Genomic DNA, 72,089 nt, shown 5'->3' with positions numbered 1-72,089 from the left:
GAAGGACAGGACGTGGACGGACGTAGCGCAAACTACCAATTGTTTAATACTGGTAAAGAACGCGCTTATATACAAGGAGATATGGTGCGGGGGGGAGGGGTTACAGATAAGATATGACAAGGTGACGACGTGTGATCATAATTCGGGTTAGGCATACATCGTTCACATGCACCCGTTCGCCCTGGCAAACTCGACCTCAGCTTTGATAAGCGCGATGGACGGAGTGCTTACGCACATCTCTTTTTCTTTAGCTATCGCAAGCGCCTCCCATATTTCTCGCTCCGTTTTTGTTTTTGATGTTCCAATGACTTTGGTGCTTTCTATTAGCGGGGAGCATTTGCATTGTTTGCAATGTGCGGCCAAGTTGCTAGGTGCTGTCAGAAGCTGGCACGTGTATTTGTGCTCCCGTAACCTATCATTTAGACAACATCCAGTTTGCCCAATGTATACTTTCCCGCAATCTAGTGCGATTTGGTAAACAACTGAAGTAGCGCATTCCACGTACTTTTTCGCGTGCTTAGTCTGACAGACCGTAGCACAAGGGTTGGCCTCTTTGGATCCTGCGTTCACCCTCTTGCACATGCCTTTTAGTTTTTGCGGGGCAGAGAACAGAACTTGAACATCATGGCGTTGGGCTGTCTTTTTTATCCGATGTGACAAGCCAATATAACCATGAACGTTCACCAACTAGCCCCCTTCATTGCTTTACTATATGTATAGATTCCTCGTTTCTGACGAGGGATCGGAATATGAACGAGGCCCCTAAACATTTTTTTTTGGTTTTTCACATTCGTCAGCAACCTGTTGTACTAATGATACCTCATCCTGTTTCCCAATGCCGTCTTCACCAGTTTAAATCAAGTTTGTCGCAAGCGATTCCCCAGGTGTTCTGCTAGGCGAGGCTTATTCATGGTCAGGGTCCAGATGAGTCTCTGCAGACCCCTATGATGCTTGGTGATACTTTGTCTGTCGACCACGGTGTGAGAAACAATCTGTGGCCATATGTGTCTTTGTAGAAAAGTTACTAGAGTTGACTGTGGCACTGGGATCATACGTGGATTTCTTTAATAGTCAATCGCGAAGCTTCAGACATTCTAGTGACATTATTTGTATTAAGCTTTTATCTTTTCAAATTTCAAGGCACTTGCTCTTTTCTGAACTCTACTACGCAGTTATATTCCTGGTACATGCATGCAATAATTTCATTGTCACCTGTATGACGCAGTATTTGAAACCAAGATGGAGTTTCGGCGCACTCTTGCATTGCCCGTCATTCTCACGTTCTCCGAACCGCCACACTTGCATCTGTTGTACGCAGTCGCACCCGTTTATAGTGAGCTGGATAGTTCCGCGAAAGGCTGTCGTATCGGAAGTTGGTTATATGTGGACTCTCCCTTCAAAACGCCAGAAAATTAACATATTGTAGCCGGCTTCGGAAGTTATGCTTTGACACAACTCTGGTTCGAAAATGAGTTTTATCTTCCTGGCACGTCTTGCGCATCTAACCACAAGTTCCCGTTAAAAAATGTAACCTAAAGAACAATATACATCGTCTTGGCTCCTTCTAAATGGTGCCCTGCCGGTTTTAATCGCACGTCGTTTTGAAACTACGAGAGCATCTGCCGCCACTTTTTCCTTCGAGGGCTTGCGATAGATTTTACTATCAGTGGGACACGAGTGGATTCTGCATATAATAGCGAAGCGTTCTAGTTGTCTTGAAGCGAACACTACTGTGACATGCCGGCATGTTGCAGAGGTCTCGCTGTTAAGACTGCAGCATTGGACACGCGTGTCAAGAACTGTGAAGTTACATTTTTGTGCCACTTCGGGCAAAAAAAAAGTGCAACGTATGAAAGATGGAACACAATTGCAAACTGTTATTGGCAACAACCTAAAGGAATCATCGACGAACCATTACTGCCGACTCTGCGTGGCAGCAGCACCACCATGCCGACTCGGGCCACGTGAATATCGATAGCAACGCTTGAACTGCCGTTGGTTCGTATTGGTCAAAGTTGTCCAAATAGCATGCATAACGTAGTGTTCAGTGTCGCACGGAGAGCTGCACTGCCGTGGGTGGTGCGCTGCCGTGCGAAGAGTTCGGTTGCGCCTCTGTGCTTCAGAGCTCTGCGTGCGCTCCGCTTATACCATTACTAGGTTTGAAGTGTTCATTGCAGCAGCAGGGCATTTTTGCGAATGTTCATTAAATCTGGCTGCAGCTTAAATTGGCAGGGATAGAAAATTATAAATGCCGTGAAATGTGGTTGTTGCAACCCACAGATTGTTACACCTGGGATTGTTTCAAGTGGGTTTGACTGTACTGACACCAGAATTCTCTAGTGATTCTCGCAGAAAACTTTGTTCAAATGAGAACATGACAGGTTGCCACACTCTGCTTGCTGTTTCGTGTTCACAGCTGCTGGGAGATGTAGAAACATTCTTCGCACGCTACTGGCCTCTCACCCGGGACATCTGCATTATCGCCAAGCGCCACCACCGTGCCTTTGAGTACCCAATGTGAGTAGTTGCTGTGACTCTGCTATATGAAGGAGTGGTCTATGTGAGTAGTTGCTGTGGCTCTGCTGTATGCAGCAGTGGTTTAGTGGGCATTCGCACGTGATGCTCATTTCCAGCTTTTGCCCGTCGCACATTTTGGCCTTTGCAAGCTGGTAACAAACAAACTACCTGCTGTGAAGATGGAAACACCCTCCTTTCCCTGGAAGAAAACTAAAAAGCAAAACTTCCTAGGCAATAGAAGATTACCATTAAGCACAGTATGACCTATTATTAAACTAAAGAGTTCATGGGTGTTTAGAGTAACTTCGCTGTTTCTTCAGTTTGGAGGGATAAAAAGCTTGGTTCTTTACGACTAAAATTCTATGTATAAAGTAAGTTTTCCAAACCTCCATATACAAACCGAGTTATCAGTGCTGGCATATTAATTCGGTGTTCCTTTTAACCGGAGTAAAATATACTATGGTAGTACATCCCGACTCCTAGGTACCCAAGTTACTGATTCATTCTTGTTACATAAAGTGAGTAGCCTCTTGGGCATGTGCAGCACCATGTTTTTTGCACGAAATTTATAAGCAGAAGACTCTGTTAAACAGCCGACTATAGAATCGAATATCTGAAAATTTATTTTTTTTTCTTGATTAGATTCGAAATCTATTTATTTGCACACTCCTAACGAAGTAAATACTTTTATTCAAGTCTGCTGCATGTTGTAATCTGTGATGTTGTAATCTGATTATAACTAATCACCGTGGTATGACACTAGACATGGACATCGTGCTCTTGTCTGGTTTGTCCTATCGTGGTTATTAGTAACAGTTAATAGGTACCGGCTAACACCAGCTAGCCCAATTTCTCGCTGTACTCGATGCTTTATTTCACTGAGTATTCTACTGCTCATTACGCAACTCTGGCTTCCCAAAGCACAGGTGCCGCTGCGAACGCATTGGAACGCTGTGTGCATTTACTTCTGTCCATAGAGATGACAGCACGAGCTACGCCGTTGTTTCGCGACACCCATAGACTGTGTACAGACAGCACTCTCGGTAGCACAGCAGCGCCGCCTCGCGGCGATCTTGTCTTGATAACTTGGTTCGACTCGCACACAAATCTTCAGCGGCTTTATTGTAGCTTATCCTGTTCCCGATGTATGCCTGCTAAGAGTTTGTATACATCTGCTAATTCCCTTTTCTCCCCCCTCCCCTTTTCTTAAATTATTATTATTGCAGGCTGCCAGTCCAGATTGTAGCCTCTCGCCGACTAATCTGGTTCCACCTTGACCTCCCACGCGTACCCCAACTTTGTGATCGTGCCATCAATGCGTCCGTACTCAGACGAGTGTGACGTAATTGCGTGAGTGTTGCAAACTTAATCCTTTCCTGGTTCAAACTGTATAATTGAACCAGAAAGTTCAGTTTGTGCATCGGAATAATGAAAGAAAACCAAGAATGAAAGAACGATTCCTGTGCATTTTTTGCAGCATATAGAAAGCTTTACTCATGCTTTGTCAACAACTCAGGTTGTTGGAGACACCATGTGGTGTTTCGTGGTCTTGCAATTCAGTTATAATGGTGGTGAAGGGACTGACAACTGGCCAGAACGTTGATGGAAATCCAATGACCATGATTTATAGTGATAGAATCCAGCACGGTGTTCCCCATTTAAGTAGGCATTTTAATTTTAAATTGGCGAAGAAAGTCTCAAAAGCCAGTAAGTGGCGAGACGCGGCATTGAAATCTTGGTACTTCTGATGTATTCTATTAGATTACTGTACTAAAGTCCACTGTTATTCAGGGTACCTACCAACTGGGAAAACCGGGAATTCTCAGGGATCTTGAGTAGTCTGGAAAAGCTCGGGCAATTTGTTCTTCTATCAGGGAAAATTGGCTGCAATTTTATTTAAAGGGAACGAAAGTCGAGGTTATGCTGGCTCGAGTTAGAGTAATCGTAAGGAATAGTATTTGATGCCACGTCGTCGGCTGGAGAATTTGTTAGAGTACCGTCAACGAGCGATTTTCGGACGCCAGATAATTCGGACGGCTTCGCGGCCCCACTACGTACCCCATAGGGTCAATGTATAACAACGTCTTGAATTTCACATGCAAGAACCCTTCGCCGTCAGATTTTCCGGGCTTCTGGTCGTGACCGCAGGTCCGAAACGGAATTAATAAAAGCCACAACCACCGCCATTTCGATAACCTCACCGCCTCGTACCGGCACACTAGCATGCAGATCCGCTGGCAGCCGTAGCCACCACCGCGGCCATGCTAGGCCTATCTGCTTCGAGGTTTAGTAGTGAGCTTCTTGCCGTTCTGTGCCATGTTTTTCATTGAAAGAATTCGCCACTGTCAGCAATAGCATCGACTCCGCCTTTGTGATCATCGCGATTAGCTTCGAAGCTCGGAGAGGACGGCATGTTGCATAATGCCGGTTCCCGACAGTTAACTTTGCCTCAATGCAAAAATATTACGCAGTGAAGAATAACAAGCTTGGGATGGGGCATTTGTCACGGGACGCAGTACGTATTCCTTGATTATACACGCGTGCACCCACCATCTGCTGTCGCAGTAGGAGCACCGATATGCCTAATAAGTGTACTGGCAGGCCTTTAGAGCCTTTTCGGGCGTGCCTGTAGCGCTTCGAGCTCTTAGGTGCTGTAAAATACATGCATTCATTCTTTTGGATGTTTTCGTGGTCCCTCGGGAGTCCGAAAAATCGTACACTGACTGTACCATTGTCCAAGAGGATGCTTCACATGCTACGCATTGAGATGCTACGCATTGAGAAATGAACGGGAAAGGAAGCATGCCGCCGCTTTTTTGAAGGAGCTTGCACTTAAAAGCAGAGTGTTGGCTGACGCCGAAATGGAGGTGTCCCTCATCCTAGCAACAAAAACAAAAAACTCTTAACAGTGAAACGCAACACTGAGGCGTTGTGCGCTGGCTGAGATTGTAAGGACAGCTGAGGTTGACTTACCAGCTGTTGCAAGAGAATCTCACTTCTGATAAAGTTCGGGTCTCATACCAATTGGCTTGCTATCAGTTGACGGAAATAGCTCATATTCGAAAACATTCCTTATGAATCTTTTTATTCGCATTTGAGAATGTTCGACTCGATTTGCAATGGGTTTTACTATTTCTCGAAGATATTTTATTCGCTGTGCATTTTACTACCCCTTCCCTTCCGTTTCCTTCTTGAATAAAATAAACACTACCGCTTACTATTCACAGTGGATTACGTTGTTTTATTTTTTAACATGCTTACTAGAGAGTGACACCATTGGGCGACATGATGTAGGGAGCCCTTGACATAAAACAAAGTTCTAAGTCATCGGGGAATATTGCAAAAGCACTCGGGAAAAACGTGGAAAACTCGGGGAATTTTTAAATGTCAACTTGGTAGAAAACCCTGTTTATTGCTTAAAATTGCAGTTGGCATATTGTTACACTCGCGCTTTATTCTATGCTTTGTAAATCAAAAATGCACCCATGGCTACGGCAACACGCTGAACTCTGTATCCCGTGTAAAGGCGTCGTTTCGCTTTCGATTCAACTGGTTTCGTTTTGACCGGTTAAATACCACAGCAGTTGGACAAGCCAAACCGCAGCTACGTATCGCAGAAGTCGTTTAACAATTCGGAAAACATGAGCTGCAGGAACATCGGCTTCATGAACAGAATTGTACTTTGTTACAGCACGGCCACAGTTATCGTCTGCCTCCCACTAATGTCGGCGTATGATCGCTATCGCGCTCACCTAGTGCAGTTTTCAGCATGCTTCTAGTCCGTTTCTCGGCACATCACCTAGAGGGAAATCTGGCGCTGTTGCGCTGCGGTATGCATGGGAATGCAGGTATATTGTAACTTCGAATTGGCGTCGTTCTCGGAAAGCCAGGTCGACTTCAAGACGCGCCTGGCAAGCCCCGTTCTGTCACAGTAATTCATCTTCAACTGAAGCGGCATGTAAAAAGCTCTTTTAGCTTTATTATTACAAAAAAACATGTATTGTTTAACTATGGGATCTTATTATTGCATGAACAATTATATGAAACGTAAGAAGTATCAGCGGGCTGCTAAAGGTGGAGGACAGACAATATTCACGCTCGCTTTGGAACAGTTTGTATGTTATTGATTTTCTTCGTTTTCTTATGCATTATAGGCGAGTAAACTTCACTGGAACATGTAATATGCCTGAATGGAAACATTTTGTGAAGATTTCACTTTAAGAACGCGTTATTTGTGTAGCCATATCCACATTCTTGATGAAGCCTCTTACGACACCAACCAACACAAGCCCTGCAGATGCATATACCGTCATTCTTCCCATGACGGCACAGCGCCCCTTAGGAAACTCTTACGGTGGCGCCAGATTTCCCTCTAGGTGTTACAGTGAGAAACTCTATGCTTCTAGTGAATGACTACATCCTCACTGCAGATCGAAAAGTTCTGATAAAAGAAATTGTTTCATGGCATTTTCAACGTTAGTGCACTTGATGATTAAACACTCTGACCGGTAAGCTTTCCACTGCAGTAAAAAATTGTACCATGAAAATTCGTTGTCAGTCCCTTTAACTATGACACTGTGTGTTCACTGTTTTGAAATGCGCCATTAATTGGCTGTTAAAATTCTCTAGAAGCTTGAGTCAAGACCAACTATTTCGTCTGCATACTAATTGCCTTGGGCACTGTTATAAAGCTTTTGTTTGGACTTGCAAAATTGTAAACTTGGCATTTCATTTTCTTCGTAATTTATCTGCACATTTTATAATTCGAAGCGCAATTCTAATCTAAGGCTTCAAACCATCAGTTGCATTTGTAAGGGAAATCTAAACTACTAGCAATTCCATTCAAATTTGCATAGTGTTTTCTCAAAATCGGGGCTTCTGTATCTCTCAGACAATTGGGTAATTTTAGCAGGCCTCAAGCAGTCTTTCTCTTCACACTAATTTACATAAATCATTCTATTGTGTACCGTCCAGCCTCATTACATTGAAGTCCCATGCGACACAAATGCCTTCGTTATATCGAACATTTGTTAAATGCTGCTATTAGCAGAAAGTTTGTTAGGCTTACTTTGTTAAACACTCGTATAATAAACTCCGGGAATGCGTGAAATTTTCACAGCTTTATTTCAAGACTCGACACTCCACTGGAAGAAAGACAAGGTGGTAGAATGGTGCTTTGTGCATTTTCAGTGATATTTGCAGGGTAAATCCCTGCATACTTATTGTCGTTGGGAATCGGCCGTTTCTGCTTAAAAGGAATGGTATCGCAGACTTCATGCGCAGTTTAGTTACTGGCTGCATGCATTACGTGTGGTAGCTGGCAGGCGACATGTCAAGGGTCCCGTCAAACATGGTGTTGCCTTTAACAAAGTGTTCGTTTGTAGCAATGTGCTTGGCACATTGACATGAAACGAAGGCACGTATTGAATAATTCGGGGAGTAAGATTCACCTGAAGCGTGTCCGGTGCTCTTCCTTAACCACCACTTGACATAACTGGCAAAAATGAGTCTCTGTCCACGAATGCGTTTGCATTATCGAAGCTAAGCTCATTGCTTTAGCCCTACACCGTCTTCAACTTCCGCATATCTGCAGGACACAGAAGCTATGCTGCATCGCCGCACGGGTCAACCCTGGCCCCAAATACTTGGTTTGACTGGTTGCCGGGATTGAGGACTTTTTGGAGAAATGATCGTCAAAACTGGCAGGAAGCACAGGGTGTACCTCTGTGCAATTTTTGCATGATATTATTTCCCATAACCGTGTATTATTTGGAACTCCTGTGGTTGCTTTTTACTTTCTTGTACAGCATGCGTGTTCTATTGTGAAGTTTTAATCTTCCGCTCTGAAATTTGGATTTACCATGCGCGCATATTTGCTGTAGTGTACAACAGGTGTATTTTATGGTTTGTCCTTTGTTTTTAATTACCCCACTCATGCTTTTTACCTTTATCATTCATTATCATTACAAAACTTAACTGCTGTGTTGTGCTACAGCTTCATAATTTTTTAGACAGCTTCATATGTATATCCATCATTCTTAAACATTTATCCGGAAGTGCGACTATGCAGGCTTCTGCCATGTATGAACTATTCTGAAGATAAGTTACCATGCACACTGCTGCTGTTCTTTGACACAACTCTTGCCATTCACTACATTCATATATTTTCAGTCTTATATGGGAACTATTTACATGAGTTTTAATTGACAAAGTGCTTACTTAGCTTTATTCATTTTATGTATATTGTCTATTTATTTTATTTATTTCTTTATTTATTATTTTACTTCTTTATTATTAGTTCACAAAGAGCTGTACAGTATTCAATAAAGTTATTCTTTTACATGGCATACTATTTGGTTTTATTCCTTCTCTATTTTTGTTGCAGCATTTTCTGTATTTAGATGCACAGAGGGGTTCCTGAAGCACATTTTCTTTTGAAGCTCTAAAAACACCTTGAAGAGAGCGATACATCCCACGTATATACAGTAAAGTCTCCTTACTTTGGATTTCTCGGGACAGACAAAAATGTCCAAATGAAACGACTGTCTAATTATCGATGGCATTAAGAAAACAAACAAATGCTTCCTATGTCAACAAGCTTTTATTTAGGGAATGAATCGGCAAATTATGTTCATAATGTGCACCCGAGGAGTGCAAACGCTGCAGTTAACGTGAATGATTAGCGCAGCTGCGGCGCACGTCTTCATTTGACACATGCTTTTCATTATCGTGTGCACATTCCGACGATTTTTTTCGACAGTGTGCTGGTTGCCAACAGATCGTCCGTCCATTGTGGTGTAGCTGGTGCTCTTCATTGTTCACACTTTTGCAGAGTTAAAGCGAAACTACTGTTTGCCACAACCGCTGCGAATGAAACCGCCACTCCAGAATCCGTTACTTGTGCTGGCAACGCCATCCAAATAAACAATAATGGCTGCGGCATCGAGGTTGATGGCGGCTCTTTTTCTTGGTGCTGTGCTTGACTTTCTCTTTTTTGGTGCCAGATTGAAATGCTTGGTGGAAGCCGAGAGGGTCGTTGATGCCAATCACCATATTTAGATCGGTCTAGAACATTTCGGCGACGAAATGTCTGAAATAGCTGCGCTGTGCATGCAAATGTCCAGCCTGTCCAGCGAGCCGTATCAGATTTTTTTTCGACACATTTAGGCTAGCTGGAGAGTAAAAAGAAAGGAGAGAAAAAGGGAAGTGTTTGTGCATAGCGAGCTGCTCTGAAAATGGCAAGCACTTGTTCGCGGGGTTGCTCCACTGCTACAGGTACCAGACTTCTGTTTTTGACCTTAATAGGACAACTCTGCACTGAGAGAGAGAGAGAGAGAGAAGGAAAGACGGAAAGGCAGGGAGGTTAACCAGACTGAGTCCAGTTTGCTACCCTACACGTGGGGAGGGGAATGGGGAGTGAAAGAGGGAGAGAGAGAACTTAGGTGTAGGATGTCTATAGTCGGGCACTCAAATCTGTTGCCTTCAGGTAGCGAAAAAGCGCTCGAACTGCTTTCTGGGCCAATGAACTGTGAGTCCAGGCTCCCAAGATCTTCGCTTCCGTAAATGGCCTGTCATAACTCTGCACTGAGACTTGTATTGCAGTAGTCACATAAAGCATCTCGCACTAAGTAGGCAGTAGCCTTTGTCGTGCTTTCAACAGCTAAATACAGATACTCCGCACTGAGAGAATGGGGCTAAAAACTAGTTACCTGGTCGGTGTGTCTTGGTATAAAAACAAATTTTTGTCTGACTTCGGGTGCACCTTTCTCTTATTGGTTAGATCCATCTGATAAGGTAGTCTGCGGCTGTTGACTGGTGGTTGTTCGTGCTTGCAGTACGCAGTTTCCGAGGTAGGGCTCAGGATTGGCAATGCGACAGACACGTGCTTCTCAGCGTCACCACCACCCTGGTTACGCCCACTGCAGGGCAAAGGCGTCTCCCATACTTCTCCAACTACCCCGGTCATGTGCTAATTGTGGCCATGTAGTTCCAGCAAACCTCTTAATCTCATCCGCCCACCTAACTTCCTGCCGCCCCCTGCTATGCTTCCCTTCCCTTGGAATCCAGTCCGTAACCCTTAATGACCATCGGTTATCTTCCCTTCTCATTACATGTCCTGTCCATTTCTTGATTTCAGCTAAGATGTCATTAACTCGCGTTTGTTCCCTCACGCAAGCTGCTCTTTTCTTGTCTCTTAGCGTTACACCCATCATTCTTCTTTCCGTAGCTCGTTGCGTCGTCCTCAATTTAAGTAGAACCCTTTTCGTAAGCCTCCAGGTTTCTGCCCCGTACGTGAGTACTGGTAAGACACAGCTGTTATACACTTTTCTCTTGAGGGATAATGACAACCTGCTGTTCATGATCTGAGAATGCCTGCCAAACGCACCCCAGCCCATTCTTTTTCGGATGAAGGCGTCGTACTCGCATAACTCGCACAGGGTGGGGCCGCAGGGAAGCTGCGCAGCGCAACACCGAGCCGCCGGCTAAAACTGTGGCGCTTGGAAGTGGCTCCACGAACTTGATGGATCGCGAGTTCAGGAAGTAGCAGTCATACCCTCGAAAGAGGCAGGTGGACGAGCCACGGTTCTTGATGTCCAGGTGGCGTTTCTCCAAGGGCCACGGAGGCCCGCGTACGTGATCGTTATTGCTGTTGCCAGGGGCGCAGTTCAACTTTGGTTGTGCCATGACGAAGTCAATTCTCGAGCTTCAGTGCGCCTCTGATGGACGTCGTTGACTCCTTCTGTCAGCAAGTCGATGGTTGTCACCGTGATCAGTGAAAGCAAGTGGGCCGATGATGTGTGCGACGTGTTAAAGAGGACTGATATTTGCTGCAACTGGAACAAGTCTCCTTTCGGAGAAGGTTGCGGCGGTTTTTATAGCCTGGCAGGGTTCTTATAACTATCTGTGCCAGGTTCGAGAGCAGCGATCTGAGGAGGGAACGCGAGGCGGATCCTCTGTACACTGTGCCCATTGCTATGTCGTCGGGGAGAAGGAGCTTCGAAACGGTCACGTGGTCGAAAGGGCTGTGGCTAATTATGCGATCAGCGAAGATGTCGGCGGAGAATGAGAATATGGCGGAAGAAAGCGCTGAACTTTTCAAGAGGGGACTGTCCTCTCCTCTTCACACATTTATTTTTCATCCAGAGTTTATTGTAAGCGTCTCTCCACATTGTCCAAACTCAAAGGGTTCAAAAAAGCGCGTGGTAATCCCATTGTGCGGTTCTGCGCAGTTGTAGGTGAAATGAATCTCTGCTGGGCAAAGTACTACGTTGGTAAAACATTGCCAGAAGTTCGCTTACAAACTTATATGGAAATTCTTTCACGGTACATACCGAAGTTGGCCAGTAGCAACTGGTGACTTGCAAGGCATGTCACCTTGGAAGGAATTATGAGGAAAACGCTAGTTTCGCGATATGCACTCACAAAAAGGCGATGAAGCATAGTCGTTCCGTTAATTTTTTTTATTCTGCATGTCAAAAGTAATTTCGTTACAAAAGTAAATATTACATCACTGCATGGCGCATGGTTACCTTTAGCGAAAAAATACACGGAGAGCGTAGTTTATCACACCCCACGTGTCTGGTTAGGGGGCTGTTATATTTTTTTGATATCTATATCTTGCTTTACTTCCTCTTCCCGTTTGTTCTAATGTACATCCAAGGAGCCCAGGCAAGCACTGCCCAAGGCAGTAAACTATCTTGTATCCAAGATGTAAGATTTGGCAGTCGTCGGACGATCTCGCCGCTGCCACCATTTGAAGGAGTTGACGGTCGTAGCTGTAGGAAGGAGCTTGACTCTTCGTCGGGACTTAGGAGAGCGGGATTTATTTTCATTAATTACATCTTAGACAAGACATACATCGACAGTCTAGCGTGACTCCCATATGGAGCCCGCAAGACTAACATACAGCAAACAGCTTACGAGCACACAGCTCACGAGTACACTTCGAGCATGACAACGAGCACGCAGCTCACTACGACGATCACGACAACGAGCACACTCTAGCAGCCGGCAATCGCTGCTTATAAGCACTTGGTCCCCCCTTGATTCCAAGCGGACGGAAACGTTCGTCCAGTCATCGTTCGACGTCACCGTAGATGACCCGCCCTTTTGGAGGAGGCGGGCTCACATACACGTGTTGCACACACACAGGTGTAATGGTCCGGAGCCGACGTCAGAAGGGCTTCGTAGAACTCTGAGCCATCCCTGGTGACGCGGCCGGGTAGCACATTGTCTGGTTTCTCGAAAAGCTCATGGGGAGGTTCCGGCAATTACTTCCCCTCGAGAACTCCCCTGAGCTGACCCCGCGTCACGTGGCTGCTGGTTATCCGCAGTTCTCTGAAGTGCGCCCCGTCTGGTTGGATTGGAACACGTGCAGCGGGCTGAAATAGCTGCAGGCCGAGCCTATCAGCTCCTCCATGGCCCGGAAAATCTCGCCTGGCCAGTGCTGGCAACCGCTGGGCAGGAAGAGAATTGCTGGCGAGCAAGACGCTGGCTTTGCTCTCTGCAACCCCTGCGCACTTGGAATGCCTTCAACCATCTCACAGCAACTGGCACAGAAGAGTCTACCCGGCAACACAATACCACTCAGCGTTCAAACGGCCGGAATTAGCTGTTAACCTACCAAGCTTCCTATCACAATTTCAATGCAACTCACTCAACTGGGAATCCCAAACTTTGCCCCAAAATTTCGTGCCGCCAAAGCGAGCGTTCACGTTCCCATTGACTTCGACCAAACCTGACCGTCGCGCTGCACAAGAGCAAAGGTTTACGCAGAACTAAACCGAAGGCTCTCAAATACCAATACCCAAACATAATTTAAGCAGCCTAGCTTCACGAACAGCCTGTTCTTACCCTATCACAGTGGCGTACTTATCTCGCGTACTGTTGCCATTTGAACAGTCTGGCCAACTCCACAGGTACGTAATGACAAACGCGCTAGCTTTGTGGTCCCTATTGCGAAAGCATACTTGCGTTTTACGCAAACATTTCATTACGCTTACTCACAGTTGTTCCTTTAGTCCACACAGGACACGTTCCTTAAACGAACAACCAAACTTGCGTAGCTTACGCAACACAGAGGAACCTTTCAACAAATGTGCCTTCTACTAACTAGCTCTACGCACGCGTACTGGAGAAATCAGAATACGGCTGCCCTCAACACGCACGAGCAACCAAGTCATAAACGATCTGCTTCCCTCCGTCCGCGCAGGACACGCGCTAATGGAACTACGAACTCTTAGTGCAAATCACGCACTTACTGAAAATCTACGCGCTTAACCTTAGAAAATTCAACCCGCCGTGGTTGCCCAGTGGCTGTGGTGTTGGGCTGCTGAGCACGAGGTCGCGGGATCGAATCCCGGCCACGGCGGCCGCATTTCGATGGGGCGAAATGTGAAAACACCCATGTACTTAGATTTAGGTGCACGTTAAAGAACCCCAGGTGGTCGAAATTTCCGGACTCCTCCACTACGGCGTGCCTCATAATCAGAAAGTGGTTTTGGCACGTAAAACCCCATAATTTAATTTTTTTTAGAAACTTCCAAAACACTTTAAAAAAAAGAAGGGTAAACAACACACATGCGCGTTACGATAGGCCTCTCAACGATAACCTTGTCCTTCAGGTTACTCACACACGCAAGAAAGAAAGCATAATTGTTCATAATGAACACCTCGCGAAACTACATGTTTACATAAAACACCACTTTCAACTCGCGGAGCTTCTCAAACAAAACATAAACAAAGCTCATACCTTTACATATTGAAAGAAACTTAAAACGCGAAATTTTCCAGTGCTCAAAAATAAAACAGAATAACACGTTTTACTTCTACGGAAGCTCTCTTGGCCTCCCGTTCCAAACGCTTACGACTGACGCATGCTTTTGAGCCGTACCCGAGGTGGTCGCGGTCCGAATTAAAGCTACTTTGGCTACCGAGGAACAACAAAAGGGCTGACTCACTATCAGCTCACCCAAGACGTTACAGTCCCCTGCCAATATGTGTCTTTCATCACGACCTCGATTGACCGCGTCGCTACTCCCCACTTGGTCTCGTCTTGCCACCTTGCGCTTCTTTGTACTAGACGCTGAGCTTCGAAAAGAACGACGGAACGACGAGGAATTTAACTACCCCGTGCCCTTTGCCCGCGTCCGTGCAGAACATGCTTCTCGGTCTCCTTTTGACCGGTGGCTCGAACGTGTTGGGTTCGTCAACATCGTCAACGACGACCGCACCTTTCTTTTCCTCGTGCCCTGGCTTTTTGCGTCTTTCGCCGTCTTTGGCTGCGCCACATTAGCCACCGCATTCCGATCTTTACGGCGCTTCTTTCTGCGGCGCTTTTTCTTTGAACTCTCTATCATGTCGCCTTCTCGCGCCTCGTGCTGGCCGGTACACATTTCGTCGGCCCAGATCGGTCTCTTACCCGCACAGTCTGATTGATTTTCATTTAAATCAACTCTCTCTCTGCCTCGACTGGCTGACAGCTCAACCGACTCTTGAACAGTGCAGCAGGCTTTACTCGAGCTATGCAACTCGCACTCTTGCGAACTGTCCTCTACTGCATTGCCCAACTCACGCTGTGCATCAGCACACAGCCCGTCGATATCGATCGCTGTCTCACGCGCACAGTCCGAATGATTACTAACTGAATCATTCCTATCTAGGCTACCTAGACTGGCGGAGAGCCGCACCGATCCCTGAACAATGCAGTTGTTCTCACGTGAGCTAGGGAGCTCGCCATCCCGAGAACTACTCTCAACTGCATCGTCCAGCTGGCACTTCTCTTCGGCACGGAGACCTGACTCGACATGGGTGCTCGCGTCTGTCAAGTCCGCAGTATTCTGTACCTCGCTAACGACCTCGCTACCATGAGATGCGACGCACACGCGCGGTAACTGTGCCAATTTGTTCGCAGCTGGCCTAGCTGTCTCTACAGTCCTCTGTTGGCAGAGCACCTCGTCGCTCTCACTCTGGCCTTTAACGGCCTCTGTTGCCACTAAGGCCTCGTCAGCTCCTAGCACTTCGTGTTCACCTATGAACGTGCTCCTACTCTCACAGGTACTACTACTTTCCTCGGCTTTCGACTGAAATCTGCTGTCTACTTCCCGTTTTCGCTGTGTCCAGCCTACAGATTTCTCAAGCCGCTGTTCTCTTCGTGCGTTTAACTTCTGCAAATCCTGTATCTGTTTCTTCACTGCTGCCATTTTTTTTTCAACCTGTTGCCGTTTTTGCTCACGCTCTTGGCGTTCTTGCTTAATTGATTCCTGTTCCTCTCTTTTGCTTAGAATTCGTTTGCCAATCTGTTCAATGAATTTCAAATCATTGTCACTTTCCAGAATGGTTTTACGAATCTCTGATTCCTTCAAGTCCTCCTCTACGTCTACCTCGAGCTCCTTACACAACCACAACAGGTCAGCTCTCGTCAAATACATTAGGACCTTAGTCGCAACTTTAAGCTTTGGCTCTGCTGTCACACAATACTTGCTGGGATACCCACGCAAATCCAAATGCAAGTAAAAGATCCCCAGCGAATCAAATCCCAAAGCACAGAGAAATTGAAGCCTGGTAAATCCTACAGCCAAAACCAAACGCTTACCCACCGAAGCAGCACCATATCACCTGTCCTTCTCCACCGTATCCAGTCAGTTGCAAGAAGTGGTCAATTCCAAGTCGCCTCCAACTTGATCAGGATACCGGTAGGTCACCATGTGCCAACGTCCGTCAGCTGCCGTTGCTGTCTCCGAGTTGTAGGCCGATTTATGAACTGTAAGCCGATCTCACCGCTGCCAACCAGATGTAAGAGTTGAGGACGATCTCGCCGCTGCCACCATTTGTTGGAGTTGCCGGACGATCTACGAGCTGTAGGCCGCTGCCATTCAGATGTAAGATTTGGCAGTCGTAGCTGTAGGAAGGAGCTTGACTCTTCGTCGGGACTTAGGAGAGCAGGATTTATTTACATGTTATTTACAGTTGAACATGAGAAACATCGACAGTCTAGCGTGACTCCCAAATGGAGCCCGCAAGACGAGCATACAGCAAACAGCTTACGAGCACACAGCTCACGAGTACATTTCGAGCATGACAACGAGCACGCAGCTCACTACGGCGATCACGACAACGCGCACACTCTAGCAGCCGGCAATCGCTGCTTATAAGCACTTGGTCCCCCCTTGATTCCAAGCGGACGGAAACGTTCGTCCAGTCATCGTTCGACGTCACCGTTCGACGTCACCGTAGATGACCCGCCCTTTTGGAGGAGGCGGGCTCACATACACGTGTTGCACACACACACACAGGTGTAATGGTCCGGAGCCTACGTCAGAGGGGCTTCCTAGAACTCTGAGCCGTCCCTGGTGACTCGGCCGGGTAGCACATTGTCTGGTTTCTCGAAAAGCTCATGGGGAGGTTCCGCCAATTACTTCCCCTCGAGAACTCTCGTGAGCTGACCCCGCGCCACGTGGCTGCTGGTTATCCGCAGTTCTCTGAAGTGCGCCCCGTCCGGCTGGATTGGAACACGTGCAGCGGGCTGAAATAGATGCAGGCCGATCCTAACAAAGTGTACCCTACACTAATTATTTAAAGAGCAATTCTGGATGCTATTTCGTGAAAGAATTCTTTACGTATCTGAGCTATCGTGTCTAAAGACAAGACTTCGGGCATACGTCGCCTGCGATTATTAAGAATTCTTTTAACTAAAACAAGAAAATTCAGCAATATTCAGGACCTAATATTGCAATATTCAGGACCTAATAAAATACCACAACGCTATGCATACATAGGAAATGTAGTATAATAGTTCGCGTTCTCCGAGAACCATGCATCTTACAATTGGTACAGTGAACTATCTACGACGGTCCTGCAATCCGGGCCTAAGTATTGTCAAAACAACTTAAGCCTCCTGATTTCTTTAACCACTCTCGCTCCTCACAAACGGATTAATTTCTTTAAGAAACACACTTTTTTTATTGGTGCCATCGTTTCTAATACGCAGATTGAAAGAAGGAAAGTTCGTTCTCTGGTTGTACAATACATAAAAATGTATTTTCTCAGATAGCGAAGAAAACAATGCCATTGAGGCATTTTCGCGTCGACATGTAGCACTGACAAAAAGTGAGTCTTGATAAAGAAGGGCCCAAAATCAGTTGTCACCATTTCGAGGGGCAGAGAACATTCAGAGGGCTCCACGTACACACCACAGATTACTTGCTGTTCGAATGCGCCTTTCCATTTTCTGTGCATGCGCCCTCATCTATAATATACACATGATTTGGAAACGGTATTCAAATAGTGTTGAAAGTCAGCGCAGTGCCTGTCGTGTCTCTGTTTTTGTACTTCGCGTTGTGCGTCGTTCTACTATCATATCGACTGGGATTACCATGTGCTATATCAATGAAAAAGGAAGTACAGGAATATTAGGGAGGTCAGCTAGAACTCCCCAAAAATACACACCCTATGATAACGCATTAGAACAAATTTATTGTGCTTTTCATGCCGCAATAGCTATACTTTTGTTTATCTGTACTTTCATGTTTGTTTATCAGATCTTTATGTACACTTTCAACTATTCGTCTTCGCCAAGAAAGAAACATTGTTTTTGAATTTAATCCTAATTCAAGTTTATTTTGCATTTCAAAAGTGACTGGTATTGTGTTGCATTGCAGAGAATCATAGCCTAATTTCTTGCGAACCTGCTTCTTTTGACGAGTTGCATTGAGAGTTGAAGTGTAAATAAGCCACGCGCTTCAAAACGTTGTAATGGTGTATTTCTTTCGATAACTCGACAAATAAATTTAGTACATGGCAGTGAATTTGGCTTCAGTTGCTGTTACAAACGTCTTCCAGTTCAGGCCGGTGAATTATATGGCCATATTGAAGCTTCGCAATTACTCTCTGGAGCGCTTGCATTAGTAAGTTATTGCAAAGGACATATTTCACGGAAGCATATTGAATTTTTTGTGAGCATCATCAATAATATTTTTCGCGCGACGGGGTTGCTTAGTGCCTATGATGTTGGGCTGCTAAGCAAGAGGTCGCGGGATGGAATCCCGGCCACGGCGGCCGTATTTCGAAGGAGGTGAAATGCGAAAACACACGTGTACTTAGGTTTAGTTGCACGTTAAAGAACCACAGGTGGTCAAAATTTCCGGAGTCCCTTACTACGGCGTGCCTCATAATCAGTTCGTGGTTTTGGCACGTAAACACCCAGAATTCAGTTTTTATAAAATAATATTTTCCTGAAACATAAATAAGATCTCTCGTGTAATTCCCCAAATATATTGTGGGTGAATAGTATAAGCCTGAGGGCTGGTGTTCGGTGCTTGGTAACGCTAGTGGCAACGGCCACAGAAGGTCGCAATTAATCATCACATGTGTCAAAACCGTGGCCATGGTTCAATTTTCACTGTGCACTCAAGGGCTCTTTGGGTTTGACGAACAAAGGTTCACACACAACTACTACCCCTGACAGGTACCTAAACATTCTCGGAAAGTAGAATGCACTTGGAATTGAACTAGGGATTTCTTTGACCCATTGTTGGTCTCGCCGATATCGAAGCCAGGTTTTCTGGAATGCGGGGAGGCCTTGAGTGTTTCTGCTTATTCACACAATATGCTACTTACACCTTGTGATCATACCAGGGTGAGTACACCATGGCAACCCTCTCTGGAAAGACTGTGCGATTGTTGTGCCTGTGAATGGCAAGCTGGACGCGCATTCAGTGTACTGTAACTTATTTTTTGTCCTATGCGCATCATGCACACTACGAAAGCGCTAGCGCAACCGAGAGTTCTCTTCCAGAGTATGTACACTTCTCGGAAACACATAGCCCCGTCTACCTACAGCACAAGTAGGGGAAACTTAACCCGCTTAACCTGCTGATCTTTCTGACTATTGTAAGACCAGGTCTGTGGATGCCATAATCAAAACGCAGTTGCGTGTTCAGGGGCCCCTAAGCCACCTTTAGTAACACAAAAAAACGAAAACAATCGTATGCTCCTCTCCAGCACCTTTCGTTCCCTTCTTGACATGTCACGGTGACAACAGGGCCATGCACATGACATTACCGGGGCAAAAGCTGTCGATTGGTCCATGTACGGGGGATAACAGTTCTGATCACTTGGTCAGAATGCCTTTGCCATGTGTAGTCACACTCCTGCTCTTCCTTGTCGTCTCACTTGCTTTTTGTGCGCAACTCAAATGATTTCACCTCGTGTAAGGTTTAGCGTTGCTGGTGTGGCGGAAGCAGTGTGTCGCTGAAAAGCTTCAGTACTGCCCTAGAGTACGCAGAGAAGAGACTGCACATGGGGAGGGTAGCAAAGGCGAAAACTGCTCGCTTGATTTTTGAGTACATAATGATGTAGGGGACCTTGTTACAGTGCCATTTTGTTGAAAAGGTGGCACAGAATGCTGCTGTATGCTTGACAATGTCACATTAATACTCACCGGTTTATGTCAATGGTGACACTTTCGAATGCCAAGTAGAACTGCGTGAGGACGTCATTGTAGTTCTCCCGCAACTTTTCATGCCGGTCCTGCAGATGCTGTGAGCATAGAAGATTCCTCTCTTACTGGTGAATGAATTATCGGGTTTTAAGTGCCAAAACCACCATTTGCTTATGAGGCCCGTCATAGTGGGGGGGGCTCTGGAATAATTTTGGCCACCAGGGGATCTTCACGCGCTCCCATTGCACGGTACACAGGCGTTTTTGCACTTCGCCCCCATCGAAACGCAGCCGCAGTGGCAAGGTTTTGATCCCGCGACCTCGTGCTTAACAATGCAACACCGGAGCCACTAAGCCACTGTGGCGGGTCCCCTATTCTTGGTGTCCCATCTCAATAAACAGTTCTCAAGAACAACACGACCAGCCATGTTTTAAAAGAATAAAATTAGAAAGGTTTAGTTGGTCAAGTCCAGTTTGATGGAAGCAGAACTTCCGACCTGCGGTGATTGAAAGTTGTAAAATCGGAGGGCTGGGGGGGGAAGGAGGGGTCGTACAGCAAATTTTTTTTGAAGCTTGCCCTCAGTGCACACGTTTCCGTATATATACATATATATATATATATATATATATATATATATATATATATATATATATATATATTATATATATATATATATATATATATATATATATATATATATATATATATATATATATATACGCACTTTATTAAGATTATTGATTTCTAGACGTAGAACACAACCAGCAATAAATTTAGCACAACAAATACTGACAAACAACACATTGTTTTTAGATCACAGTGACCTTTTCAGCTACACTAGTGTTGCCAATTTCACCTGTTTCAGGAACTTGTCTGCATAAATATGGAAAAATATACTTCCCTTGCATCCTTTCACCTTCTGAAGAATTCCAAAGGAAGGTTTGGGGACTGATATGCAATGTTTTTTTTTAACAGAATAAACTTTTTCTAAAACCGAACACAACATCAATTTCTTTGCAAGTTTGCCTGAAGCGCGTTTCTGTTCGGGATATACATGTGGATATTATTCAAGATTATTTACCTTTAGACAGAGAATATGCGGCTTTTGTAGATGCTGCGTGGGTCAGAGGAAAGAAAGCCTTTATGTTAGTAGTAGTAGATGCACATGGTCTCACTCGGGATGCTATTACAATCATGACTAAAGACACGACAGTCGCGGAGCAAGTAGCGATCGCATTGGCTTTAAAGAATAATAAGTGGACGTGAATTTACAGTGACTCTAAGATGGCTATTAGACACTTTACCAAAGGCTTTGTAACCAAAAGGACTGCCCAGCTAATCGGTGAGATGGACAGGGAAGGGATGGAAATCCGCTGGTTTCCTGTACACATGGGGTCTGTTGATCCATCTCGGAAGAATTTAAAAGAGATGGCTAACGCAGCTGCACGAGGAATCACTATCCGTGCACTACGCGACCAGGACCTTAATAATATACAGGAGGAGAACAGCGACCAATTACTTACATATAATGAAATCACGAGGCATTACTACATGAACAGAAGGGAATTCCCAGTACCACTCGCTACGCTCAATAGAGTTCAAGCGGTGGCTCTGAGATTGTTACAGACAAGGACTTATCCTAGTCCAAACTTTATTAACAGGCTATATCCAGAAAGAGAGGTACTAATCAAATGCCAGAAGTGTATTGGCATAATTGCTCTGGATTATATGCTTTGACAGTGTCCTGTGTCTTTCATGGACTGTGACAAGGAAAGAGACTGGTGGTGACGAGTCCTTCACAGTGCAGTTCTTTTGGATCAAGTACAGGCCATCCAGAAAGCCCACGATACGGCGGTAAGGTTGAACCTTACTGTCCCGACGTGGGAGCCGCCTGCGTCAACCTAAGCTTTGATCTCCTGGACCTGAATAAAGTTCATCATACCATACCATAGCATACCATACCATACCATACCATACCATACCATACTATACCATACCATACCATACCATACCATACCTTACCTTTAGACCGAAGCACACATAGAGCAGAAAACTTGCAACAGCACAGTCTGACAACAAACACGTTGTTTTTAATCATCGTGGCTTTTTAGCAACTTTGCTGTTGCCGATTTGGCCCTCTTGAGGAATTTGTCTAAATAGATTTGTTTGTGGCAAGTAAACCTCTGGCATGTGGCTTCATGTGCCGCCACAATGACGGTGGAGCAGGTAGCATCAAAACATCTTTTCGTATGTATCTGTTTTAATAATGCCCCACCCCAGCTTTCAACACCTTATTTCTCGCAACATTAGCAAATCGGAGGATGAGCCCAAATTTACAAACATAAAAAAGAAAGCTAAATTCAGGCTTGCTGCCAGGTACGTATTATAGCTGCCACATTTCTTGGTGCCAAATGTATGGGATGTCACATTGTAAATTTATAATGCTTTGTTTCGCTCATTATAATGCTTCAACCAGAAAGAAATATTTATTATAGAGGCAAAGCAATGTGAAGTTGGCCTAGGCATGCAGCCTCTGCAAACTGCCTGCCGCTTCAATTCTGTTCATTCTGCCTCTATACAAACTTACTTTCTGCTTCTAGATAACAAAAACCACACCACAAGGGCAGTTGCATCATGGCAGTGAAGCACCGTATCCTTACATCATTTGCTTCTATCTTATTCTCGAAGTGGCCGATAACCTTGAAGTATCTGTAGTCGAGGAGGATGTCGCCGTACTAGACCACGTCTTTGCGGTTGTAAAGCTTGGAAATGGGTGGGAGTACGTCCGAGAGCCGGAGCAGCCCGGCCACGATGGCGTTGCCCCTGCAGGCGATGTGCAGGAGCGTCTGGCAGCACGCGTTGTTCTCGGCTAGGAAGTCCATGGCGCCAAGTCAACTGCGCCGTTTCAAAGACGTCGTTTGGATGAACACAGCCTTTCACACGACATGTCATAGAGACGGGTTTCTTCAAGCGATAATTGCTAGCTGTAACGTTCGCTCGGCAAGTGTCTCCAAACACATCACAAACTTTGTGGCAGCACGATTGAGAATTTGCGGCTTCGTTCCTGACAGGACTATGGCGTTTTATTGTGAAATGAAGCAGAGAAGGCAGGTTGTTCAAAGACGACGGTCGACCCAAACGCTCCACCTCCCGAACTCAGGCGCATGCGGCTTCGAAAGGTAATCGACTGCAAACGGTGAAGGCACAGTGAATTGACATTACACAGTTACGGACGGCCTCGCTGGGGCCTTCGGGATGCTGTGGACGATTCACGCGCTAATTTGTGTGTTTGAACAACATCGCAAGCACGCACATGACGATCGAAAACGTGGCCCTCGTTCATTGGTCCGAGGCACTCAACGTAACCTCATCCGGGTTCTTGGCCGGCGAATGTGGCTAAGCAGACGCTAATGATGATTCAACATGTGAGGGAACCAGGGCAAGTCCTGAAGATTGAACTAAATGTACTGTAGTCGTTGAACGTTACCGCACGCCGACTTCTCCAGCGATTAGCAGCATGGATGGTTGGATGGATGGATGTTATCAGCGTCCCCTTTGGAACATCCCCTTTGGAGCGTCCCCTTTGGTGGGCTGCGCCACCAAGCTCCTGCTACGTCCTAAGCTGCTGCCTAATGTTCTACCTAGGTAGGACATTAGGTAGCAACCGGCGGCGTTAGGAGCCACCTGGCGCCACCTATGAAGACATGTTGAAAATATTTTTCTACAAAACTGCCAGATGCTTTCATAAGCACTATAACAAGTTTCGACAAATATATAAAAGGAATTGTTTATATCAGATAAAAGAAATGGTTTAATTTGTGAGCCTTACTGCAAAAATATAAAATTCCTTAAATTGCCTAAACAATTACTGAGAAAAACGCAATCTTTACATGCACAGTAACTGCAAAGGTAATGGAGCCTCTTGCAATAGGATCATATCGAAACAGTGGACGAGGCAGCTTTGCGCAGAGGCGGTGTCGTACCCAATGACGTGATAGCTGAGGGGCGACTATTGCTAGTTGAAAACTTTTCCCAATACCCCGCCGGGACGACGTGAAATACCGTCAGCCATGGCAATTTTTGGCAGGCCCTACGGGGCTTCATTATTGAATGAAAAATCAGAATATTCGTGGATAACTGTTGGTTGACTTGGGAAACCTTAACAATAGTAGTTGGGAAATGCGCTGGAGGCGGCTAGCCGCGTACGTGTTGCTGCTCTGATCGTCGTTTCCTTAACTTGGTAAGGTCATGAAATCGGCGCCCTACATCTTGGTATGTGCCAAAATAGGCATTGTATCACAAACGTGTGACGAAATAACTGATAGATAGATAAATAAATGATAAAACACATGACACACATGCGTGTCATGTAGGTCATGAAAGAGCCGTCTACGTCCTAGTACTTTCATGGTCGTTTCGTTTACTTGGTATGTATCAAAAGGACAGGCGTGTCATGTAAGTCATTTCATTTCATTTGATTTTATTACCTTAAAGGCTCCAATAAATGGAGCGTTACATAAGGGGTGGCAAGAATAAAAATACATAGTCACAATAACAGGAAGTTTTTTACATTTTCGATGAACTTGGATGGGCACATAATGACAGCAACGTCGTTAGGAAGGCCGTTCCAGTCTGCAGCTGTGCGAAGAAAAAAAGAATTTAAAAACGTGACAGTGCGTGAGCGTGGACGGGCAACCTGTAGCTGATGGCTGGTGCGGTGAGATATGCGTGTAGGAGGAAGGATATAAGGTGCGATGCGCATAGGGCTATGAAAGAATTTGTGAAATAAAGATAGGCTGGCAATGCGACGACGGAGCGATAAGGGGGATAATGCGGATGCAGTTTTTAAGGAGGAAACGCTGATGTCAAAGGAATATGACGAGTGGATGAAACGAGCGGCGCGATTTTGTACAGATTCAAGATTATTAATTAGGTATGCCTGATGAGGATTCCAAATAGGCGATGCAAATTCTAGTTTTGACCTGACAAATGATTTGTAGGCTAACAATTTTACGTGTTGAGGAGCATGATGCAGATGGCGTTTTAGAAATCCTAACGTCCTGTTCGCGGATGATATTAGGTTAGTAACATGAGGATTCCAGGAAAGATCGCTTGAAAGTGTTACTCCTAAATACTTGTATGAATGAACTAGTTCAACCGGAACTTCAGATATTACATAAGGAAATAGGAGAGAATTACGGCGACGGTGAATGGACAAATATTTACACTTACGCGGGTTAAGTTCCATTAGCCACTCGTTACACCAGTCCTGGACTGCATTAAGATCACTTTGAAGAGAAGATTGGTCAGCGGTAGAAGTAATAACACGATATATCACACAGTCATATCACAAAGGCTTTAGCAAAATCTAAAAATAATACGTCAGACTGAAGATTACAATCAATTGAAACAGCCGCCTATGTCTTATGTACCGAAATTGGCATACTATGACGAACATAAATGATAGGACATCAAACAGTCGCCTACATCTCGGTATGTATCAAAATTGGCATAGTATGACAAGTGTGTATGATGAAATAAATAATAAGTCATGACACGCATGTCATGTATGCCATGAAACAGCTACCTATGCCTTGATGCTCTCATGGTCATTTCGTTAACTTGGTAGGCACCCAGTGTCATGTCATGAAACAGTCACCTATATCTCGGTATGCATCAAAATTCACATAGTATGACAAGAGTCTATAACGAAATGAATGATAGGACATGACATGCATGTTATGTAGGTCGTGAAACAGCTGCCTATGCCTTGAAGCTCTCATGGTCGTTTCGTTAACTTGGTAGGCACCCCGCCCACTGCTTCCCATAACACCGATTCCCACAGGGCGTGGGATCTGCCGGCTATTTTCGTCATTTTATTGTTTACAATCACAGTTGTGTGTCCTTAAATCACATACAAGAAAAACACCGACCGTACATCACTTTGTTTGAAACCTTGCCCGCATATAGCACTTGTTAACCAGAAAATTGGCCATACTGCACCCTCCCCTAGTTCTATATTGGACATCCGTTGCATTCACAGTTGTTCCGGAAAGCGGCATAATTAGTACGTTATTCATCAAATGACTTTTAAAGCTCTGGATCAGTTGCACGCGCAATTTACCGCAAATGTCTTAATTAGTCCGCACACTTTGAACGCAGTGTGCCCCTTATTAAATAAACAAGCTGCCTTGTTTATTTAACAGAGGACACCGGAGAAACCGACTACGAACGCCGCATGACGCATAAAAAAAAGGAAAATAAGAAAGAGAAGGCTCGATATTTATTGGCCGCACTCCTATTCATGGCACGAACGCGCAAATTTTGTCACAGATTGCGCATACCATCAATTTTGGTGCAATCAAATGACTGAAATGTGATTTTGAAGATTTCATGATGTGGGGTTGCGTTAAAATGTGACTGCCTCCAGATATGCCATTTAAACAACTGCCCCCAGGGTTCATTAAATAAAAACGTTAATTGATATTTTGTTGATGATTCTGCTGCTACTTACGTTATGCTGCAAAATATGTCTCACTCCGCGACTCCACCTTTCTGCAGAGTGGAAGGTTGCAAAAATAATTCCCATGCCAAAACCAGGTCACAGGTCTTGCCTGTCTAACCATCCCGGCCCATTTCTTTACCATGCACGTGCTGCAAAATACTAGAGCACATAATCTTGAAACAATTGACAGAATTCACGGAATGAAACAATTTAATACATTCGAACCAGCACGGTTTTCGAAACGGTTAATCGACAGTACCCACCTCGTGGAAACCTTTCATGACTTAACTATAAACATTAATGAGCAACTACAGGCGGACGTAATCATTACGGATTTCTCTAAAGCATTTGATCGTGTTTCCCATGTTAAATTACTTCACAATCTTAACCGCCTACTTGTCAATGACCGTCTTGTTCGTTGGATCAATTACTTTCTGTCAAATCGCTCCCAATACGTTGAAGACAATGATAACCTTTCTAATACTGTCATTGCTTTGTCCGGCGTTCCTCAGGGCTCTGTTCGGACCCCACTTCTGTTCTTATTCTACATAGATGATATAACAAACAAAGTCGACGTCACTATTCGGCTCTTTGCAACGATTGCCTTCTTTATCGTACTGTTAGTAAACAAAGATCAAGCAAAACTGAACAATTCCCTAAATAAGGTAGTGTGGTGGTGTGCATACAAGCAAATGGTGATAAATTCTGACAAAACAGTCTGCATGTCGGTCACAAACAAAAAATCTAGTCTGCTGTTCCCGAACGGTTCCAACGGCACTGTTCTCTAAAGCGTCATCCAGTACAAATTCTTAGGCGTAATCATCTCATCCAACTTCAGCTGGAATGCGTAGATGCACTACGGAGCTAAAAAAGCCCTAAACAAACTGTTCTACCTCAAACGCACCTTATCGCATTCCAACAACCAGAAAAGCATCTTGCTTACGTCAGCATTAACACACCGGCACTCGAATATGCCAACATAGTATGGTTTTCACATACCAAAAACATACATACATCCATTCAAACATACATACATTCATACCGCAGTTTCATACATACAGAGTGCAGCGGTGGCGTAGAGGTAGAGCATCCGCCTCGCGTGCAAGAGGACCGTGGTTCGAATCCCGGTGCCGCGTAATTTTTCACCGGAATGAAAAAAAAAATCCGCGTGTTCATAAAATTGCACAAACAGGCCTGCAGTGTGGCCTCATCCCGGTAAGCAGAACCGGTAACGCACTCCCTTTAGCAGACCAGGATTGGCCACCCTGGTGCAGTACTTGGCCACAACCATACGAACACAACAATCAAACCCCGGCCTTTCAGTCCCCAGCAGCTGCGAAGCAACTGACCACGGCGGCGGTCAGACCTGCGGCGCAGCAGAGGGTGCCAAGAATCCCTGGATCCGGACAGGCCGCCATTGAAATCTGAACCTGGCAACGTTTAACGCTAGCACGTCATCTAGTGAGGCGAGTCTAGCAGTGCTATTAGAGGGCAGCAAATGGGATATAACAGGGCTCAGTGAAGCAAGGAGGCCAAAAGAAGCATATACCGTGCTAAAAAGCGGGCACGTCCTGTGCTACCGGGGCTTAGCGGAGAGACGAGAACTAGGAGTCGGATTCCTGATTAATAAGAATATAGCTGGTAACATGCAGGAATTCTATATCATTATTGAGAGGGTGGCAGGTCTTGAAGGTCGTACAGTCATGATGACCAGGAAGTCGAAAGTTTCTATGAAGACGTGGAATCGGCGATGGGTAGAGTGAAAACAAAATACACTATACTGATGGGCGACTTCAATGCCAAGGTAGGGAAGAAGCAGGCTGGCGACAAGGCAGTGGAGCAATATGGCATAGGCACTAAGAATAGCAGGGGAGAGTTATTAGTAGAGTTTGCGGAACAGAATAATATGCATATAATGCATACCTTCTCCCGCAAGCGGGATAGCCGAAAGTGGACGTGGAGGAGCCCGAAGGGCGAGACTCTCACCGACTCCCACCGAATAGCGAGGGTTAGGGTCCCATTAAAGGTCGTGGGTCTTAAGTTCGCCTTAATTAATAGCACAGATCGTGGGTTCGGCTCCCTGTGAATTTTGGTGCTGCAACGCCGGGCATAGGCTTTTTCGTCATATGAGCCATCTAAGGCTTCCGCCGTTATAAAAAGTCCACAGAAACCTCACGAAAGAGGATGAAGGCGTAAGCCTGCGGGGCTCACGAGAAATTTACTAAATTACTTGACATTCCATTCGAATTCGTTGTTACTTCCGATTACTTATTTTCTCCAATCAGAGGTCGTGGGTTCGAGTGGCCTAATTTACTCTACCTCAATGAACTTCACCCTATTGAACACCAAAGATCGTGAGTTCAACTACCACCAATGATGGCACGATTAATTTTGTTGCGATTTAATTTTAGTCCCTCCAAACGTCGCGGGGACGACCCTTACCAAATATCGTGGGTTCTAGTGCGTTAATTTATTTTACATTAACACCAAATGTTGTGGGTTCGACTCCTACCAAAGGTAGTGGTTCCGAGTGCCTTAATTAACGCTATCTAAATTACCTGTACTTAATTCGCCTTAAATTACACCTAAGGTGTTGGGTTCAACTCCCACTAATGGTCGTGGGTTGGACCACCAATGCTGTAACCATCAATTTTGGTGCCACTGAATTTTGGCCCCAGCAAAGGTCGGCGCTTAGACTCCCAGCAAAAGTCATGGGTTCGAGTTCGTTAATTAACTTTGTCTTAATTACAACCAAAGGTCGTGGGTTCAACTGCCACCAAATGTCAAGATTTCGAATCCCACCAATGATCGTGGATTCTAGCGCCTTATTTAGCTTTGCCTTAACAACTGATGTTCTGGGTACGACTCCCACCGTGAGTCATTCTTTCGAACATTTTAATTAACTCTACCTTAAATAAGTTCCCCTAAATTTAGCCCAAAGGTGAGTCGCTCGACTCTTACTAAAGGTAGTGGGTTGACCATCAATGCTGTAACCGTCAATTTTGCTTCTATTTAATTTTGGTCCAAGCAAAGGTCATGGGTTTGAGTGCCTTTGTGGGACGTGGCGCGAAGAGGTAGGCGCCATAGCCAAGATTTATATAAGGCGACCAGCCATGGTGAAGCGGAATATCGGGAGCGGCCGACACCGAGACCACTCATGTCGAGTGCGCAAGTAGTTCTCGCGCTATCGGCAAGTGAGCCCATCTTCTTCTTCGCCTGCTTTCGAGGTCATAGTCGCGCCGCTACACCTTCGTTAACTTTGCCTTATTTACCGCCAAGGTCGCGGGTACGATTCCCATCAAAGGTCGTGCGTTCAAGTGCCTTAATTAACTTTGCCTTAACACCAATGTCGTGTGTGCAGCTCCCAGTAATGATCGTCGTTTCGAGTGCCCTAATTCACTATATCTTAATTATTGTTGACTTAATTAACTTCGCCTTAATTTACACAAACGTTCGTGGTCTCGACTTCCACTTATAGTAGGGGGTTGGACGACTAATTCTGTGACAATAAATTATGGCCCCATTTTATTTTTGTACCACGAAAGGTCGGGGGTTCGACTTCCACCAGTGGTCGGGGTTCGAGTGCTGTAATTAAGTTTCCCATAATGAATATTAAAGGTCGTTGGTTTGACTGCCACTAAATGGCGTGGGTGGCAGTATCAATTTTGGAGCCATTGAATTTTGGTGCCATTATGCCAGGCTGTCAATTTTTCAAAACTGCCGGACAACGAATTTTCCCACCCATGAGGCACTTAAGGCTATCGCCTTAGTAAGAGAACTTAGCTCACATAATATGTGCTACTGGGTATGTGCTGCTCTTCAATGAGCGTCTTTGACGTGAACTGGCATCACTGAGTATGTGTCACTTGGCATGTGTCGTTCTTAAATGACAAAAAGTTCTTTAAAACTTCGCTGCGAGGAGGAAGCCAACTCTCGTCATTCAGACAATCCTTCCTGAACGTATACTGACACACGCGAAACGCGCGGACTTTGCTGCGGCGGCGCCCGTTGGCGGAGCGTCTCGAGAGGGAAGCGCAAGAGAGAAACCCGGCTGCAGTGCACAGATTATTCACGATGCGTTCACGTCGACAGTCATCCTAAGATGACTCCGGCCAAATTTTTTCGTGCAGGATTTATTTCACAAAACGTATTGAGCGCATAACTCAATTCCTTCTATTGAAGTGGAGTACCTGAGCTGGTGGTATTACTTGGAGGCTAAGTCGCAATGTCATTTCTGGTAAAATCAATATTTAAATATTTTTTTAAACCGAAGCTGTCTTTGCCTCTTCTTCCGACTTTCCGGGCGCTACTGCTGTGGCCTTGATCGCATGCGCCACTGGGTTTCTTGCAACGCCACCAGATGGCACTGGCCTCCGCGCTTACCGGCCGACGCCACCGCGGCAGTGTTTCAGAGTTTGTGCGTATTGCACGTGCTGTGCGTCGTGTGCTTGGTTTGCTATGCGACGAAAACGCAAGTCCTGGGCTGTGGAGGTCGCGTGCTGGGCTGATAGTGCGAACACTACAATCGTCCATAGCCCGGAAAGAGCGCTTGGAGCTGGCGTCTCAACAGCATGCTGGTCACCTATACTAAAGGAGCACGTAAGCAAGTGCCATAAAAAATTGGAGGATGCTTAAGCCTCGCCTTCAAGAGTGGAACGCGATAGCGTTATCACACCTCGTTCGCACCGCCCACTTATTCGCTCGGCATGCTCTTGAGTCACACAAAGACGTAACGTGCGCCTGAGCAAGCGGAACGAACCAAAGAACTCGGTGTCTCGGAGGGAGAAACGATCTACGCGAGCCAAACGTCGTGATCGACCCGGACAGCCGGGCCGCGACGCGCCATGAAGGCGGACGCCATCATGGGGCTGACGACACGATGGGGTCGTCCTCTATCTCGTATGGGAGCACCACGCAGACGCATGACTCCTCACCAACAGCACGGCACACATCTCTGGGGACGCTTTCCCACCAGACGTGCTACGGCGCCGCGATCACGTGAGAGGCGTCCCGCATCGGACGCTGCACCTAGGAATCGCGCTGTGAGCAGAAAGAGGAGCCGCGTCGCGCGGGCGAGTGGCGCGCTACCTGTCGGGGAAGCGCCGTACATTGCGAGGAGGGGGTCTTCTGTATTTGCCGCTAGAGGGCTCTGCGTGCGCGCCAAGCGCAGAGGAAATTTAGCGGAAACGTACTTCGCTACGCGTTTAACTGCGACTTCTGTAATGTACATGCTCTTAATTACCGATATACACCTCAGTATAACTTTCTACGACACGTTTCTAAGGCAACATTCACTAAGGCAACATTCATTTCTAAGGCAACCGCATTCACTAGAGGCGCTTTTGTACTTTTGGGGGCTGCCTTTTGTTTATTAGAAATAGCATTGGGATAATAGAGCAACAAGTTACTTCATGTGAAGGGGGGCGTTTGCTTATTTGTGATTTTTCTTTTTCTGGATTGCTGTGGCGGGCGGTTTGTGTATACGCCCCTAATAATGCTCGACAACGTGAACAATTTTTCGTTTATCTGAGGTCTTTCTTTCGGTGTGAAAGACACGTTCTAATGTTTGGCGACTTCAATTGTGTATGCCGGCCGATAGATCGATCGAAAAAGCAGCTTAGCCAAGATAAGAGTGCCGCACTTCTGCATGAAATTTTGTGTGATGTCGATCTAGAGGATGTTGGGAGTGTTCTTGGTTCTTACAGTCATGTGCAATATACGCATTTTCAAGGAGACAGCCACTCAAGGTTAGACCGCATCTATGTTCCTCTTCACTTAGTTCCGCTACTTTCTGAATATGGTGTAGAATGTATCAGTTTCAGTGATCATTGTTAGGTAACGGTTACGATAGGTATGAAAAAGAAAGAACAGAAATTTAATTGGCACCTATGGTAAGTCAACGACAACCTTATGCAAGATGAAGTATTTCTTAAAAGAATAAAAGAGAAATTAGACGCTGTTCTCTTGAGGATGCAAAAAATGTTGTAGAAGCTTGGGAGATGTTCAAAACCGAAGCGAAAACAATTGCTTTAGAGAGAGCATGCGTGTTGCGGCAGAAACAAAAGCAAGAAGAAAAGCAACTACAATGCACGTTAACATACCTGTTGAACATGGAAAGCGGAGGGGCTGGTATATTTGCACATGATATTAAAGAACTTAAAGTGAAACTTGAAGTGATTGATGAAGAGAGATATCGTGGCGCGGTTTTAAGAGCACGCGCTGAACGTGTATGGCTGGGTGAAACGCCCACCAAGCGAGCTTTAAGTGAAGAAAAGAGGTACGCTATGACCAAGGAAGTAAAAGAAATCGTTTATCAAGGGCAGCTTACAAATGACGGGAAAATGATAGAACGTGCTTTCGTTGACTACTATAGCACGCTGCTAAGCAAGAGGACAAGCGAGATCTCTGCGTTTAAAAGTGAATATTTACCTCTTATGCCGAAAATTGATGGTGAACTTAAGGATGCCCTTGAGAGGCCGATTTCTGTAGCAGAAATTGAAAAGGCTATAGATGACCTTAGTGTAAGAAAATCGCCTGGACCGGACGGACTTGGGGCAGCAATATATAAAATTTTCAAGGTTGAAATGGCTGAGGCTCTGCACCGCGTCATAACCAAGTGTTACGAACAAAAATGGACGCCTCCTTCTTTCCGACAGACACACGTAGTACTGATACCTAAATCAACAGACCACATTAAACTTCAATCCGTAGAGGCTTACCGGCCAATAAGCTTAGCAAATATTGATTATAAAGTATTTATGAAGGTGCTCGCCCATCGCCTTCAAAGTGTAGTCAAATCCCTAGTAGGTACACATCAGACATGCGGTATAAAAGGCAGGACTATATTCACAAATATACATATAGCGCGAAGCATACTTGAATGTTGCGATACGATGGGAGATCATGTAGCTATGCTACAACTAGATTTGGCCAAAGCATTTGACAGGGTGTCCCATGAAGTCCTGTTTATGCTTCTTGATTATGTTAATGTCGGATCAGTCATTTTGGACGGGGTAAAAATGATGTATGACGGTTGTACCACAAACTTAATTATTAACAACAAACTGAGCTGGCGGATTGCAGTAATGTCTAGCATAAAGCAAGGCTGTCCGACCTCGGCCTTGCTCTTTGCACTTTATTTAGAACCTTTCTGTTTAAAGTTACTACATAGCCATAATATTCGCGGGTACACATTCCTTGGTAGAGAAATAAAACTTTTAGCTTATGCCGACGATATAGCAGTGTTCTGTCGCGATAAACAGAGCATTGCAGAAGCTGTGAGAGAAGCCCAAGCTTTTTGCAATGCTTCCGGTAGTGCCATAAGTTGGTCAAAATGTTTAGGGCTCTGGCACGGGAATTGGCCAGATGCACCAGAAGTCTTTTGCAAAATGCAGTGGAGTGTATTACCCGGCACTTATCTTGGGGTTCCGCTCAGTGCCTACCGTGAGCCAATCGAATACTGGACGAGCGAGAGAGACGGAATGAAAGAGCAAACTAACAATTGGGGAGGCCACAACTTTTCGATGTTTGCTAGGGCCAAAGTATGTAATATCTTTTTAGTAGCTAAAGTGTTCTACGTCCTGCAGGTGCTATGCATGAGCCGATCTTCAATTCAAAAAATACACAGAGTGTTTGCAGAGTTTATTTGGGGTTCGGTGTGGGAACGCACGAGCAGAAGTAATTTGTTTCACACATTGCGCAATGGGGGACTTGGTTTAACGCATTTGTTTTTCAAGCAACTTGTATCGAGATTTGTTTTCTTCCGCGACCAAAGCGATGGGTTTCTGCGGACGGTAATCCAAGTGAGATTGCGCGATGCTTTGCCCGATTTTGTTGTATCGTCGCACGCAATCAAACCGATGGCACTAAAGGGCTATCTGCGTGAAGTTTCCATGGCGATACGTCTTCTAAACGCTCGTTTTTCGAAAGACTACTTGTTTGCAGTCTCACGAAAACAATTGTATAAGGATCTTGTTGAAGTGTTTGTACCTACACCAGTGTATCGCTCTATGTATTACTTAGGGCCTGAACGAGATGTTTTCAAGCGAGTCAATAATATGCCTGTACGAGCTAACACAAAATCATTCTTTTTCAAACTGCATACCGGCACACTGCCTGTTAAGCAATGGGTAAGAAGCAAGGGCTTGTTTGTCCCATGGTCAGACAACTGTCTTATATGTAACAAGGAAGAAACTGTCGAACATATTTTTCTTGACTGCCACGATGCCCGCTTTCTTTGGGACATCCTGCAAAGAACATTAAAAAAGGAGCTTCCTGTCACTGCGTTCGGAATAAGGTTTTTGCCATGTGCTGAACCTGACGGTGTGCCGGTGGACATGTTGATGTTATTGTGTATGCAAAGTGTGTGGCGAACTCGTATGGCTGTACGCAATGCTGATGTTGATGCAAGGTCAGCAATGTATTATTTTACTGAGAACGTTAATTATACAAGCCAAGTGTTGAAACTGCTGAGTGATCCGCCAAATTGGCTTTCAGTGTTGGACAGTTTGGCTTCGATGAAGCCATTTTAACATGACACGTCAGTCTTAGAAACGACTAGACGTTTTAACATTCGGTTTTATTTGACAATATTTATATGTACTTGTCAAGCCGGTAATAAAGAAAAAAAAACTCGTGGCTGAGTGGTAGCGTCTTTGTTTCGCCCTCCGGAGACCCTGGTTCGATTCCCACCCAGCCCATCTTGCAAGTTGTTTTTATTTATGAATTTCCTTCCGCCATTTTGCGCTCACAGCCAACGCCACCGACGCCGACGACACCCGCGTCTCTGCGACACGAGCTCATGAACGCTATGGCGTTAAAATGGCTCCAAATCATATACTCACGGTGGAAGACACCCAGGCACTCAAGAAGCGTCGCGCGCTACCGGAGCGTCTTCACTACGCAGTCAGACGTGGTGCAGGCTGCGAAAGTATTTATACTCGCATTTATAATAATTGTTCGAATTACGTACAGCCCGATGATTCCATTAAAGTTTAACGCTTCCGCTCAAAGTGCCATGTGAGACAATGATAACTCAACCCTCTAAGAGATTATCAACTATGACGCACAACAACGCCAAAGCAAACACGTCTCCCTGTGTGTTCTGTGGAATATGTGTGCAGAAAAACAGCAGTGGTGCACGCATGGTAACGTTTAACATCAATCCGCAACTATCGTATTGGGCTAAGTGCTGAAGAAATTATACATTGCCGCCAACATCACAGCTCATTATCGTCAATGAAATCAAGCAGCGTACAAAGCTTCGCTTATATTGATTACCATGGTGCGTTAGATTCGCAGGTCTTTAATTAAACTTTTATCGGTTGAAATTAGGACAGATGATGAATTTCGGAATCTGAAGCTGAATATAGTAGGGGTGTTATGTCTGTTTGAACGCAATTGTAAGACAAGCACCAGTTTTCAGATATCAGATCTCGAGGTCTACTACGAAATACATTGACATTCCAGTAATACTTACTCAAATAGGGCCATTTTAGCAGGTTAGGGCCATCTGGAACGGAACGACCATAGGTCTTCTAGTAGTTTTTATGTTGATATTTGTGATAGTCTAACAGTTTTGTTAAACGTTTTCAGACTTCTGTACAGCTCGCCTTCAACTTCGTAATTGCTACAAGTTTCCAAAGATAACTAATGAGAAAGGTGATTAGCACATACGATAATTTGCTATATGGACGTTCCGATTTCTGATTCATGTAATTTAAATACTTTAGGCTAGGATTGTTCATAAGAGCATGTGCGAGACAACCACGAAGGCGGCCAGCCAATGGCGAAGAACGCTTGTGGATAAAAAGCTTTGGGAATTTGGCCCCTGAAGAGGCGAAGAAGCACTCTGACGCAAGCGAATAAATATAGATTATCTGAAAACCAAACATAAAGATATGGTAGGCGATCCTAATCTTTGACTCAGGTGTGACTTTGTGGCACTCGTACCTCGTTCGTGTCCTTTAGGTCAACTATACGTGATGTAGCAATCGGTTCGCAAGCCCCAAGGGCAGCGTTGGCCTGGCGGCCTGAGGCACAACTGGAAGCATCCGAAGGTCCTGGCAAAGCATGAGTCGACTGCTAACAGAACAACTTGTTTATTCTAGCATTGGAAAAGAGCGGCCGGTCAGGTCGACCGAAGTGGAGAGACGGGAGAGCATGTTACTCGACGGAAGAACTCGGAGCCTCTCTCCTGGCGTCCGGGGGCAGCTGCTTTTATACTCTCGGAGTCGCGGGCAAGAAGGAACGTCTCTGCGATGAGGCCACGTGACGGCGGCGCTCGGGCACGTTGAGACTAGTAGGTGACGCATCCGCCGGGCCGGCCGCCGGTCAGACCTCCTCGCTTCACACTTGGGGAGCTCCTCTCCCCGGCTGCCACGCCTTGACAAGCGTGGGCACTAACATGCACACACACACACCCGCACACACGAATACACGTGGCATTGAAACATGCCTGGGCGCGCTTGGCGGGGAGGCGTTGCGGCAGCGCTGAACGGGCCAAAATGTCCGCCGCTTTGAACGAAGCCCCGGCGTCCGTTGCATCCGCGCCGGCTATACCGCGCGTCGTAGGCGAAACGTAACAGACCGCCCCGCCGGGGAAAGGAGATCCCGAGGGTCAGGGGACTGCATCCGCTGTCCGGAGGGATGTCGCTCGATGATGCTCATAACCGAAGTCGGTGGTCCCTCGGCGTTTCTTGAGCGCAGCGCACAGAGAAGACCTCGTTCTCACGTTCAGGTTCACCCAGGACACTGCAAAGTGACTTCGTTCTCTTTCTCTCGTTCCCAGCAAGCGTTAGAACTACGCCGAAACTCAACCGCTCAGTCAGCAAGCACGACACAACCCTCACTAAGCCATGCCAGGCTCTTTCCCCTTTTATACTACTGCCTAGTTCCTTACAGTATTCTAGCAGCACCCAGAACACGTCCACAAATTGGAAAATTGCAATAGAAAGCACGTCATCACTTTGAAACACTAAACAAAAGCAATATGTTAAAAATCCTGCCTCAGGAAGAAAAACATCAGTAACAAACAACTCTGAGGCTGATTCCTACGTTAGGGGCTTCGACTTAAGCCATCGGCGTTACCGTTGAGACTCCCCTTTTTGTAACGCACCTCAAAGGAATATTGTTGCAAAGCGAGGCTCCAGCGCAGGAGGCGGCCATTTTTGGTAGAGATGGTCTGCAGCCATTGGAGAGGGCAGTGATCCGTCTCAATGATAAACCTCGAGCCGGCTAGGTAGCATGACAATTTCTGAACGGCCCACACGAGATACGCACACTCTTTCTCGGTGGCGCTGTACGCCTGCTCACGACTGGTCAGCTTACGACTAGCATACAGGGCGGGGTGTTCCACTTCTCCATTTTCCCGTTGGCACAGTACAACGCCCATTCCTCGCTCACTAGCATCGCACTGAACAACGAACCCTTTTGAGTAGTCTGGCGATCGTAGCACAGGCTGGCTTGTAAGGGCGCTCTTTAGGGCGCTAAAAGCTCTTTCCTTTGTCTCGTCCCAGACGACTGTTTGGGGCTCTGTTTTTCTTAGAGCATCCGTCAGGGGAGCCGCGATATCAGAGTACCTGGGGATGTACCTCTGATAGTAACCGGCGACACCTGAGAACGACCGAATATCGGTCTTCGGGCGCGGTCGCGGGAAGTCTCGCACAGCGGCCACCTTTATTTCAGAGGGGCGGCGACGACCCCGTCCAATCACGTGACCGAGGTAGACAACCTCGGTCTGTGCTAACTGGCACTTGAGAGCCTTGACTGTCAAGCCCGCTTCGCGCAGGCGGGTTAGCACTGCCCGCAAGTGTGCCATATGCTCAGACCAGGATGCGGAGAATATCGCTACGTCGTCTAAATACGGTAAAGCGAATTCTTGCTGTCCCCGCAACACTTTATCCATGAGGCTTGAAAAACAGTATGGCGCGTTCTTCAAACCAAAACTCAACACTTTAGGACGGAATGTTCCCATTGGTGAAATGAAAGCCGCATACCTACTAGCCTCTTCTGTAAGTGGAACCTGCCAATAACCCCTGACAAGATCTAGGGTGGAAATAAACTGAGCGCTACTAACTTTCTCAAGGCGCTCCTCGATGTTAGGGATCGGATAAATTTGATCCTTAGTGATGGAATTAGGCCTGCGGTAGTCGACGCAAGGACGAGGTTCCTTGCCCGGTACCTCAACTAAAATCAAAGGGGAGGTATAATCACTCTCACCCGCCTCAATAACACCGAGCTGTAGCATTTTCTTTACCTCAGCCTCCATAATATCGTGCTGGCGGGGTGACACCCGGTACGCCTTGGATCGTACTGGCTCTGGGGAGGTAAGTTCTATATCATGAGTAAGGACAGAAGTCCTACCAGGCCTCTCAGAGAACTGACCTTGAAACTCTTGTAAGAGCTGGTGTAGTTCGGTTTTCTGCTCAGGCGACAGCAGTGCTTTACTGATTAAGTCACTAATGACTTGATCGGTGTCTTCCCTGTTCGTCACTGAGCCTAGTCCCGGAAGCTCGACCGGAAGCTCTTCGGGAACGTTTACCATCATACACACCACTGCTTCCCGTTGCTTATAGGGTTTGAGCAGATTACAGTGGTAAACTTGCTGTGCTTTCCGTTTTCCTGGTAGACTCACCACGTAGTTGACGTCCGACAGTTTTTGAACAATCCGTGCTGGGCCCTCCCACTGCACGTCGAGTTTGTTTTTTAGCGATGTGCGCAACATCATTACCTCATCGCCCACCTCAAAACGACGGGCCCTGGCTGTCCGATCATAATAAACCTTGGCCCTCTGCTGGGCCTTTGCCATTGCTTCACCTGACAACTCCTGTGCCCTTCTTAAGCATTCGAGGAGCCTAAGCACGTACTCCACCATGACTGGGTCGTCGCCCCTGCCTTCCCACGATTCTCGAAGCATGCGAAGCGGAGACCGAAGCGAGCGACCGTACACCAGCTCAGCTGGCGAAAACCCCGTAGCCGCATGCGGCGCGGTCCTTAATGCAAACACCACCCCAGGAAGACACAGCTCCCAGTCAGTTTGTTGTTCAAAACACAATGCTGTCAACACGCGCTTCATGACGGAGTGGAGCTTCTCAACGGAATTCGACTGTGGGTTGTACACTGAGCTGTGTAACAGCTTTACCCCACACCTTTCGAGAAAAGCTGTCGTCAAAGCGCCCTGTGCTTAAACACTGTGCCCTGATCTGACTGGATTTCCGCAGGAAAACCACCTAGCGCAAATATGGACAGCAGTGCATTGACTATCTCAACTGAGCTGAGTTCTTTAAGCGGCACTGCTTCAGGGAACTTCATTCTGTGTAGATCACAGTCAAAATGTGTCTGTACCCCGTGGTTGTTACCGGCAGAGGTCCCACTGTATGAACAACGAGCCGTCTAAAAGGCTCCGTAATGATAGGTACCAACTTCAACGGCGCCCTCGATTTGTCCCCTGGTTTGCCCACCCGCTGACAGGTGTCACATGTCCTCACAAAGTGTTCTGCGTCTCGAAAACACCCTGGCCAATATTAGTCTTGCAAGAGACGGTCCTTAGACTTCTTAACTCCTAGGTGTCCGGACCACGAACCTCCATGCGACAAGCGCAACAGATCCTGACGGTAGCACTGAGGCACGATCAGCTGATCGAACTCCACTCCCCTGCGGTCTAGATACTTCCGGTACAGGACCCCACTTCTTTCCACAAAACGAGCATTTTTCTTGGCGATACTTTCCTTGACATTGCAGCGCATGTTTTCTAGGCTGCCATCCTTTTTTTGCTCGGCTATCAAAGCCGACCGGCTGACTTTTAGCAACCTATTAAATCCATCGGATGTAGGCGCGATGAGCAAATCTGCAGATAGCTCTTCTAACTTTCCCGTGTCGGGCATTTCCTCGCCAGTATCTGGTGCCTTCAACGCTACAGGCTCAATTTTATTCAGTTCGGACGTGCTCTGAATATCTGCTTGCTGCGCCTCCGACCATTTTTGATTGTTCGACAACGTCGGTCCCGCAACTACCACCTTTGCAGCGAGCTCCCGAACTCTCGATCTGGTTAAGGCCTGAACGCTAGCCTCACCAAACAAAAGCCCCTTCTCGCGCAGGAGGTGATCGGAGCTGTTCGAAAATAGGTACGGGTACTGGGGGGGGGGGGGGGGGGGGCGGGGTAGCATAGATGACACTGCGGTTTCCGTCTCAAGTGCTCCGAAATGTCCTTCAATAAGCACTTTTGCTACGGGCAGACACACGCTATGAGCTTCCACGGCTTGCTTGATCCATGCGCACTCGCCCGTGAACATATCGGGTTCTACTTAGGATGGGTGAACTACATCCATTGTAGCTGCGGAATCGCGAAGCACTCGGCACTCTTTCCCGTTCACGAGGAGGTCTCGCATGTAAGGCTCGAGACGCTTCATGTTCTCGTCAGTGCTGCATAATGACAAAAACACGACTTTTGTTTTTGTTTCTGGACACTGCGCCGAAAAGTGACCCAGCTTCTGGCACGTATAACACACGCGCGCTTGCCTCGTCTCGAACCGCTTTCTGCGTTCGGCTTCGGCTGCCGCCGTCTCCTTACGTTCGGTCGGACTGCTTTCACTCGCATCCGCGCTACGTGTGTCCGCCCTTGCTCTCATGGGCGTGAACTTCGGCCTCTCAAACTTGGAGACAAATTCACGCTTTTGACCGTCCTTAGCTCCGCGAGCCCGACGCGTCACAAACTCCTCGGCTAGCTCAGCGGCTTTAGCCACCGTACTAACGTCTGGCCTATCCAAGACCCAGTACCGCACGTTCTCAGATAACCGACTATGAAACTGTTCCAGCCCGAAACACTGCAGAACTTTCTCGTGGTCACCAAACGCTTTCTCTTTTTTGAGCCACTCCTGCATGTTTGACATAAGCCTGTAGGCAAACTCTGTATATGACTCACTTCTGCCTTTCTCATTTCCCCGAATCTTCCGACGGAACGCCTCCGCTGACAGCCTGTACTTTTTTAGTAGACTCGATTTCACTTGGTCGAAATCCTCTGCCTCCTCTCTTTTCAAGCGAGCTACTACGTCGGCCGCCTCGCCGGGTAACAAAGTGAGCAAGCGCTGTGGCCAAGCTTCCCGAGAGAACCCCTGCTTCTCGCACGTTCCCTCAAAGTTAACCAGGAACAAACCAATGTCCTCTCCAAGGGTTCCTCCCACACTGCTCTCGCCGTCCAAATATTATCAATAAAGATGTTTCACTCTCTCTCTCTGTCCAAGCTTAAACGGCCGCATCAGGTCAGTCATTTTGAACGATACTCGTTCTCCTGCACCGTGTGCCTGACTTCCATTACGAGCGCGCTTCATCTCTACCTCGAGACGCTTCATTTCCAAAGCGTGTTGACGGTCGCGCTCCTCTTTCTCTTGTTGCTCTCTCTCTTTCTCTTTTTGCTCTTTACGTTCGCACTCGTCTTTCTCTTTTTGCTCTTTACGTTCGCGCTCCTGTCTTTTTGCCGTGTCCCTCTCCTCAATGGTCTCAAGGCATTCCGACAGCTCGTCATCCTAAGCCTCTAACTCAAGAATAGCCCTTAGCAGTTCTGGTTTTCTGAGTTTGTCTGAGACATCCAGACCCGACTCTCTTGCAAGCTCCAGCAATTTCGGTTTGCGCAATGACTTCAAATCCATGGCTGCTCTGAATGCTGCTTTTTTTACTGCCTACTACGGCCTACTACTATATTTCTACTGCAAACTAACCCGGCAGCAACGACAACCACAATTACCAGCTCTGTTTCTGACACTAACAAATGCCTGGCAAAACTCAGAAGAAGAAAGTCCCGCACTCACCAAACTTCGCAGCCAAGAATTCAGCGTAGTCGGTCCGCTGCAGGCAACCAGTCATCACACAGGGCTCGTTGCACTGTTCCCGGATGGTCGTTGTGCTGCTCAGCATACCGTCGACCGCATATCTAAGCTGCTGGCCTCCGTTGTCGCGATCTCATCGCTGGCAACCAGTTGTTGCAAATGGGTCGCAGGCCCCAAGGGTAGCGTTGGCCTGCCGGCCTGGGGCACAGCTGGAAGCATCCGAAGGTCCTGGCAAAGGATGAGTCGACTGCTAACAGAACAACTTGTTTATTCTAGCATCGGAAAAGAGCGGTCGACCGAAGTGGAGAAACGGGAGACCACGTTACTGGAATGAATAAATCGAAGCTTCTCTCTTGGCGTCCGGGGGCAGCTGCTTTTATACTCTCGGAGTCGAGGGCAAGAAGGAACGGCTCGGCTGAGGCGCACGTGACGGCGGCGCACGGACAGGTTGTGACATGAAGTGACGTATTCGCCGGGCCGGCGCCGGTCAGACCTCCTCGCTTCAGCGTAGGGGAGCTCCTCTCCCCGGCTGCCGCGCTTTGACAAGCGTGGGCACCAACATGCACACACACACACGCACACGCGAAGACACGTGGCATTGAAACATGCCTGGACGCGCTTGGCAGGAGGCGTTGCGGCAGCGCTGAACTGGCCAAATGTCCGCCGCTTTGAACGAAGCCCCGGCGTCCGTTGCATCCGCGCCGGCTATACCGCACGTCGGAGGCGAAACGTAACAGGTTCAATTACTAGCGCAAGCAAAGATAAAAGGTGAAAGTGAACGTTGGTTGCAGAAATACGTGAGAAAAAGAAGGTCACACCTAGAATATTTTGGAACCACATAAACTTATTAGGCAGGAAGTCAACAACAATACAACAACATATCCTAGATGAAGATGGAAACAAACTAGAAGGGGAGCCGGCATCAAAAACGTCCGAAAAATAACACCCAAATCTTTCCAAGGCAATGACGAGGTTGTATTTGAAGAAAAAGAGAGCATGAAAGAGAACCAGATGGAAAAGGAGCTGGTGCTGACAAATTTCAACTGGAAGAAAGCCGAAGAGAAAATTCTTAAGCGCACAGCCACAGGGTTAGACGAGGTTCCCGTTAAGCTGATTAATGAACTAGGACTAGCTCTGGTGAAAGCAGTGGAAAAAACTTTAAAAGATAGACAAATACTAGACAGTTGGCGACAAAGTAGAATGAATTTAATTTATAAAGGTAAGGGGGGTAAAGATACAAGTCACTCGTATAGACCGTTGACCATTACATCGGTAATATACAGGCTAGCAATGCAGGCAATCAAATTAAAGCTGCAAGGATGGGCAGAGAATAATGGCATTTTAGAGAACTGCAGAATGGCTGCAGAATAGGTAGGCATTTGGATGATAACTTGTTTGTTCTTACTCAGTGTATTGAAATATCAAAAGTAGAAAGCTAACCGTTGTATGTGGCCTTTTTAGACATTACAGGAGCCTATGACACCGCAGACCGCAACATTTTGTGGGATATTCTGGAAGGGGAAGGCTTAGGTCACGATCGTCTACATCTTTTGAGAGAGACTTACCTAAACATACCTTTTGCGTTGAATGGGAAGGGATGAGGAGCGAGGAGAAAGTTGATATCAACAAGGGACTGAGGAAGGGTTGCCCTTTATTCCCACAGCTGTTTATGATGTACATGGTGAGGATGGAAATGGCACTAGAAGGAAGTAATAACGGGTTTAATCTATCTTGCAAACAGGCGGGTACAGTGTAGATCAGCAGCTTCCAGGTTTATTTCATGCGGACGACATTGTGTTGCTAGCTAACAAGCAAAGTGATTTGCAACGTCTGGTTAATATCTGTGGACAGGAAGGCGAGAATTTAGGTCCGAAGTTTAGTTTTAGGAAATCAGGTGTTATGGTATTCAACGACAACAGCGAATAGACAGTGGCAATAGAGGGCCAGGAAATACGTCCGGTAAAAGAATATAAATACCTTGGTACATGGATAAACGAAGGCAATAGATATATGGAAGCACAGGAAAAAACAATAACCGCAAAGGGGAAGAGAAATGCAGCCATAATAAAGGTTAGGGCGTTATGGGGATACAATAGGTTCGAGGTGCTCCGGAGTAGGTGAAAAGGTGTAATGGTTCCAGGACTTACTTTTGGAAATGCGGTTGTTTGCTTTAAATCAGGGGTACAAGCAGGACTCCATGCGAACGGAAGGTTAGTGGGACGCCTCGCATTGGGCGCTCACGGGAGGACTACAAATGAAGCTGTGCAGGGTGATATGGGATGGACTAGTTTTTAAGTGAAGGAAGCTCACAGTAAAATTGATTATGAAGAACGACTGAGGAATATGGAATAAAATAAATGGGCTGGGAAAGTGTTGAAATATCTGTAGCGGAAAAACACTGATTCACATTGGAGGAAAAGAACTAGGAAGCTTACCAGCAAGTATGCGGCATGTAGGGTGAACAACGAAGCAACAAAGAACGTCAAGCGGGAAGTCAGAGGCTGAAATAATCTCATAGGTGGCGGCAATGGAAAAGAAACCTACCATGAGTAACTACTTAAGAGGAAAAAACGAAATCAGAAATCAAACAATTTATGATAACTCTAAGGGAAGCTCATTACTTTTCGAAGCGAGATCAGGATGCCTTAGAACGCGCGCTTATAAAGCGAGATATAAGAAGAAAGAAGGAGCATGTGCTTGCTGCGGCAAAGCTAGGGAAATGATCGAACATGTTTAATTAAAATGCGGATGTGGATGAGTGGGCCCTGAGTGCTAGGTGGAGGAGGGGTGTCATATATGTCTGAAGATCCTCCCCCCACCCTACTCCCCACCCTCTTTCCGCCAGCTTGACTTGGCGTAAATGATAGCGGAACGTTTCGTGTCTCGGCTCGTGCGGTGCGCTCATGTCCCACCACGGTTTGTATCGTCAGTGTACATTTATACAGTGTTCCATTTATCATCCTTTAAAGTTTGAATAACAGCGCAAGGACAGCAGAGGGCACAGAAGAGAGAACAGAGCGCTCTGCTGTCCTTGCGCTGTTACTCAAGCTTTCAAGCAGTTTCACCAACAAGCCCTCCTACACCCTTTCATTTATCAGTTTTGTATCGTTTGTATTAGTTTTGTGTCAGTTCTACTGTGTTGATTAAAAACACTGTTTCTTAGTCATAGTTGACCATCTCTTTGTCATTTTGTTGTTGTTGTCATGGTGGCGTCCCACAGGGCGGGGTATTGAGTCCTATTCTCTTTAACCTAACTATGGTTGGCCTTGCTGACATATTACCTAAGACAACTCACCTATCAGCGTACGATGATGATATTTGTCTTTGGTCTTCTGCGGTGACTCGTCTTCAAGTGCGTGCAAGAATTCAGCGGGCAGCCACCCGAACTTGTTCGTATTTCCGCAAACGAGGCCTTAGTAGCTCCATCGAAAAATGTGCGTTATTCGCGTTTACGCGCGAACCCATGGCACCGTACCCTGTTTCTCTCAATGGCCAGAGTACCAATACCAGAAGTATCACCGCTTCTTAGATGTGATTATTGACAGGGGCCTTTTATGGAGCCCCCGCTGTATCTACGTGAAGCGGAGATAATTTCGATTGTACCTATAATGAGGTTCCTGCACGGAAAAACCTGGGGCACGTTGGGGCGGTCCATGCTGCAGCTGTACAGGGCACTGTTTCTGGGCTCTTTACGGTACAGCTTGCCGGTGTTGGCAAACACATGTAAAACAAACATTCATACCTTCGAATGTTTGCAAGGCCAGACTCTACGGAAATGTCTTTGACTACCACAATGAGCTTCGACTTGTGCAACACTCATGCTTACTAGAGACTACTTGGTTCCAACATATATAACGATTGACAACCTTAGAGCACACATTATATCTAGTCACTATGTCGTTGCTTTGCCAGCACAAAGTCCTCAATCTATATTTTCCAAACTTGTTACGACACATCAAGGCTACCTTCCGTCGCGCTTTACCCAGCAGCAAGACCACTGTTACCCCTGTGGTGCCTACGACAGCCACAAGCACGCCTCACGATTCCGGGAATTACGAAGAAGACCCGTGAATCAACAGCGCCTCTACGTCAGTGCACACTGTCATTACTGAACGAGATATATGAACATATATAATGGCCTCTACGGCAACAGAACTTTCCGCTTTACGTGCCGCTGTTAATTACATCGCACAAGCCAAACCTCGAAAGTGGGTAGTTTTTTGTGACTCCCAGGCAGTCCTCCAGAGTCTGCAGTTAGCCTTACGACGGAAGACCCATGACCAACTGGTGTTCGAGACCAGAGAGGCTCTGCATCAAGCCCTCATAAACGGACATGACATCATCTTCTGATGGCTTCCGGGGCACTGTGGCATCGTCGGGAATGACCTTGCTCATGATGCCGCATGGTCAGTCCACAAAGAAACCATGACGCTTCCTATACCCTTATCAAGGACAGACGCTGCGAGAGGCCGTTTACTTGCTCAAAGCAAGACTGAAACTTTGTGGAACACCCCGATTTCCTCCAACTACCACCTTCACCGGCTGGATCCTACATTGAGGCTGCAGATTCCATCGAACTTCTTTCGCGGTGATGCAACTTTACTGTGCCACCTCTCGTTAGGAGTGTCTTTTACGAAAGCCTACTCATTCCTTATTGGAATGACCGACCCAGCGATTTGTGAATCGTTCAAATGTGAAGAGTCAATCGAGCACGTGTTGCATTTTTGTAATGTCTATGAGATCAAAAGCGACGTTCTTCGGGCGGTGTTAAGCGGATTAGATAGCAGACCACTTCAGAGGCTAAGATTCTTGGACCATGGCCCCACGCGTGGCAGGCTCACAAGGCGACGCGGGCACTGCTACGTTTCATGAAATTGACTGGCCTCAGTGACCGGTTACAGGCGTGAAGTTATAGACAACCGCACGTATTCACATTGATAGTACCTTCTTCCCTCCTTCTCCTTTATTTTCTTCCCTTAAACACCTTCCCCTTTCTAGGGTAGCAAACCGGACGTGCGTCTGGTTGACCTTCCTACCTTTCCTTCCTTCTTTTCTTTCCTTCTCCACCTCCTCCTGTTGTTGTGTGACTTCATGTCACAAATATAATATCCTGTTTGAGCTGCACGGAACTTTACATAAAGGTGAATTTTGTGAGGATATCTCCCGGTATTCTAACAGCTAGGTTATGTGTCTTTTTGACCACTAGGAGCTCGGCATCGTGCAAAGTATGGCTGATAATTAATAGAAATATTTTAAACTGCTTAATTAGCAATTATAGAGGAAACATTGCAATTAGGGAATTGAGGACCCAAAGTCGTATAATTAAGGCAACAGAAACTTCTCTAAAGAAAATCGTCTTGGGTGCTAGAGCCTGCAGTACTTTGGCATTGCAGGCGGCCCAGTATGGCATTGCCGAAAGAAATGTGAAATATTACACAAGTGCCGTCGATCTCTCTATCCTCTCCATTGCGAGTGCAGACCAACAATAGCGCAAGCTTTCGCTGGCACGGGCTTCATGGTGGCCTTCTCTTTTTTTGCATGGTGATGCCAGGAATCGACGCGGAGCGTGCTCTATTCCGTTTCCAATTTTGTGGCGGTACCGCAGCTCGCGAATGATCACGTTTGCCAATAGCAGCAAATAAAGAAAGGCTATTGATCAGAATGAAAAGAACTCGTGATTGTCATAGCATTGGCGGCCGCGCAGCAAGGAAGCAGGTGGCGTTTTTTTATAGAGTGGGTAGATCAGCGTCACTGACGCGCTATTTAATTTTCGTTTAAGTTCAGGGCTGGCGACAGCGAAAATATTGCACGCCGTAGTAGCTACGATGATTTTTGCGAAGTTGCTGTTGGGCAACACATGAATGTCGGGCTTCAATTTCGCAGATGTAATACTACCTCTAAAATCGCTAATTAAAACTTTATCTGTACCGCCTGCCAAGCCTTAGTCTGACAGCAGATGTGCAAATGCGCCTATCACAAGTTATTAGTGCAGCACCCTGTGTTATTTGGTGCAGAAAATAAAACAGCCTGTATACCTGCTACATTAGCGATGTGTAAGAACGAAAGCGAATGGTAGGGGGGGATGTTTTAGCACCAGCACAGTGCCTTGTATCCCCCCCCCCCCCCCTATCCAAGGCGTTGTGCTGGTGCTAAAACATCACTCCCTGCCCCTGCCCCCCCTCCGGAAATTTTCGATACCCTCGCCTTCCTAAAAACACCTGGGGGGGGGGGGGTTGACAGAATGAAGACCTATGGGCCCCGGGTGCCAGACTACCTAGCTACGCCACTGAGTGTCCATATTGTCACGTGGTGGTGACGTTAAGAACACAGTAGCAATACTGTGAAAGGCAAAACTAGATTTTATTGGGCGAACCTGTGCCCACAAAACAGGCTACACTTATAACACAACGAAAGCGGCGAACACAGTCGGCGATCGTCTGATAATCTGATCTGCGGGTCAAGCGCGTCGTTTTTTATACAGCAGTCGTCGAATGTTCCAGACTAATCGTTCGGACCCGCGTGCCTTCCACAATGTTCTACACCATTCGCGTCACGCGATGGAATCAGATAACACAAGGTTCGGCGACAACAGACAGCCGGGTAGAAGCATCGATAACTTTCCAGAAACTTCGGATACATGCAGGCGCGTCCCGCGCTGTGCGATTACATTTTGTTAGGCGGCGAAACGTGGTTGCCCGATAAAGATAAGTACACGTGTCAATGCCCCCCTCTTAAAAAGCATCGACCCGATGCTGCAAACAAACGAAAGTAATAAATGAGCACTCGTAGCAAAGAAAAAAAACAAAGTAACGAAAGTTCGTAAGCGTCCGTAAAACGGTTTAAGACGCACCACGTGGACCACTTCAGGTCGTGCGCGACGTCGCTGTGAATTCGAAATGCCGTCTGGCACGACCTCATAGTCCAGTGCGCCAATACGTCGGATGGCCTTGTAGGGTCCGAAATAGCGTCGCAATAGTTTCTCACTCAGTCCTCGTCGGCGTATCGGGGTCCATACCCAAACACGGTCGCCGGGCTGGTACTCGACGAAGCGTCGTCGGAGATTGTAGTGTCGGCTGTCGGTACGCTGCTGGTTTTTGATCCGTAGGCGGGCGAGATGTCGGGCTTCTTCGGCGCGCTGGAGATAGGTTGCGACGTCAAGATTCTCTTCGTCAGTTACGTGCGGCAGCATGGCGTCGAGCGTCGTCGTCGGGTTCCTGCCGTAAACCAACTTGAACGGCGTGATCTGTGTTGTTTCTTGCACCGCCGTGTTGCAAGCGAATGTTACGTACGGCAGGACGGCATCCCAGGTCTTGTGTTCGACATCGACGTACATTGCTAGCATGTCGGCGAGGGTCTTATTCAGCCGCTCCGTAAGACCATTCGTCTGTGGGTGGTAGGCAGTAGTCCTCCTGTGCCTTGTCTGACTGTATTGCAGAATGGCCTGGGTGAGCTCCACTGTAAAGGCCGTTCCTCTGTCGGTGATGAGGACTTCTGGGGCGCCATGTCGCAGCCGGATGTTTTCGACAAAGAATTTCGCTACTTCGGCGGCGCTACCTTTCGGCAGTGCTTTAGTTTCAGCGAAGCGGGTGAGGTAGTCCGTCGCCACGACGATCCACTTATTTCCGGTTGTTGACGTCGGAAAGGGTCCCAACAAGTCCATCCCGATCTGCTGGAATGGTCGGCAAGGAGGCTCGATTGGCTGTAGTAATCCGGCTGGTCTTGTCGGTGGTGTCGTGCGTCGCTGACAGTCTCGGCATGTTCTGACATAACGGGCGACGTCGGCGGTCAGGCGCGGCCATTAATACCGTTCATGTACCCTCGACAGCGTCCGGGAGAATCCAAGGTGGCCAGCGGTTGCATCGTCGTGTAGGGCGTGCAATACTTCTGGGCGCAGTCCTGACGGGACAACAAGAAGGTAGTTGGTGCGCACTGGTGAGAAGTTCTTCTTTACGAGTAGGTTGTTTTGAAGCGAGAACGAAGATAATCCTCGCTTAAATGCCCTAGGGACAACGTCGGTGTGCCCTTACAAATACTCGATGAGGTTTTTCAACTCCGGGTCTGCTCGCTGCTGTTCAGCGAAGTCTTATGCGCTTAAAATGCCGAGGAAGGCGTCGTCATCTTCCTCATCTTGCGGCGGCAAGTTAATGGGGGCGCGTGATAGGCAATCGGCATCAGAGAGTTTTCGTCCGGACTTAAAGGTTACAGTGATATCATATTCTTGCAGTCTTAGGCTCCACCGCGCCAGCCGTCCTGAAGGATCCTTTAAATTCGCTGGCCAACACAAAGCGTGATGGTCGCTGACGACTTTGAATGGTCTGCCATATAGGTACGGGCGAAATTTCGCTGTAGCCCAAACGATGGCGAGGCATTCCTTTTCGGTTGTAGAATAATTGCCTTCCGCTTTTGACAACGACCGGCTAGCGTAAGCTATCACGTGTTCATGACCATCTTTTCTCTAGACTAGCACGGCACCGAGGCCTAGGCTACTGGGGTCAGTGTGGATTTCGGTATCGGCGTGCTCGTCGAAGTGCGCAAGTACGGGCGGCGACTGCATGCGTTGTTTGAGTTCTTGAAATGCGTCGGCCTGCGGCGTTTCCCACTTGAACTCGACGTCACATTTAGTTAGCTGTGTCAGCGGCTCAGCGATACGTGAAAAGTCCTTGACAAATCGCCTGTAGTAGGCACACATGCCAAGAAATCTACGCACTGCCTTCTTGTCGATGGGCTGCGGGAACTTTGCAATGGCAGCTGTCTTCTGCGGGCCGGGGCGAACTCCAGACTTGCTGATGACGTGGCCTAGGAACAGAAGCTCATCGTAAGCGAAGCGGCACTTTTCTGGCTTCAGAGTGAGCCCTGATGACTTGATGGCCTCTAGTACTGTCGCAAGCCGCCTAAGGTGATCGTCGAAATTTTCGGCGAAGACGACGACGTCATCCAAGTAAACAAGACAGGTCTGCCACTTCAATCCTGCTAACACCGTGTCCATGACGCGCTGGATTGTTGCAGGCGCCGAGCAGAGTCCGAATGGCATGACCTTGAACTCGTAGAGGCCGTCTGGCGTGATTGAAGGCGGTCTTTTCGCGATCTCTCTCGTCGACTTCTATTTGCTAGTAGCCAGACTTGAGATCCATCGACGAGAAGTATTTTGCGTTGCAGAGCCGATCTAATGCGTCATCTATCCGTGGTAGGGGGTATACATCCTTCTTTGTGATCTTGTTCAGTGGATGATAATCGACGCAGAAACGTAAGGTGCCGTCCTTTTTCTTCACCAAGACAACAGGGGATGCCCACGGGCTTTTCGACAGCTGGATGATGTCGTCGCGCAGCATTTCGTCGAGTTGGTGTCTTATAGCTTCACGTTCTCGCGGCGAAACTCGGTAAGGGCTCTGGCGGAGTGGTCGAGCGCTCTCCTCGGTTATTATGCAATACTTGGCGACTGGTGTTTGTCGAATCCTCGACGACGTCGAAAAGCAGCCTTTGTATCCTTGGAGCACACTTCTGAGCTGCTGTTGCTTAATCACGGGGAGACATGGATTAATGTCGTAGTCCGGTTCGGGAACCATGGTCGTCGGGGTAGATGCGGCGGAATCCGAGAGGACAAACGCATTACTGGCTTCCAGAATTTCCTCGATGTACGCGATCGTCGTGCCCTTGTTGATGTGTTTGAACTCCTGGCTGAAGTTTGTCAGCAACACTTCAGTTTTCCCTCCATGCAGTCGAGCGATCCCTCTTGCGACGCAAATTTCGCGGTCTAGCAGTAGACGTTTGTCACCCTCGATGACGCCTTCTACGTCGGCAGGCGTTTTGGTGCCTACGGATATGACAATGCTGGAGCGAGGCGGGCTGCTGACTTGACTTTCGAGCACACTTAAGGCATGTTGACTACTAGAGCTCTGCAGCGGTATCGCTCGATCTTCCGACAGCGTTATGGACTTCGACTTCAGGTCAATGATTGCGTCGTGTTGGTTCAGGAAGTCCATGCCGAGAATGACGTCTCGCGAACACTGTTGGAGGATAACGAAGGTGGCAGGGTAAGTCTGGTCATGAACAGTTATTCTTGCCGTGCAGATTCCAGTCGGCGTAATGAGGTGTCCTCCAGCGGTCGAAATTAGGGGATCCTCCCATGCAGTCTTAACCTTTTTCAACTGGGCGGCGATGCGTCCACTCATTACGGAGTAATCGGCCCCTGTGTCGACAAAGGCGGTGACTGCGTGGCCGTCGAGAAGCACGTCGAGGTCGGTGGTTCTTTGTCTGGCGTTGCAGTTGGGTCTTGGCGTCGGATCACGGCTGCATCGTGTTGAACTGAAGCTGGAACGTCGCGTCGTCAAGTCGTCTTTCGTCGGTGTAGTCTTGGCTTCCCGACTTCTTCGGGGCGGCGGCGTGTCGTCATTAGGTCGTCGAGATGGTTTCTTCGTCGTCTTCGTCGGCGGCGGAGGATCTTCGTCAGTTCGACGAACAGCAACCGCACCTCCATCGGTTGCTGCTTTTAGTTTTCCGGATATGGGCTCGCAGAGCGGCCCCGGGCGGGGCCGCTGTATGGTCGGCGCTGCGGCGACAGGTAGCGGCCTGGTGACGGTGAACGGGACGGTCATCGAGGGCTCCATTGTGTAGCGGCGAGGTAGTCGGCGATGTCACGTGGGCGCTCTCCAAGCTGTGGACGCGGCGCGTTGACGGCGAACCCTCTCAGTCCCAAGTCGCGGTATGGGCATCGGCGATACACATGGCCGGCTTCTCCGCAGTGATAGCAGAGCGGGCGGTGGTCGGGGGCTCGCCAAATGTCCGTCTTCCTCGGGTAGCTGCGCTGGGCGACGGGTGGGCGTGCTGGCGGCGTCGGCGGTGGTCGACGGAATTGTGGCGTTGCAGGGCCCTGGCGTGGTCGTGGAGGGGGACCTTGACGGCGGGCGACGGCGGCGTAGGTCATCGCTTCTGGCTGGGGCTGCGATGATTGTGGTCGTAACTCGGGAACTCCGAGCGATCGCTGAACTTCTTCTTTGACAATTTCGGCGACTGTGGCCACTTGAGGTTGCGATGAAGGGAAGATCCTTTGAAGCTCCTCTCGTACGACTGCCCTGATGGTCTCGCGCAGGTCGTCGGTGGCCAGTGACTGAAGTCCGGCGTAGTTTGTCGAGCTCGTGCGGCGGTTGAATTGCCGGTTCCGCATTTCGAGCGTCTTCTCAATGCTGGTGGCCTCGCGAAGGAACTCTTCTACGGTCGTCGGTGGGCTTCGTATCATTGCGCCGAAAAGTTCCTCCTTTACACCACGCATCAGCAGGCGGACTTTCTTCTCCTCGGACATTTCCGGGTCGGCGTGGCGGAACAGACGGTTCATTTTCTCAGTGAAGATCGCGATCGTCTCATTCGGCAGCTGTGCTCTGGTCTCCAGTAGAGCTTGGGCTCGCTCTTTTCGCATGACGCTTGTAAATGTTTGCAGAAAGTCGCTTCGGAACAGGTCCCACGTCGTCAAGGTGGCTTCTCGATTCTCGAACCACGTCCTCGCGGCGTCCTCCAATGCGAAATAGACATGACGCAGTTTGTCGTCGCTGTTCCAGCTGTTAAACGCGGCGACCCTCTCATACGTCTCGAGGCAGGTTTCCGGGTCCTCTAATGTTGAAACGCGGAACGTCGGAGGCTCCCTGGGCTGCTGCAGCACGGTGGGGGACGCTGAGGCTGCCATTGGCGCTTCCTTGGCCGCAATCTTCTTGGTCTTCTCAGGTAGAAGTGCGTGCTCCGGGGGCAGCTGTTGAAGACGGCGGCTTGCTCGATGTTCCGGGACGGCGCTGGTGTTGCCTTTGCGGTCCGGGCTTGGATTACGGCTTGTCGGGGGCGTCCGGTACATGAACGTAAAGCACCTCCACTAGATGTCACGTGGTGGGTGACGTTAAGAACACAGTAGCAATACTGTGAAAGGCAAAACTAGATTTTATTGGGCGAACCTGTGCCCACAAGACAGGCTACACTTATAGCACAACGAAAGCGGCGAACACAGTCGGCGATCGTCGAATAATCTGATCAGTGGGTCAAGCGCGTCGGTTTTTATACAGCAGTCGTCGAATGTTCCAGACTAATCGTTCGGACCCGCGTGCCTTCCACAAAGTTCTACACCATTCGCGTCACGCGATGAAATCAGATAACACAAGGTTCGGCGACAACAGACAGCCGGGTAGAAGCATCGAAAACTTTCCAGAAACTTCGGATACATGCAGGCGCGTCCCGCGCTGTGCGATTACATTTTGTTAGGCGGCGAAACGTGGTTGCCCGATAAAGATAATTACACGTGTCAATATCGTCTCTCGATGAAATAAGTTTTTGTCTAAACACATGTCGGCTGGATTGCTTGGGCAGTAAACAGACCGACTATTATTTTTAATATATATTAATGACTTACCTTCACATGTGTCCTGTAATATCCGAATGTTCGCCGATGATTATGTGATTTATCGCACTGTACGTAACACCTGCAATCAAACAGCCCTGCAGAAAGACCTCGCCAACACACTAATATGGTGTGACGATTGGTTAATGAAACTTAATTTACAAAAAAGTAAAGTTATGTCTTTCAGCAGTAATCCCCTGGTATTTCCCTACCAAATTAGAAGCATGCCTCTCGCACTAGCAGAGTCCTATAAATACCTAGGTGTCACTGTATGCAATGATCTGTCTTGGTATAAACATATTTGTAACATCATATCATCTGCTAATAAAACAGTGGGTTTTTTAAAACGTAATCTCCGCCAGGCACCTCAAAACGTAACACTGCTTGCCTACAAGTCCCTTGTTCGGGCAAAACTTGAATATGCATCTGCCATCTGGAGCCCGCACCAAACATATCTTATCACCTCACTTGGATCTGTTCAGAACCGCGCTACTAGGTTCATTCACTCACAATATTCATATGATGTCAGTATTTCCGTACTTAAAACACAATCCGGACTAACACTACTATCTGATCGCCGACGCATTGCTAGTCTTGAGCTCTATCACAAGTTCTTTTTCAGTACCCTTCGTCATGCGCCATGCATCGTTCCTGCGGCACGCATCTTTCACCGCACCAGTCATCCGCGGCAAGTCGCACGCCCGCGTGCCCGAACCACTCATTTTTCCGCCACGTTCATTACTCGAGCAGCTAAAGACTGGAACTGCCTTCCTGCTGACATTGTTAGCATCACTTGCCTGTCTTAATTCCTACAGCGTCTGATTGATCACTTTGAATATAACTAATGAAGTGTACCAAATGTGGAACTTATGTTAAACCCACCCCTTGTGTAATACCCCCTGTGGGGGTCTTTAAGGACAATAAACTGAATTGAACTGAACCTATGTTGCCGACCTCGTCGGCGCTGGCTCGGCCACGGGTGACGGCCCAGATGCGTGGGGCTGTATAAGGCCGAGCGCGAACGTTTTGACTGGCCAGAGACACCGGCTTCACGCTGCTGGCCGATCATATTGACCCTTTTCGTGGCGATCCCGTGAACGCTGCCGTGTTTGATCTCGTGGTTGCCATTACTTGCCTCAGCTGCCTCCTTTGCCTCCACGTTTACAACTGGTGTGCATGACGGCGTTGCCCGGCTTAGCAAACCTCTGTTTCTGGAGATATCGTTGACGGCAACTGGTGGCCTACACGAAGCTTTAGCCACAGCTTCAGAGAACACGCAAAAGTGCTTTAGAAGCTGATTAGGCTATGTCCAAACGTCGAGAGCAGCGTATATGGTGCTTGTTTCAAAGCGAAGGCTTTGAACTTGTTTCAAAGGTCTCTCCCCAGGCACGAACCCAGGATTCTTTTTCGGGGGAGGGCCCAACCCAAGGTAACTTTTCTATACAAATGAGGGAGGGGGGTAGTTTTACTAGTACAAATGTTAATTACGCCCGCCATTCGCCATCAAGACGCGTAAATCCGCAAAAGAGAAATGAAATAAGGTGTCTCTCACAAGTACGCCTGTGAGATACACCTCTCCTTACTAGGCAAACAATGAACCACATCAAATAGACTCGCGCAGGAAAGAAGCGCAGGAAGAACACTGCCAAGAACAATTAAAAAGGCGAAAGTGTAAAATAAAGATTTCTATGGTAGTGTACAACTTTAAAAAGAAACAGCAGTTGACAACCAAGGCCGACGGCCCACGCGGGGTTGTGTTACTCCACCAGCCAATCACAGAAGCAAACAATATCGTCGTCATGCGGTCTTTTCAACATGGCGTCATACTTTATACCTGCTGAGCGTCTGTTGTTCTTGAAGAGTATTTTCATCGACGGAAGCAATAAGGTATGCAACAGACATGGACAAAGTGTATGGAGTCTGAGCATTTGACTCTTCAAAAGTATACCTTTTAATGTTTGGAGTCGGGCATGAAATAGAGGGTAGCTGGCCCATGCCGTCGTCCAACTTATCCACCCTGAGGACGTTGTTGAAGGGGGAGGCTTGTTCTCATCGAGAACGAGGAATATGGGTTTATTTACAGCATTTACATGAGAACGTTACAGTTCGTCAGTCTAGCATGACTGAAAGAGGAATGCACTCTCAGCAGCCGCACAACAGCTGCTTATAAACACTCTGTCCACCCTAGATCCCTAGGCGAGGGAAAAACGGCCGTTCAACCTGGCGTCAATTCAAAGCGTTCAAAGTCATCGTAGCCGACCCGCGTTTGAGGGGGGGGGGGGGTTTACACACTCACTTCCCCACAGGTTTCACTGACCACGCCGAGGTGAGTGGGTTCTCGCAGACACAGTGCTTGACCCGAGCACGCGCCTCTTCATCCCATTGTTGACTCCGCAGACAATGGTCACCGCGTCTGTCCAAGACTTCTAAGCTGCGTGAGACGGCACCGCAAAATATCTCCCAGGGACTCCCCTGCTCCTATCGAACCGTGAAGGCGGTGGCGAGTCCACAAACAATACTTGGCCCGCCGACCACGTTTAGTCATAGCGGCGCCGAGGGCATGTTGATGCGGCACACCGTCGTCCCTACAAAACGAGTCGCGGCGGCAGGTGGGGAAGGCTTTCATGGTCGCTTCTGGGAAGCTCGCCACCCTCGCAGCTGCGGCTGGCTGGGAAATTTTTGTAGGTAGGTATCCTTGCCGGCCGTTCGTAACAGCTCCTCCATGGCCCGGGAAATCTCGACTGACCAGTGCTGATAACCGCTGGGCATGAAGAGAATGGCTGGTGGAAGGGGGGGGGGATGCCTGGGCTTGCAGTGATCAGCTGAGAAATGATGACACCGCCCCAAAACATCCAACAAGGACAGGCAACTGCAAAATGAACCCCACAACACAGCTCTGCGCAGAGATGACGTATCTTGGATCTCACTTTAGGCCCGCTAACTTTCAAGTAAAACAGAAGTGCAGAAACAAAAAATGCTGCATTTCGCTACTACAATTTAGAAGGAATTTCGTGCTTACCAATTAGGCAATCATGGAGGGAGTCCTGCTAAATGAGAGGGGATTTTCTTGGCTTAACGAAATTAACAATAACAACCCCAACATTTAGGTGGGATGCCTAAACACAGGATTCAAATTAGCCTGCTCAAACCGTCCGTATTGCTATGCAACTTCCCTTCTTATATCTAACGGATAAGTTGTACTCTAGGAGAGTGAGGCCCCATCGAAGCAAGCGGCCATTTTTGTGTGACATTTAATTGAGCCACGTCAGAGGACAGTGGTCGGTCTCGAAGATGAACCACGCTCCGTACAGGTAACACGACTATTTCTGGGCTACCCAAACTAAACAAGCACATTCCTTCTACGAAGCACTGTGGGCTTCCTCTCTTACAGTTAGTTTACGGTGGCATAGAGGATAGGATGTTCCTCATTATCGTCATCTGACTAAGTACCACGCCCATACCCCTTTCGCTTGCGTCACACTGAACTATGAATTTCTTTGCGTAGTCTGGCGCGCGAAGCACAGGACGAGAAACCAATAGCGTTTTCAAATATTGGAAAGTGTTCTCTTTGTCCTAATCCCAGTGCACGCTATTGGGTGCTCCCTTTCGGAGGGCGTCTGTTAAAGGACTTGTCATTTGCGAGTAATTCGGAGACCGTTGATAGTACCCCACAAGTCCCAAAAATGAACGAGTGTCTGTTTTCGCACGCGGCTGTGAAAATTCTCCAATCGTAGCTATTTTCAGCTTGGCCAGCCGTCTCGTGCCCTGACCGACAACATGGCCCAGATAAGTAACCTGCGAACAGCCAAACCTACACTATTCCGCCTTCATCGTTAAGCCGGCTTCCCTCAAACGGGAGAACACCTCTTTGACGTGCGATACGTGCTATTCCCAGCTGTCCAAAAAATTGCTACATCATCAAGATATGGCAAGGAGAACTCGTGCAAGTCTTTTAGGACAATATCCATTAACTTAGAGAAGCTAACCGGCGCGTTCTTAGGCCCGAAGCTGAGGGCGAGAGGGCAAAAAGTGCCTACAGGTGAGATAAATGCGGCATAGCGACTGGCACTTTCTGAAAGGGGAAGTTGCCAGTATCCCCGCACGAGATCTATAGTTGAAATGTATTTAGCAGCGCTAACTCTTTCAATTCGTTCCTCAACGTTGGGTATCGGGTACTGCTGATCCCTAGTGATGGCATTTAATTTCCTGTAGTCACAGAAACTCAGTGCGGAATATCTGTATTTAGCTGTTGAAAACACGACAAAGGTTACTGCCTACTTAGTGCGAGACGCTTTATGTGATTACTGCAATACAAGTCCCAGTGCAGAGTTGTCCTATTAAGGTCAAAAACAGAAGTGTGTACCTGTAGCAGTGGAGCAACCCCGCGAACAAGTGCTCGTCATTTTCAGAGCAGCTCGCTATGCACAAACACTTTCCCTTTTCTCTCTTTTTTTTTTTACTCTCCAGCTCGCCTAAAAGTGTCGAAAAATAATCTGATACGGCTCGCTGGACATTTGCATGCACAGCGCAGCTATTTCAGACATTTCGTCGCCAAAATGTTCTAGACCGATCTAAATATGGTGATTGGCATCAACGACGCTCTCGGCTTCCACGAAGCATTTCAATCTGGCACTAAAAAAGAGAAAGTCAAGCACAGCACCAAGAAAAAGAGCCGCCATCAACCTCGATGCCGCAGCCATTTTTGTTTATTTGGATGGCGTTGCCAGCACAAGTAACGGATTCTGGAGTGGCGGTATCAGTCGCAGTGGTTGTGGCAAACAGTAGTTTCGCTTTAACTCTTTGCAAAAGAGTCAACAATGAAGAGCACCAGCTACACCACAATGGACGGACGATCTGTTGGCAACCAGCACACTGGCGAAAAAAATCGTCGGAATGTGCACGCGATAATGAAAAGCATGTCTCAGATGAAGACGTGCGCCGCGGCTGCGCTAATCATTCACGTTAACTGCAGCGTTTGCACTCCTCGGGTGAACATTATGAACATAATTTGCCGATTCATTCACTAAAAACTTGTTGACATAGGAAGCATTTGTTTGTTTTCTTAATGCCATCGGTAATTAGACAGTCGTTTCATTTGGACATTCTATTCTGTCCCGAGAAATCCAAAGTAAGGAGACTTTACTGTATATACGTGGGATGTATCGCTCTCTTCAAGGTGTTTTTAGAGCTTCAAAAGAAAATGTGCTTCAGGAACCCCTCTGTGCATCTAAATACAGAAAATGCTGCAACAAAAATAGAGAAGGAATAAAACCAAATAGTATGCCATGTACAAGAATAACTTTATTGAATACTGTACAGCTCTTTGTGAACTAATAAATAATAAAGAAGTAAAATAATAAATAAAGAAATAAATAAAATAAATAGACAATATACATAAAATGAATAAAGCTAAGTAAGCACTTTGTCAATTAAAACTCATGTAAATAGTTCCCATATAAGACTGAAAATATATGAATGTAGTGAATGGCAAGAGTTGTGCCAAAGAACAGCAGCAGTGTGCATGGTAACTTATCTTCAGAATAGTTCATACATGGCAGAAGCCTGCATAGTCGCACTTCCGGATAAATGTTTAAAAATGATGTATATACATATGAAGCTGGCTAAAAAATTATGAAGTTGTTGCACAACACAGCAGTTAAGTTTTGTAATGATAATGAATGATAAATGCAATAAAGCATGAGTGGGGTAATTAAAAAGAAAGCACAAACACAATAAAATGCACCTGTTGTAAACTACAGCAAATATGCACGCATGGTAAATGCAAATTTCAGAGGGGAAGATTAAAACTTTACAAGTAAACACGCATGCTGTACAAGAAAGTAAGAAGAAAGCAACTACAGAGGAGTTCCAAATAATACACGGTTATGGGAAATAGTATCATGCAAAAATTGCGCAGAGCTATACCCTGTGCTTCCTGCCAGTTTTGACGATCATTTCTCCAAGAAGTCCTCAATCCCGGCAACCAGTGAAAGCAAGTATTCGGGACCAGGGTTGACCCGTGCGGCGATCCGGCATAGCTTCTCCGTCCTGCAGATTTGCGGAAGTTGAAAACAGTGCAGGGCTAAAGCAATGAGCAAAACTGCAGCGCAGCTTCGATAATGCAAACACATTCGTGGACAGAGACTCCTTTTTTGCCAGTTATGTCAAGTGGTGGCTAAGGAAGAGCACCAGACATGCTTCAGGTGAATCTCACTCCCTGCATTACTCAATGCGTGCGTTCGTTTCAGATCAATGTGCCATGCATATTGCTACGAACAGGCAACACCATGTTTGACGGGACGCTTGATACGCCGCATGCCAGCTACCACGCGTAATGCATGCAGCCAGTAGCTAAACTGAGCATTCTGCGATACCATTCCTTTTAAGCAGAAACTGCCGATTCCCAACGATAATAACTACGCAGGGATTTACCCTGCAAGTATCACTGAAAATGCACAAAGCACCTTCCTACCACCTTGTCTTTCTTCCAGTGGAGTGTCGAGAGTCTTGAAATAAAGCTGTGAAATTTTGACGCATTCACAGAGAGTTCAATATACGAGTATTTAACAAAGTAAGCCTAACATACTTCCTGCTAATAGCAGCATTTAACAAATGTTCGATATAACTAAGCCATTTGTGTCGCATGGGACTTCAATGTAATGAGGCTGGACTGTACACAATAGAATGCTTTATGTAAATTAGTGTGAAGAGAAAGACTGCTTGAGGCCTGCTCAAATTACCCAATTGCGTGAAAGATACAGAAGCCCCGATTTTGAGAAACCGCTATGCAAATTTGAATGGAATTGCTAGCAGTTTAGATTTCACTTGCAAATGCGACTGTTGGTTTGAAGCATTAGATTAGAATTGCGCTTCAAATTGTAAAATGTGCAGATAATTTACGAAGAAAATGAAATGCCAAGTTTACAATTTTGCAAGTCCAAACAAAAGCTTTATAACAGTGCCCAAGGCAATTAGTATGCAGACGAAATAGTTGGTCTTGACTCAAGCTTCTAGAGAATTTTAACAGCCAATTGATGGCACATTTCAAAACAGCGTACATACAGTGTTAGTCATAGTTAAAGGGACTGACAACGAATTTCCATGGTACACTTTTTTACTGCAATGGAAGGCTTACCGGTCAGAGTGTTTAATCATCAAGTGCACTAACGTTGAAAATGCCATGAAACAATTTCTTTTATCAGAACTTTTAGATCTGCAGTGAGGATGTAGTCATTCACTAGAAGCATGGAGTTTCTCACTATAATACCTAGAGGGAAATCTGGCGCCACCGTAAGAGTTCCCTAAGGGGCGCTGTGCCGTCATGGGAAGAATGACGGTATATGCATCTGCAGGGCTTGTGTTGGCTGGTGTTGTAAGAGGCTTCATCAAGAATGTGGATTTGGCTACACGAATAACACGTTCTTAAAGTGAAATCTTCACAAAATGTTTCCATTCACGCATATTACATGTTCCAGTGAAGTTTACTCACCCATAATGCATAACAAAACGAAGAAAAGCAACATACAAACTGTCCCAAAGCGAGCGCGAATATTGTCTGTCCTCCACCTTTAGCAGTCCGCTGATACTTCTTACGTTTCATATAATTGTTCATGCAACAATAAGATCCCATAGTTAAACAACACATGTTTTTTTTGTGTAATAATAAAGCTAAAAGAGCTTTTTACATGCCGCTTCGGTAGAAAATTAATTACTGTGACAGAACGGGGTTGCCAGGCGCGTCTTGAAGTCGACCTGGCTCTCCGAGAACGACGCCAATTCGAAGTCACAATATACCTGCATTCCCATGCATATCACAGCGCAGCAGCGCCAGATTTCCCTCCAGGCAATATGCTGAGCAACTGACTAGAAGCATGCTGAAAACGGCACTATAGGTGAGCGCGATAGCGATCATACGCCGGCATTAGTGGGAGGCAGACGATAACTGTGGCCGTGCTGTAACAAAGTACAATTCTGTTCATGAAGCCGATGTTCCTGCAGCTCATGTTTTCCGAATTGTTAAACGACTTCTGCGATACGTAGCTGCGGGTTGGCTTGTCCAACTGCTGTGGTATTTAACCGGTCAAAACGAAACCAATCGGATCGAAAACGAAACGACGCCTTTACACGGGATACAGAGTTCAGCGTGTTCCCGTAGACATGGGTGCATTTCTGATTTACAAAGCATAGAATAAAGCGCGAGTGTAAGAATATGCCAAATGCAATTTTATGCAATAACCAGTGTTTTCTACCAAGTTGACATTTAAAAATTCCCCGAGTTTTCCAGGTTTTTCCCGAGTGCTTTTGCAATACTCCCCGAGTGACTTAGAACTTTGTTTTATGCCAAGAAGGGCTCCCTACATCATGTCGCCCAATGGTGTAATCACTTAACAACGTAATCCACTTTGAATAGTAAGCGGTAGTGTTTATTTTATTCAAAAAGGAAACGGAAGGGAAGGGTTAGTAAAATGCACAGCGAATAAAATATCTTCAAGAGAAATAGTAAAACCCATTGCAAATCGAGTCGAATATTCTCAAATGCGAAGAAAAAGATTCATACGGAATGTTTTCGAATATGAGCTATTTCCGTCAACTGATAGCAAGCCAATTGGTACGAGACCCGAACTTTATCAGAAGTGAGACTCTTGCAACAGCTGGTAAGTCAACCTCAGCTCTCTTTACAATGTCAGCCAGCGCACAACGCCTCAGTGTTGCGTTTCACTGTTTAAAAGAGTTTTTTTGCTAGGATGAGGGACACCTCCATTTCGGCGTCAGCCAACACTCTGCTTTTAAGTGCAAGCTCCTTCAAAAAAGCGGCGGCATGCTTCCTTTCTCGTTCATTTCTCAATGCGTAGGTCTTTTGTCTTCTCGTTCTCCTTCGGCTGCGCGTTCGACACACGGACTATTTGAAGCATGCTCTTGGACAGTTGTACAGTCAGTGTACGATTTTTCGGACTTCCGAGGGACCACGAAAACGTCCAAAAAAATGAATGCATGTCCTTTACAGCCCCTAAGAGCTCAAAGCGCTACAGGCACGCCCGAAAAAGTAGTAGTAAGTGATTTTGGAAGGAGAAAAGAAGAGATAAGTGCAGTACCGTAACTGTCTCTCTTAGGAAGTCACCTCAACAGTACTGCACGGGGGAAGGATAAGGGGAATAAAAGATTGTCGAGAAATAAAGATGGAAGAAGCCGTGCGTAAGTCCGCGAAGGGAACAAAAAAAAAAAAAAAAAAAAAGAAGGAAGGAGCGAAAAACGGGGCCTATGGCCGCGTGTATAGGTTTGAGGCCCCACAGAACTCTATCAGAGCCGGGAAGGCTCTTGAGTAAGGCAGCAAAACCCCTGGGGAACAGGAAGTTCTCTGAACGGGCTGCGGGGAGACAAAGGCGTTTATAGGAGGCGATTAGGTCTTCACGAGCGGAGTTATATGCCGCGCAATCGAGAAGGATGTGACCCAGTTTGGTTCACGCCAGCAGTGCAGTTCTGGCAAACAGGACTAATTGCCAGAAAAAGCTCTGAAGGCCTGCCAGTACACTTATTAGGCATATCGCTCGTACTGCGACAGCAGATGGCGGGTGCACGCGTGTATAATCAAGGAATACATACTGCGTCCCGTGACAAATGCCCCATCCCAAGCTTGTCCTCCTTCACTGCGTAAATTCTCTGTATTGAGGCGAAGCTAACTTTCGGGAACCGGCATTATGCAACGTGCCGTTCTTTCCGAGCTTCGAAGCCAATCGGGAGGACCACAAAGGCGGAGTCGATGCTATTGCTGACAGTGGCGAATTCTTTCAATGAAAAACGTGACACAGAACGGCAAGGAGCTCATTACCGAACCTCGAAGCAGATAGGCCTAGCATAGCCGCGGTGGTGGCTACGGCTGCTAGCGGATCTGCATGCTAGTGTGCCGGTTCGAGGCGGCGACGTTATCGAAATGGCGGCGGTTGTGGCTTTTATTAATTCCGTGTCGGACCTGCGGTCACGATAAGAAGCCCGGAAAATCTGACGGCGAAGGGTTCTTGCATCCGAAATTTAAGACGTTCTCATACATTGACGCTATGGGGTACATAGGAAGGCCGCGAAGCCGCCCGAATTATCTGGCGTCCGAAAGACGCTCGTTGACTGTACTCTAGCAACTTCTCCAGCCGACGACGCGGCATCAAATACTATTCCTTACGATTACTCTAACTCGAGCCAGCATAACCTCGACTTTCGTTCCCTTTAAATAAAATTGCAGCCAATTTTCCCTGATAGAAGAACAAATTTCCCGAGTTTTTCCAGACTACTCAAGATCCCCGAGAATTCCCGGTTTTCCCAGTTGGTAGGCACCCTGAATAACAGTGGACTTAAGTACAGTAATCTAATAGAACACATCAGAAGTACCAAGATTTCAATGCCGCGTCTCGCCACTTACTGGTTTGAGACTTTCTTCGCCAATTTAAAGTTATCATTCCTACTTAAATGGCGAACAGCGTGCTGTATTCTATCACTATAAATCATGGTCATTTCATTTCCATCAACGTTCTGGCCAGTTGTCAGTCCCTTCACCACCATTATAACTGAATTGCAAGACCACGAAACACGACATGCTGGCTCCAACAACCTGAGTTGTTGACAAAGCACGAGTAAAGCTTTCTATACGCTGCCAAAAATGCACTGGAATCGTTCCTTCATTCTTGATTGTCTTTCATTATTCAGATGGACAAAGTAAACTTTTTGGTTCAGTTACAGTTTGAACCAGGAAAGGATTAAGAAAAGTTTACTCATACTCGTCATACTCGTCCGAGTACGGACGCATTGATGGCACGATCACAGCGTTCGGGTACGCGTGGGAGGTCAAGGTTGAACCAGATTAGTCGGCGAGAGGCTACAATCTGGACTGACACCCTGCAATAATAATTTAGGAAAAGGGGGGGGGGGAGAAAAGGGAATTAGCAGATTTATACAAACTCGTAGCAGGCATACATCGGGAACAGCATCAGCTACAATAAAGCCGCTGAAGACTTGTGTGCGAGTCGAACCAAGTTATTAAGACAAGATCGCCGCCAGGCAGCGCTGCTGTGCTACCGCGAGTGCTGCCTGTACACAGTCTATGGGTGTCGCGAAACAACGGCGTAGCTCGTGCTGTCAGCTCTATGGACACAAGTAAATGCACATAGCGTTCCAATGCGTTTGCAGCGGCACCTGTGCTTTGGGAAGCCAGAGTTTCGTAATGAGCAGCAGAATACTCAGTGAAATAAAGCATCGAGTACAGCGAGAAATTGGGCTAGCTGGTTTGAGCCGGTACCTATTAACTGTGACTAATAACCACGATAGGACAAACCAGACAAGGACAAGAGCACAATGTCTATGTCTAGTGTGTCATACCACGGTGATTAGTTATAGTCAGTTGTACTGGACAGATTACAACATGCAGCAGACTATTAAAAGTATATACTTCGTTAGGAGTGTGCAAAGCAACAATAGAAACAATCTATTCGATTCTATAGTCGGCTGTTTAACAGAGCCTTCTGCTTACAAATTTCGTGCAAAAGACATGGCGCTACACATGCCCAAGAGGCTACTCACTTTATGTAACAAGACTAAATCAGTAACTTGGGTACCTAGGAGTCGGGATGTACCATAGCATATTCTACTCCGGTTAAAGGGGACACTGAATTAATATGCCAGCACTGATAACTCGGTTTATATATGGAGGTTTGGAAAACTGATTTTATTTATAGAAATTCAGCCGTAAAGAACCAAGCTTTTTATCCCTCCAAAATTGAAGAAACAGCGAAGTTACTCTAAACACCCGTGAACTTTTTAGTGTAATAATAGGTCATACTGTGCTTAATGTCAATCTTCTATTGCCTAGGAAGTTTTGCTTTTTAGTTTTCTTCCAGGGAAAGGAGGGTGTTTCCATCTTCACAGCAGGTAGTTTTTGTCGGTTACCAGCTTGCAAAGGCCAAAATGTGCGACGGGCAAAAGCTGGAAATGCGCATCACGTGCGAACGCCCACTAAACAACTGCTGCATACAGCAGAGCCACAGCAACTACTCACATAAACCACTCCTTCATATAGCAGAGTCACAGCAACTACTCACATTGGGTACTCAAAGGCACGGTGGTGGCGCTTGGCGATAATGCAGATGTCCCGGGTGAGAGGCCTGTAGCATGCGAAGAAGCTTCCTACATCTCCCAGCAGCTGTGAACACGAAGCAGCAAGCAGAGTGTGGCAACCTGTAATGTTCTGATTTGAACAAAGTTTTTTGCGAGAATCACTAGAGAATTCTGGTGTCAGTACATTCAAACCCACTTGAAACAATCCCAGGCGTAACAATCTATGGGTTGTAACAACCACATTTCACGGCATTTACAATTTTCCATCCCTGCAAATTTAAACTGCAGCCAGATATAATGAACATTCGCAAAAATGCCCTGCTGCTGCAATGAACACTTCAAACCTAGTAATTGTATGAGCGGAGCGCACGCAAAGCTCTGAAGCACAGAGGCGCAACCGAACTCGTCGCACGGCAGCGCACCACCCACGGCAGTGCAGCTCTCCGTGCGACACTGAACACTACGTTATGCATGCTGTTTGGACAACTTTGACCAATACAAACCAACGGCAGTTCAAGCGTTGCTATCGATATTCACGTGGCCCGAGTCGGCATGGTTGTGCTGCTGCCACGCAGAGTCGGCAGTTATGGTTAGTCGATGATTCCTTTAGGTTGTTGCCAATAACAGTTTGCAATTGTGTTCCATATTTCCTACGTTGCACTTTTCTTTGCCCGAAGTGGCACAAAAAATGCAACTTCACAGTTCTTGACACGTGTGTCCAATGCTGCAGTCTTAACAGCGAGACCTCTGCAACATGCCGGCATGTCACAGTAGTTTTCGCTTCAAGACAACTAGAATGCTTCGCTATTATATGCAGAATCCACTCGTGTCCCACCGATAGTAAAATCTATCGCAAGCCCTTGAAGGAAAAAGTGGCGGCAGATGCTCTCGTAGTTTCAAAACGACGTGCGATTAAAACCGGCAGGGCACCATTTAGAAGGAGCAAAGAGGATGTATTTTGTCCTTTAGGTTACATTTTTTAACGGGAACTTGTGGTTAGATGTGCAAAATGTGCCAGGAACCCATTTTCGAATCAGAGTGGTGTCAAAGCATAACTTCCGAAGCCGGCTACAATATCTTAATTTTCCGGCGTTTGGAAGGGAGAGTCCACATATAACCAACTTCCGATACCACAGCTTTTCGCGGAACTATCGTGCTCACTATAAACGGGTGCGACTGCATACAACAGATGCAAGTGTGGCGGTTCGGAGAACATGAGAATGACGGGCAATGCAAGAATTCGCCCAAACTCCATCTTGGTTTCAAATACTGCGTCATACAGGTGACAATGAAATTATTGCATACATGTACCAGGAATATAACTGCGTAGTAGAGTTCAGAAAAGAGCAAGTGCCTTGAAATTTGAAAAGGTAAAAGCGTAATACAAATAATGCCACTAGAATGTCGAAAGCTTCACGATTGACTATTAAAGAAATCCACGTATGATCCCAGTGCCACAGTCAACTCTAGTAACTTTTCTACAAAGATACATATGGCCACAGATTGTTTCTCACACCGTGGTCGACAGACAAAGTATCACCAAGCATCATAGGGGTCTGCAGAGACTCATCTGGACCCTGACCATGAATAAGCCTCGCCTAGCAGAACACCTGGGGAATCGCTTGCGACAAACTTGATTTAAACTGGTGAAGACGGCATTGGGAAACAGGATGAGGTATCATTAGTACAACAGGTTGCTGACGAATGTGAAAAACAAAAAAAAAATGTTTAGGGACCTCGTTCATAATCCCATCCCTCGTCACAAACGAGGAATCTGTATACATATGTCGATAGAAAACGTTTTTATGTTAGTTATCCGTTTTATTAACTGTTTTTACCTGACAAGACGGTGTTGCATCAGACTGTTAGAAAATTGGGGGTTAAAATTCACAAGGAACAAGTGCACCGATTTCTTGTAGCTTACCGCGCCGGTTCAATAATGCATAATGTGACCTGTGCCGAAGCAACCTGGCAGAAGGCATGGAAAGACCACACCCATGCTCGCCTTCTTGCCAACCTTTCCTCACGATCAACACAATGCACAGTTCAACCAGAGTGACCGGAAAGAAGGCAGTACTCCTCGGTTCAGCGAGAGGGCCCTCTATTCAAATGAAGGTGAAAGGAAAGGTTTCGAGGGCACGTATTCTTGTTCTTTCCAGCTGTGGATCTTGGCCCCTTCCAATGAACTATCCATTTCCTGCCTCTCAAACAAGCCCCCCAGGAAACGAGCACCAAGCTTCTTTACTTCGTCGTAACAGGTAAACAAGCAATCTGTAAACAAGCAATTCGATTTTACATGCCCGAGCAATAACCATCACGCTATTATTTTTGCCCCGTTCGTTAGAAGCCGCCACAGTTTGAAGTCAACATGCAGTATGGGTTGAGGAATTCGATATGAAGTGCCCGAGGGGCTTGAACAGCAGCCTCCCTTGCCGCCCCAGCCACACGTCCGAGCATGCTCCATACGTTTAACTGCCAGCTTCAATCCCCCCCTCTTCGATGAAGCACACTACAGCCCTGTTCACTGGCTTAAGACATTTCATTTCTCAACGATGAAACGAACGCAGTGAGGGGCTTTATAAAACAAAAAACAAGCAATGTTCAAGAACTGCAAATTGCTAGAATTTTACAACATTTACGAACCTTTCCCAATCTGTCTGTTGTGGGGTACTGCTTCAGTAGCTCATCCGTCTTGTGCATTTCTTGAAGGCGGTGATTCAACATGTACTTGAACTGAGCTTTCAGCTCTGAAAGGGAAGAAAAATTAAAGTTCCATAAGCCAGGACAGTCGTGGTGGACCTTGAAACAGGGACACAAATCAAGCAATCGAGTTGTCATTTCCAACATTTTGGGGATGAGCAAAACATAGGGGTGCTTGTACGCAAAGCTGGGACTGCATTCTCAATCCCCTTCAGGAATGCTTTCACTTTTGCTTAATGTCGCACCCCACAGAAAGAGCCACTAGAGCGACGGGCATTCTGCGTGCTGGCTTAGGTAAAGAGCATCGCTGAAAGATATCCCCAGAAGTGACTGATCCACAACATTGGCCTAGCACATCAGTAGTTTTTGAAAGGTTCGTTTGATTGTGGCCGATCGCAACAAGGTTTGCGTCATTATATCGACAATGTCAGGTCAGAAACGTTTTGGCGACGTCATATGTTCGTCATCGCGTCTGCGAAAGAAATACAAGCATGCTGCTTAGAAGGAACATCAAAATATTTCCGGTCGTCTGTCACTGTCCGTCAGTGGCTTGCTGTGCCAACTTGTGGTACACGAAATGCTAAATTACATATGCGCCTCACAGTTAATATGCAAACACTATATTGCTGGAATTGCAGGGAATCGGCACAATGGCTGCAGGATAGCCAAGCTGCTGACAAAAACAAGCAGGGATGTCTACGATGGGTTGTTTCAAATTGCTCTTGCGGAGCGACACATCTGTCACTAGAATACATATTTTGAACAGTGAGCAAACTAATGCTTTGTTGTAACCGGTAATGTCTCGGATCTTATAATTTCATTTTTATTATGGTAGAATACGCATTTGTTGGACATGCTTAATTTCGAACTTTATTCAGTATGCATCCAATTCGTCAGACTTCCTAGGAATCTGCAATTTGTATGGAAAAACACATGCACACAGAAAACGCCATTCTATACGTATTTTTTGGACGAATAGAGTTAACAAGGGAGTATCAGATCAGCACAACTGCAATGGCGAGATAGCTCTGAAAAGAGGCGTTAGTTTTAAATATGTCGCAGTTATGTCGGAAAGGTGCAGCAGTGATAGCAATAGCAAAGTATTGAGGGACTACATGAAAGGTTCGTAGTTTTATCGGCCATATAAATTGCAGTTGGACTTGGCACAGGGAAACATGAAAATACCACTTGATCGTGGACACTTGATGTCACAACACTCATGATGAAGAGCAGAAGCACTGGCAAGCAAACACTGTGCGACCTCTAGCTTCAACTTGGTTACACCGTCTCCAACGCTAGGCAGTGATAACACAGCACACACGAAGACACCTGCCGTCTCGGCTCGAAAAACTTTGCACTGGCCGCACCGTGTGCAGCAATGATCAGGCTACAAGACGAGATGCACCGGCTAGAAGAGAAGACAGCAACCGAAATTTCAGGGATCCTTATACACTGGCTCTATGGGCTAGGTGGCAGTGATGCAAAGGCATCCAAATTATGGGGCAAGTCTGAAAAATCAGTCAGTTGCAACGAGTTTGCTAAATCAGTGTTCACAATATCACGGTTCCACTACACAGTGGTACCTTAAAGGAACAAAGCTTTAATTACAAACAAAGACCTCACTGTGACAAGAACAACATGTAACAAAAAAGTTATGCAGATCGCATGCACTGTGGGAATCGATGTAATCGAAGCTTTGTGCTGGTTGCTTTCACTGACGACAATTAGCACCCATGTTTTCTACAGACGAGCGTGCATGCAAGTCACATGTTAGACTCAGCCAGGCCGACATCTCCAGCATATCATTGAAGCTTGTATTTCTCCAATGTTCGTCACTGGCGTTGACACATGAAGTGTTTAACAGGAAAACAAGGTGTCAGACAACAGGATGTCAGGATCCAACTTACTACATGCGACTTCATAGTGTAGACTCGTGATGCGCTTGGCACGCCGGCGAACCTCTCCCCCACATGCTGCTCGGGCTAGCGCCAGCTTGTCCTCGGTGTCGAGTAGCGTGACATAGGCACCAAGTTTCATCACCAGCTTGAGACTGCCTTTGATGTAAGTGAAGGCTGCTCTGTCTGCTTCCACGTGCCAAAAGTGCAGCTGCTACTCTTTCCTGCAAAAAGAAACAGCGTGTGAAGACGAGCAAGTTTGACTACAGGTCTAGCACATGTTGGCAGGAGACAAACCACGTGGCAAAAAAAGAAAGGCAGCTTTCCAGAAACAGTGTCAAATACGAGAAAATAGGAGCAACAAAAAAGGTTTCCGCTGGATGAATGAATGTTTTTCCCAATACACAAGACGAGGACGAAAGAATGGACACACACACACACAGTGCGAATGCGAGATTCTGTTGTCTTTGTCTAATGTCCTGGGAAAAATTGATTATGCACGGATAACTAGCGCAATGCTTCAGTTCAGCAGAATGAAGCAGCTTAGAAGGCGCTTTGGTGATGCTTTAAAATAAAGCTTTACCTTGGGAACTGCTATCTAAATACATGAGAACGAAGAAATCCTTTCGTTTGACAACTACTCCATTTATTCCGATGAGGTTTCTGGCATTATTAGTAATAATATCCTTCATTTCATGAAAGTATTGCATTCGAAAAACCGGTCAGCCCAAGCCACGGAGGC

The 72,089-nt window shown here is 46.8% G+C and overlaps 1 protein-coding gene and 1 non-coding gene across 2 annotated transcripts; one reads left to right on the top strand and one right to left on the bottom strand.

Annotated features, from left to right (window-relative positions):
• Positions 1–23,914: 23,914 nt before the first annotated feature.
• Positions 23,915–24,056, top strand: LOC126541026 (U4 spliceosomal RNA). The gene has a single exon (XR_007601609.1). It is a non-coding gene; the product is annotated as a U4 spliceosomal RNA (small nuclear RNA).
• Positions 24,057–59,967: 35,911 nt separating this feature from the next.
• Positions 59,968–71,777, bottom strand: LOC129387356 (uncharacterized). The gene is made up of 4 exons (XM_055076286.2): positions 71,360–71,777; positions 69,396–69,499; positions 66,737–66,837; positions 59,968–60,704 (listed from the first exon to the last, which is right to left on the bottom strand). Exons 1-4 carry the CDS (start codon positions 71,487–71,489, stop codon positions 60,608–60,610), a joined length of 432 nt encoding a protein of 143 aa, XP_054932261.1. The 5' UTR covers positions 71,490–71,777; the 3' UTR covers positions 59,968–60,607.
• Between the last annotated feature and the right edge of the window lie 312 nt (positions 71,778–72,089).

The sequence above is a fragment of the Dermacentor andersoni genome, chromosome 2 (genome assembly GCF_023375885.2).
Source record: "Dermacentor andersoni chromosome 2, qqDerAnde1_hic_scaffold, whole genome shotgun sequence".
In the NCBI taxonomy this organism is placed as follows: Eukaryota; Metazoa; Arthropoda; class Arachnida; order Ixodida; family Ixodidae; genus Dermacentor; species Dermacentor andersoni.
This window is presented reverse-complemented; position numbering and strand designations above follow the sequence as displayed.

Coding starts and splice junctions, on each gene's coding strand:
- LOC129387356 (XM_055076286.2), bottom strand. CDS start 71,489: ATGAAACTTGGTGCCTATGTCACGCTACTCGACACCGAGGACAAGCTG. Junction 69,500..71,359: donor ACACTATGAAGTCGCATGTA/GTAAGTTGGATC, acceptor CTTCCCTTTCAG/AGCTGAAAGCTCAGTTCAAG. Junction 60,705..66,736: donor CGTGCCTTTGAGTACCCAAT/GTGAGTAGTTGC, acceptor GCAAATCTGCAG/GACGGAGAAGCTATGCCGGA.